Here is a 72089-nt window from a genome sequence, read left to right on the forward strand (position 1 = left end):
ACAAAACAATTCGTAGGTAGGTACGGGGTTAGAAGGTAATTTAAGACAGGCTAGAATTGGGATTTTCCTCAATTTCGAAGTCACATTTTTCTTGTGTTTCACTCAGGTACTTGGAGATGTTGCTCTGGCTATTGTAACATAACAAACCAGTGAAGTATATCCTGTTGACCTGGGCTTGAAAGGTGATTGATGTTCTTGGCTTGCCTGACTTGTAATGGGAGTGAATGTAACTCTGTGGAGAGGGAATGGTAGGGGGTAATGGGTAATGATCTTTAGGTTTTAATTCTGTGAATGTAATCTTTTCGGGTAATAATCTGAGGGGATTAAGATGGAATATATATATATATATATGTGTATGTGTGTGTGTGTTCACCATATAAGTATTTGCTCTCATATTATTTCCCCTGTATTGGGGAGAGAACAATAATCATAACAATTCCATTAGAGAGAGAAATCACACAGAGGGGAGTTCCATGGGTGCCTTATTTTTCCAGAAAGACACTTTGCAACTCAAGAACTCACATGTGACCATGTCAGACAGCATGGATTTGATGGCTTCCCACACCTGTACATTCTCTGAAGTACTTGGCAGCTGTCCTCTATGATACACCATCATAACTTTGCAGAAGAAAGCTCCTCATGCTTCCCCTTGTTTGGCACCAAATAGCAGAATCTGCATACTGGGCTGTTCGTCATGACATATTATTAAATTCAACACAACAATTTTTTATTAACCATCATCTATGTATCAGGAGCTATTATAGGTACTAAGGACATAGAAAAATCCTCTACCTTCAAGAAATTTGCATTATGTTGAAGATGACATGACACATAAATGAATGAACAAAAGATAAAAAGAAAGTATTTTTTCTTGGGTAAGTCAAAAGGAATCTAGGAAGATTTCTTATAAGGACTGGAACTTGAGCTAAGTCTTCTTTTAAATAATATTTTTCTTTTTTCTCACATCATAAGTACAATTTTTTTAACATGCATTTTAAAAAATTTTTGAATTCCCTCTCATGTTCTGACATTCACTCCCTCTTCTAACTGATTAAGCAATCTGATATAGGTTTTCATAGATATAATCATTTAAAAGTTTTCCATATTAGTTATTTTGTGGAAGAGATATCAAATGAAAAAAGAAAAAGAAAAAAAAATTAATGCTTCAGTCTGCATTCAGTCTCCTGTTTTTCTCAGAGCGCAGATGCTATTTTTTATCATGAGTGTCTGGGATTGTCTTTGATCACTGCATTGCTAAGAATAACTAGGTCATCCACAGTTGTTCACCAATGTTACAAGGGAATCACTTTAAAAGACTAATAAATATTAATTTAAGGTCGCCAAGGAATTCAGCTATGTAATTCCTTAATGAAAACTTAAGTCTGCAGTCAATCTTTTATGGAGTTTAATTACAATAGGAGGAAGAAAGGAATTAGAGATAGAGAGAGAGAAAAGGGAGAGAAGGGAATAGGGCTTAAATACCCCTTCTGTTTAGGCTGGGCCAAAAGGCCCAAGCCCTTAGATAGCTGGGGCAAAGAAAAAAGATCAGTCCCTATTACTCACGTGACCAAAATGGAGAAACAGTCTCAGAGGCCCCCACCTTCAGCTTCCCTCAGAGCAAGCTTCTCAGAGCACAACGCAACCACTCCGGCCAACTCCTCAACCACCTCGAGTCTTCAGACCCCCCTGATCTTTAAGGAAACCATCCAAGTTGCCTCCCCTCAGTTCTCACATCTACCAATCACTGTCCATCAATTTCCCTGTGCCAATGGAGGCTCTAGCTTAACCCAGGACCGCCCAGAGGCTTTGCACATGTCTGTTGAAGGTCATATTTTCAAATAATTAAATCTTTGCTCCTTTGCTACAGCCCTTTCTAAATCCTGTTAACCTGAGTAGGGTAGAGATTGGAATAATTAAATTTTGATCTAGGCTGTAGCCCTTACTCAATCCTGTTAGGACTGAATAGGGTGGAGATTGATTCCAAGTATCTCCATTGTATCAATTTTAAAATCAATCATGACTCAAAGAAATTCCTGTTCTATGCTTAAGCATAGGTCAAAGTCCTTTCCATTGTTCAGCAAAAGGTTTCTATCCTAAAGTAATCTTAAGAAGGAAAGAGAAGGAACCTCCCATGCCAATGGGGTTCACATTCCAATAGTCAAGACCCACTATCAATAGGAAATTTTTCAAGTATGAAATTTCCCAATGGTGAAATTTCCAACATTTATAAGTCTAAGAAATCTGAAGTTTACACCAAGAAGTATTGTTGTCACTGTGTACAATATTTTTCTGGTTCTGTTCATTTCCCTTTGTATTAGTTCATGTAAATCTTTCTAGATTTTTCTGAAAACATGCTGCTTATCATATCTTATAGCACAAGTGTTCCATAATAAACATTGACAACTTCTCAATGTTCAGTTCTTTGTTGAGATCAGTCTTATAGAGAATTAGTATTTCTAAGGGTTGAGAGAGCCTTCTAAAATGCTGGGTTTGGAGAAGAGCAGAACACAGAATGGGGAAGGAGATGAATAGTATAAATGAGTGTGGTCAGTCTGAAGAAAACTAGACTGTGAAAGAATTTAAATAACAAATATAGTAGTTTTTATTTTATCTTAAAGTCAATAGAGAATCATTTAAAGCTCTTGAGCAAAGATCAGACTTGTACTTTAAAAATGTCAATTTGGCAACTGTATGGAGGATAGACTGAAAAGGAAAAACTAGGTACAGGGAATCCAATCAGAAGGCTATTGAAATAGCCTAGAGGAGAGCCAACAAAATCAAATAGAAATAAAATATAATGTTTGTAATTGACTGAGTATTGATTTAATTTTTAAGATTACTCAATTATATTTTATCTGGTTCCAGCCACATTCAAAGTGTTGTGGGCTGTATGTGGCCCACAGGCTTCATGTTTGATACTCTGGTCCAGACAAGAGGTCCAAATACAAAAAACAAATAAGAGCCTGGTGTAAGAGAGCAATCTTACCTGAGAAATAGTTTACATATTGTGCCACACCCAATGAGAACCCATTCAGTCATTGCTTGAAGCTGTCCAATGAGAGACTTCATTTGGAGGCAACCTGTTCCATTTCAATAATTCCAATCAATTAAATAAATATTTATGAAGTGTTTACTATGTGCCAAGCATTGAGCTAAGTACTTTGGAATGACTCTAAAATATTAGAAATTTTATTCTCACATTGTACTTAAATTGGTCCCTTGGTAAATTCTATCCATTGTTTCTGCTTTTTCCCTCTAAGGCAAGAAAAACAAAATAAATACAATCTGTCTTCCACATGAAAGCCTTTTTAAATTCTTGAACACAGCTATCCTGTTTCCCTTCTTCTCTTGTCCAAACTATCCATCTTCAGTTTCTTCAAGTGATTCTCAGTTGACATGTGCTCAAGATTCTTCATCATCTGCATCAAATTCCAATGAATGCTCTCTGGTTTATTAATGTAACTATTTAATTCTGACTTTCTAGATGTAAATTATGAGGGCAAATAATGGCAGGACTATAACCTTCTTATTTTTAGAAACTATGCTAAGTACCTCAAGATTGATTAAGATTTTTATTTGTTTGTTTGTTTGTTTGTTTTGGTGGCCTATCACACAATTATCTCACATTAAACTAAAACCTGCAGGTCTTTTTCAGATAATCTCCTATCCTATTGCCCTCTCATGCCTATCAAGTCAATGATAAGAGGAACAATTCTTGTTTCTATAACCATTTTAAGGTTGGAAAAATGATTCCTTCACAATAGTTCCTATGAAATAATCAATGAAAGTATTAATACCTCCATTTCACAAAAGAGGAAAAAAGGATCAAATTGCTTATTTAGGGTAATATACCTCAAATGTCAAAAGTGGGAATCAATCCAGTTCTTTTGACTCTCCTAAGTTAAATTACCATGCATTCAATCCTTCCCAGAAAGATGTCCATTTATTCATTCTTCTATTCAGTAATCATTTCTATTTTTAGTCAGAAAATCAAACAAAGTCTTGACCTGGAGACATTAACCTCAAAAGTCGTATCCTGATCTCTTTGGTCTTAGCTCCATAAATGATGGGGTTGAGCACTGGTGGCACCAATACATATAAGTTGGCCAAAAAGATATGGACATGCCTCGGGACACGGTGGCGGCCAAAACGGTGGGTGAGGAAAGAGAAGAAAGCAGGAATATAGAAAACAAGGATGACCCCAATATGTGACCCACATGTTCCTAGAGCCTTGCGTCGTGCATCACGGGATGGAAGACGGAATACAGCATGAAGAATAATACAATAAGATACTGCTATGAGCACAGAATCCAGTCCCATAGCTAAGAGGGCCACAGTCAGACCATAGACAATATTCACTGTGATATCAGCACAAGCTAACCGGGCAATGCCCATGTGTTCACAGTAGGTATGTGCCATGATGTGGTGCTCACAGTAAGGGAGCCTCCGCAACAGGAAGATGAATGGAGAGACAATAGCCACACTCCTAATTAATCCAGCAAAGCCAATTCTGACAATGACACCATGATTGAGGATGGTTGTATATCTCAGTGGATTGCAGATGGCCACATAGCGATCAAATGCCATAGCTAGGAGAATAGAAGACTCTAGAGCAAATATTGAGTGCACAAAGAACATCTGGGCCAGGCAGCCTCCAAAAGTGATCTGACCAGCATGAAACCAAAGGATTGCTAACATTTTTGGTACTGTTGTAGAGCTGATGGCTAAATCTGAGAATGAGAGTAGACAAAGGAAGAGGTACATTGGTGTGTGGAGGCTGTGATCAGTACATATGACCAAGATGAGGATTAAGTTCCCAATCAGAGCTACCAAATACATAGCACAGAAGGGAATGGAGATCCACATGTAGACAGGCTCTAGTCCTGGAATACCTGTCAAGAATATGGTAGTTGGGAGGGAGTTGCTGTTGTTGGCAGCAGACATAGCCAGTAGCTCTTAGTCAACACAGTTTTCTGATTGTAATTCTGACCCTAAAACAAAAACAAAACAAATAAACAGACATTAGGTGGAGCCAAGAGGGGAGATTAGAGGCAATTCAGTTGAACTCTTTTAAGGTTTCCTTTCCCAAACCTTTAAATTAACACCTCAAAACAAGTTTTAGAGTGGCAGAGCCAACAAAAGATCCAGGTGAGATATTTTTTCAGCCTAAAACATACTTAGGGGGTGTTGGAAGATAGTTTCTCTCTTCACTATGTCACTTTCTTTAATGGCATCTCTCAGTGACCTTGAGGTCAAAAACCACTGAGTAAATTCCGTTATATATAAACCCTCAGAGAAAGGAAGTTAAAGAACCAAGGAACCAACAAGACAGGAAACTGATTCCACAAGCTCTGCCCCCCTGGGCAGTCAAGGCAAATTAAGAAAATATGGTTAGTTCCTTAAATATGACATGTGAGAGCTAGTGGGTTGAAAAAACAGCTTAGAAGGTGAGACCCAGGAACAGTGGAGGTTTTCTTCCTGGAGTGTGGAGGCTGGATGAACCTTTGCTCATAGATTAGTAAACTTCGCTACCTCTTTCCTACATTTCCCTCTCTTTACTACAACGACTTTGATTTAATAAAGTTATTAAGCTATTGTCAGCCTAATACTTTTTATTTTAATTATTACAGGAGTTAGGAAGAAAAGTTTATGAAATGGGGTAGAGACCTATCTGAGCCCACACACTTGGCAGCAGTAATAGTGGCTACTGTAGCATGAAAGAAAGGTATGTAATGGTTGACTGGGGTTTTGCTAAACCCAGTCTGGGAAGATGATTCCTTCAAGGCCAGAGAGCAAAAATGGTGACTCTATGCCTCAGGCCAGTAGAAATCAATCTGACTGCTTTCTCTTCAGGTAACAAGGTTTGATAAATGAGAAGATGATATGTGTAACTCCTAAGAACTTTATCATAATTAGGGTAGTTAAAAGGAGTTTACATAGACAAAAGGCATGAATGTGAGTTGATTATGTTGTAATGATCTCCAACAAAAAGAAAAAGATTCACTAGGATAATGAGTAAGGGAGAGGGAACATCTTCTCAAAATAAAAGAAGCTTTTAAGGAAGAGATTTAAGTGGTGGAGAAAATGGAGGGAAGTTGGTGAGCAACATTTAAATCTCATTCTTAATGGAATTAGTTTAAAGAGAGAAAGCTCTATAAACACACTCAGTTTTATACAGAAATATAATTTACCTAACAGGGAAATAGAAGAAGATGAGGATAAAAGAAAAAGGAGTTGGATGATAAAAGGGAGGACAGATTAAGGGAGGCGTTGGTTAGAAGCAAAACTCAGAACTTTCTAACTCCAAATCCAGTTGGTGCTATGTCTGCTGATAGAATAATGCATAAACCTGAAAATCTAGGTTGGATACAGTCTGCACTGTCTTTGAACCTGAGTTTCCCTCTCTATAAAATGAGGATCATAATCATATTGTTTTTATTTACCCCTAAAGTTCTGATTTCTATAAGCCTTTCCTTCTCCTCCTTAATTCTAGAGGCAACTAGGTGATGTAGTGAATAAAGTTCAAGATCCAGAGTTAGGAAGATGTGACTCAAATTCAGTCTCAGACATTTACTAGTTGAATAACCCTGGGCATGGCACTCAACTTATTTCTGCCTCAGTTTCTTGGTCTGTAAAAGGATAATAATAACAGAATCTATCTGCAAGGTTTTTGTGAGGATCAAATGAAATGCTATTCATTAAGCACATTTAAACATTAAAGTACTCTCTTTTTTCTCTTTCTCTCACATACACACGCTCTCTTTCTCTGCGTGTATATATATATATATATGAGTGCTTTCTTTCTTTGTATATATTGCATATATATATAAAGTATATGTTTTACTTATAGACATTTATGATAGTGTCTTTCCTCTGTTATTTCCAGTTTTTCCTATCAGCACTTTTTTGTACATTGTTGCTTGCATCATCTCTCCCACATTAGATTATCCTTGAACAGAGACTGTCTTTGGTCTTTCTTTGTGCTTAGTGCAGTAGTGCATAGCTGTTTAATGAATGTTTATTAGCTGAATGACTATCTAGGTCTGATATGAGAAAAATGCTTTTTAAGCTCAATTTGTCCAAAATACAATTTATTATTTCTCTTTAAACCAATCCATTCCTCTGAATTTCCTGATTTTAGTTGAGGATGCTACCATCTTTCCAGTCATCCAGCATTGATACCTTGGAATCATTCTCAACTGCTCCCTCCCACTCATTCCACTTTTCCAAAGAGTTGCCAAGGGTTGTCTCTGTGACTTTCAGAACATCTCTCCCATCTGTTCCCTTCAGGCCATATACATAGAAGCATTTCCCTAGTATAGATTTCCATTATCTCTACCCTAGGCTATTGTAAGAATTGGTTTTTGGTCTTCCTATCTCTGGTCTTTCCTCTCTTCAATACAATTCTCCACATATCTGCCAAAGTAAGACCAGGTCAGATCTTTACCTTACTACCTCTAAAACCAAATACAGAATTATATGTTTGTAATTTAAAGTCCTTTACAACCTGGAATTAATTTACCTTTCTAGGATTATGATACATCCCATCCCAAAAGTCTTAGTGCAATCTAAAGCTTTTATAACTTGGGAAGGATACATGCTATAGACTTACAAAAACAATGTGCAAAATGCTAAATATCTCCAATTTAAAGACACTAATGAACTTATTATTAAAATTCAAGATAGCCACCATCTTGTGCTTAACCTTGCTCCTTTTGATTTTTCAAATTTTATTTAAAAATTGCACCAGCTTCTGCTGCTCAGTCCCTAAAAGGATTTAAATTGTTATCCTAACCTTAAGATCAACCTAAGAGTCAATATTGATGCATATATGACAGTTTTGATAAAACCCTATGAGAAAACATCTAATGGTGACTGAGGTGGTCACACAAGAGTATTTCCTCTACCAATTCTTCAGTCTGAAAAAGTGACACACAGAGACTGCTATATCCTCAATGCATAATACCTCATTTTATTGACTTCAAAATGAAAGATTTATTGTCCAAAATTCACAAAATTAAATGTGCAAATTTAATTTAACTAATTATACTTTTAATTTTTTGTGAGAGGCTTATGCAGTCAAATTGTTTTATTCCTTTCTTATAAGGATTCCCCCATATGCACTATAAGCTTTCATTTTTAAAAAATAATATATTCATAAATATACTGAAACAAGGTATATTTATTAAGACTATAAGATTATCTTATGTATGAAACAACAAAAACTAGGTCTCTTTTAGGTCAGTACTTACCTAACATTTTTACTGCGGGAAAAAATATCATAAACCAAATTCTCTCTTTCAGTGTGCTTAGATCTAGCTTCAGTTCAGCTCTTTATGACTCCATCCCTAATCCTTTTCCATGGGATATGACAACTGCCAGAACTATGAGCTACATAAGTCATTTAACTTATTAAGAAGTTGGTAGCATTTATATTTCTGAAGTTACTAAAGCTTAAAACTGCACCAGTATTCTTGGGACAGTCTGATAATAACCTTAGTTTGCCTCAGTTTCCTCATCTGTAAAGGGACCTATAGAAAGAAATGACAAACCACTCCAGTATCTTTGCCAAGAAAATTCAAAATGAAGTCAGGAAGTCAGACATGACTGAAAAACAATAACTTCTTGACTCCTAATAACTCTTTATACAGTACTACTTCTAATATCTGATATATAGTAAGGACTTCATAATAATATTTTGAAGTATATATAATCAGATTGTGTTTCTTTGTATTGAACTGAATTCAGACTCCCTGAGGACTGAGAGTAATTTCAAATGTAAAAATCCTTTCTTTAAATATTTGATGATGGGTATAATGTTCACTTGGAGCCCTTTAGCTTTTTAAACTTTCATGTTCTGTCTTAGACTCTATACTGGGTACTGGTTCCAAGACAGAAGGGCAGTAAGGGCCAGGCAAGGGGGGTTGATAACTTTCCCAGCATCACAAAACTAAGCAGTGTCTGAGGTCACATTTGAAACAAGGATGTCCCATCTCCAGGACTGGTTCTCAATCCACTGAGCCACCTAGCCACCCCCCACTCTGAACCTTTTCTTTTGAATCTAAAAGTCCTGATTCATTCAACTAATCCTCATAAGGTCTCCAGTGCCTTCCTAATCCTGGATACTTTTCTCTGGCCACACTTCAAACAAATGCTTTGACCTCAACACCATTATTCCAACTGGTAGACTCATAGGTGCACTATCACCTCCTTTGCTCTTAACATCCTGCCCAACAGTGCAACTGCAGACAAAGAGAGCTGTTCACCCTGTTGGCTCATAATGAACCAAGAGAGCCCATTAGAATCCTCAGACACAGGAAATGTCACATCTACCTCATCCAGTACTTACCTGTGCACTGCCTGGATTTCCTCCAGTCTCTGCATCCCCTGGGCCACCTTTAGGCTGTGTTCTTGATTTCTTTCTAAGGCTGATGGCTTCTTTCTCTCCCAATCAGCTTTGCCACTCACCTGTAAGCTCACTACCTGGGTTTGTGATCAAGTGGTTGTTAGTGTTTTTGTACACATGTGACTATGTATGCACATGTTTGTGTATGTACATGTGAATGTGTATATATATATACATATATATCTGATGGGATTCCTCTGTGTCTCTGTACTTACCTTCTGTACATGTCTGTGTGCAACTGTATGTCTATCTGTGAGAGTACATATGTGGGTCTCTCTATGAGCCAGGAATTCTCCAGTCCTATTGATTTCCTTAATTTTCCATGGCCTGGATCATTGCCCTCCACTCACCAGGGGGCAAGTATGTAACAAACAGATATTGCTCTGTCTTTTTATTTAAGGAACCCTCAGCCTTCTACAGACACACTCAGCGCTCAGGGAACATGCTACTCTCTGCCCTTTTTCAATATATTCTGAATCAGAAGGCCCAATGGGGATGGGAGCCAGGAGGGTCCATGAAATATTGAGACCAAGATCCCTGAGAGAGAAGAGAACCTAGATGATTATGTTTTTTTCTCTAAACCCACTCAGGGTTTGGGCCACTGGGGACTGAAAGAGGGGAATCAAATTAAGTCTGCTGAGAGAAGAGACTCCCATCTCTCATTACTAACTCTCTTAAAGTGAATATAACTTATAAAATTGGATTTATTAAAGATTTATTTTGTTTGAATTGAGGCCTTCTTGGAATCAGGAATGACCCTTCTCTCTCTCTCTCTCTCTCTCTCTCTCTCTCTCTCTCTCTCTCTCTCTCTCTCTCTCTCTCTCTCTCTTTTTCTCTCTCTGTCTGTCTGTCTCTCTTTCTCTCTCTCTGTCTCTGTCTCTCTCTGTTTCTCTCTCTGTCCCTCTCTGTCTGTCTCTGTCAGTCTGTCTGTCTGTCTGTCTCAGTTTCTATCTCTCTGTCTCTCTTTCTCTCTCTCTCCCCCTCTCTTTGTCTGGTCTGTGTCCCCTCTTTCTGTCTCTGTCTCTCTGTCTGAATCCTTTCCTTCTGCATTCATACCAAGGCAGAAGAGCAGTAAGGGCTAGGAAATTGGAGTTAAGTGACTTGCTTAAGGTTGCACAGCCAGGAAGTATCTAAGGTCATATCTGAATTCAGCACCTACTGTTTCCAAGCCTGGTTCTTTATCCATTGAATCTCCTTAGCTGTCCTTCAGGAAAGACTTCTCACCTTTTAAAGAAAGAAATCCTCCATTTGCCCTCATCATTCATATACATCTTCCCAACAACTATGTTCTACACCAGTTTGTCTCTCCTCTGACCTATAGCTTTTACAGGTCACACTGCCAGAGGTTCTGAGTTGCCATAGGGTTTGAGAGGCCAAAACCCCATATGAAACCCCAGTTCCTGTTCTAATATCTCTAACAGATGAGACTTCTACCTCTCTCTGCCTCTATCCATTCCACTTTGGTAGAGTTCTCCTTGTTAGAATTAGTAGACACAATTCCATCTGGAATCTCCTGGCCTCAGATGACCATATTTTTAAGGTATGGTGCTCCATCCAGTTGTCAGAACACATTCAAGTCCTGGACCTGTGTAATGCACAAACAGTTAAGAAACTTCTTCTATCGCTATAGATATGTACCTCTCTTTTCCCTGTTACAAATGAGTTTCCTGGGGTACTGAAGTTCAAGTGATTTGGGCCATATGCCACAGTCAGAATATTTCAGAAATGAGACTTGAATGCAGGTCTATCTGAATCTTAGAGCAGTTCTCTATCCTCTCTGCCATAGCTGGGGTGTTTGGGGGTATTCAGGGGGTGAGTGCCAGTGTTCTGGGCACTATGGCCCCAACCAGATGCTCAGAGAGGATTAGAGCCTCTGGTGTGAGGGCTTGCCAGTCCCCTTTCAGGACTTCATTCATCCATCACCCAATTCCAACCTGTAGCTCCAAGAAGCTGTAGCTTGTGCAGGGGCCCCACTCTGGTAATACCATCTCAGAGTGTGGTCTAAATGGGGTTGAGGGTAATTGACAGGCTTCTAACTCATCACTGAGTTATACATATGAAAACTTTCCCCAGGAGAATGGGTAGATGAGAATAATTTGTTCCATTGAAGCAGGTATTGGGGAGTGCTTAGAGCTTGGTCAGATATTGAAGATGCCAAGGTCATTCTCTGGATTCTGGGTCATCGCCAGCAGCCCAGAGTTTGATAACTGGAAGAGAGAGTGAATGAGACGGAAGACTTTGTGTAACTGTCTTACTTAAACCTAATTCATGCCTAAGTCAGAATAATTACTCTGTGCTGTCATTGTCTCCTTTGAAAACAAAGGACAAACAACATTTTTACTGAACAATTTTACTCTATTACAAGTAACATTTCACAAAGTGAAATAAATCAATAAATTTAATGAGAAAATAAAACACATCAATAAAACTTAAAAAAAAAAGTCCAAAGCAAAAAAAAAAAAACTGGGGAAAACAGATGAAATAATTCTTTTGATTAAATATAAACAATTAAGGATGTCACACCTTAGTGAAGGATGGGATAACATGGGGAGTAAATTAAAGTAGTAAGAAGAGCAAGAAGGATACAAGAGTAGTCCAGGATGAGGATTTGCACCAAGGCGGTGGCATTGTTGGAAGAGAGATACCGCAAAGATAACATAATGGGTTTTAGCAGAACACTGGGTTTGGCCAAAGAGTAAGGAGTTAAAAAGGACAGCTAGATAGTGATTCTCTCAACATTCATTAGAAAATTCCTCACATGTCAAAGAAACTTCCTCCTCTTGAGCCTAAGCGATAGACTTCTGGAGGAATGTGTGATTCATTTCCCTTGGCTTCTTTCTGGGACCTAGCAGGTTTTCTACATAATGGTTTTGTCAGGCTCATTGTTTAGCCCCACCAAGTACAATAGTCAAATTGTGTTTGAAAGAGTATCTGTGATTGTATGTGTGTGTATATAAGATGAGACACTGAAAAAAAAAGTATCTGGAGATAGCTACTGCTCTATGAAATTGGCTTCCAAAGAATCAAATATTGTTTCACTAATGTAGCCAGTGTTTAGAACTGCCTTCACTTGCTATGTGAGTAGATTATGCTGGCTGTGCTACAATGCTACAATGTGAAGATAGATTTTTATGATCTATGAGAATTCTTTCAGACATCCAGAAAAGGAATATAGTACCAAATTCCTTCTACTGAAAACCTCTGCTCTAAATGGTGGACAAGCAGACCTCATTTCTTTGATGCTTTAGGTCTCCAAATTCTTTCTCTTTCCAAGCATTTTTGGTGTTCCAGCCCCTGAAAAATGACTTTTTCTGCTCCTAATGTTATGAATTGAAAGGTTTAGCTGAATTGTATCATTTAAAAAGACCTATGTCAGCAGTAAAGATTAAGTTACCAGTCTCCCCTCCACTCCTCAAGATAAAGAGATAGAGAACAGAAGATGATTTACTATAGAGCCCTGGGGTGCAGTCACCATTAGCTCTCATGATCTGAATAAAAATGAGTCAAAGGAGATTGAGGAGTGAACCAAGAGGTAACAAGAGAAGCAGGTTTGAGAGGTCAAGCCAGCCTTATTTCCCCTTTCCTTACTCTCTCAGAAAAGAACCTTGCTTCATTTTTCACTAAAAAACCTGAAACTATATGTCCCACGCCCACTTTTCTCTTCTTTTCTCCCCTCCTCATTTCATGACTTCTAAAACTATTTATTCTCCCATGCAGAAGCAATCTTTGTGATTTCCAAGGTAGGATGGAAAAGATTTTGATTCATTATAGTAAGTTTATAGATTGCTTTCTTGCAGTGAGGGTCCAATTGAGTTTGTGTAACATAAATTTGTATTCAATCCAGTAATCAAGTAGAATAGTTTCTGGTCAGATCAGATAGATAGATTAGGAAAATAATAGAAATAAAAAGAAGATAATGATAAGAGGTGTCAAAAATATGGCATGTGACAGACATCTCTGAAAGAGATTAAAATAGAATTGGGGAATATTTAACAAAGGAAATACAAAGAAAATATAACACATTAGATGATATTTTAAAACCAAGTCATTCTGTGTTATGTAGGCATCTTTATGTAAAGTTTATTAGCTCTGTTTCTATATGAGTATGAACCTTCTTCATTCCAGAGGATAGTGGAAATGACCTCCACTGCTTCATCTGTTTTTCCATTTATAGGTAAAAACAGGTTGCCACTTCAGTTTTCAAAGACAGAGTAGGGATGGGGAAGAGAAAAATAAAATAAAAATGATCATTTGTGAAAGAGAGCAATTAGTGAGTAATTGCTAAAACATGGTAAAATATGCAAAGGATATTAAAAAATTCTAATAAATAAAGGTGAAAATAATAAAAGGCTAGGGTTGAGGAGAAGGAAAGAAGATAGGGGATTCTGAATGCAATTGTGGAGGAAAGATCAAGGGGCAAATCATAGGAAGAGGATTAGTTGAACTTGGAAAAGGGAAGTCAAAATGACTAGAGATGGGAAGGGTTTTGATGGAAGTAAGGGAATTTCACAGGTCTTTGGGATCCTAGGATTTTTCAAGTGAATCAGTATCTGTTCCATAACCTCACATCAACTCATGGCTCTTTCTTGGGTTCATACCACTGTATATTTGAATTTTTTCTCCAAACTAAGTAAATTGTATAGATGGACTATAGATGGACAAAACCTGATTTTCTGGCTTGTAGATATCTCTAGGAATTTCTTGCATCCCCAGAACAAGGTTAGGTGTGGAAGAGTCTGCCACCAAGTCTACACAAAGAAGTAGGAATGATCATGGCCATAGGTCCCATGATATCACAGATAAGAGGGGAACCAGAATGGTACATGACTCAATTATTCTTGGCCATTCCTGATAGTGAGAACTTATTTAAAAGTACTATAAAGAAGAATTTCACATTTCACAGTTTCACATTCTAGCATATTTACAGTTGAAACCACTGATTTCAAAACCATTAAATAGTGTTAAACTGTCTGCTACATTAGTTGAGTTAACCAGTTTACTTTGCCTTCAGCATCAGATTGCCTGATAGTCTTTCAGCCAATTAGGTTTTTATAAAGGCTATTGTGGGAAAGAAAAATAGGTTTAAAAGCTACCCCCCCACCCCCCCCAGGACTTTTAATCAGGACTAAGCATGTCCTTGAGACCTCAAGTTTCCCTGAGATCAACCAGAAGCTTGAGGCAGAAAAGAGAAGAATTACAGGAGTTCTCAGAAAGATTAGCTCCCAGGAAATGGGGTCAGAGGTAAAAGGTCAACAACCCAATGCAATCAGGAGAAACTGACTTGGACTGATTGGTGTCAATTGCTGGGGATCTCGTGGTTCTTGAGAATTCTCTTGGAAATTATTCAGGTCCACCTCTTCCTTTGAGTTAAGAAATCAGCTTCATTCTCAGGGATATGGGACCTGTCTTGGGGGACTCTAATTCTTAAAAGGAAAAGGAATTCTCTCTCTCTGACCCCAGTGCTCACACACCTGGATGTTATCTACCTCTCTCCTCAGCCAGGCTCTCATTATTGACCCAAGGATTGGAGACCCAGTCCCAGAGTCCCCAGTATCCAGATAGGGAGATCAGTGTTCAATTCATCCTACAGTTTTTCTTCTGGGTCAGGACCAGGTGAGTTTGTTGTGGGGCTGGCAGAGCCCAGAGTATGGAAATTGGGGCTGAGTCATGAAGGATTTAGTAGGGGGAGATAGCATGATTGGACATGGCAAGCTGGGCTGGTGTGCAGGAAGGTGTTGGTTGGATATTACTCTTACTAGCAAAGAACACTGTCATTTGACCACTCTGAGCCTCAGTTTCTTTATCTGTTAAATGTTGGTAAAAATGCTTATAAAAATACTCACAGGAAGTATTATGTGGCTCAAAGGAGGTGATATATTCAGTTATTTTATTTATTTACATTCCTACATTATATATCTTTATATCCTCCACCATATATATGTTATATGTACATATACACACATACACACCTACAAATATACATGTACACACAGAAACTCTTTCTATACCCCTTCATATATGTGTATATACAAATACACTATACACATATACACATCATACATATATTCCAATTATTATTATTTTTAAAAATTTAAACTTGAACTCAGGAGATGAAAACTGAAGGAACCAGGCAAGGAAAAGATAAAAGCCAATAGCCTTAAGAATACCTCTTAAGCCTTACATCTCAATTGCTTCACCTGTAAAAGAAATGCATTACACTAGCTGAGATCTCAAATTCTTTGAAGCTCCAAATTCTATATAACACGATGGTATCCTGAATTAATACTTAGAAGAGAGTTCAGAACATAAAAGAAGAGAAAACTTACAGCAAGTCTGAGTTTTTGGGCTTCTTTTTAATTGGGTAAATGGACTTTTCATGTGATTTTGGAATATGCTTCCCTAAATATCTCTTATCACATTTGAGAACAGTCAATGAAAAAGATTAAATTCTATCATGATTCAGAGTCTTTGGGCCTTGTTTCATCAACAGCCCTACTTTTTTTCTTTGTGACATAATCCTAGTAAAGTTGAAAGAGACTGTCACAAAATTGGCATCTGAAAGATAGTATCTTGCACAACTCAATAAACTGTCTAGTCAGAATTGGAAGGCTTAAAAGCTATATGTATCCTGAGAGTATCTACAAAAATTAAACAATGAAAAATTTAGATTAAAACAGAACTTAAAGCCAGTCTGAAGAAGACCTAGAAAAAGGCCCAAAATAGCAATAGCAAAAAAACCAAGTAGATGTACAAGTTTTAAAAAAAAATTTTTTTTCTTGAAATAACTTTAAATTTTTGTGTAATTCTCATTTTTTGACATTAATTTTTAAAATTTTGAGTTCAAAATTATCTATATCCCCTCCACTCCCCATAAAAGCAAATATATAATGGAATAAAATGACAATTTTGCCATATTAGCCATGTTATAAGAAAAATAAATAAAAGTTTAAAAATAATTAAGCTTTACTATTGTAATAAAGAGATAATCTGTGTGGAACTAATTCTGGTTATGGTAAATGGATACTCTGGCAGACTGGAGAGATCTGTTAAGGGGAACCTTCAGGATGTCTATTTGTTATGGAGATAGAAGTACTTCTGAGAAATGGAGAGATGCTGCTAGAGGGGTTACTCTGGGGTATTCTGGTTTTGCCTATAGATCACTATTGATGACTAATAGATCAAATTATTTCCTACCCTCCACCCTTCACCTCCCAGTTTTCCACCCAAAGCCCTCCTGCCACCCTTTCCCCTCCCCCGGTCTTAGTCAGTCACCTTTCTATATAACTCAAAGGTGAACTGTGAGATTTATAGATGATATTCTTGTTCTCTTTCTCAAGTAAGGAGGTTTATTGGGAATTATAGGACAGGATGGAAATTGAAGGTGAGAGGGATAGGGGTGTCCCTAGTTTACAAGGAGAATTAGGAGGGTTTGGGAAATGTCAGTCCAGTCACAGCTGTGACTCAGACAGTCAGAGAGTTTGGAGGACAAGTATCTTTCTTCCTTTCTTCTTTCTTTAGTCAGATAATCTCTGCTTGAGTAATTCAAATCCAGACTCTGTCAAAAGCCACAAAGGTCTCTCTCTTTGTCTAAGTCAGGAAAAGCCAGTCTCTCCCCTTTGGTCAGAAAACCCCCAAAAGAGCAAATCTCCTCAGTTCATCTCCTATGGCCAGCTCCAACTGACACTCCTGGGAACATTCCATTTGGAATCTTCACTGATTGACAGATCAGGTCCCCAGCTTTGTTTCTTGCATGCTTGTCTTGTAAGTCCTCTCTCTTTTCATGCCTCTTCCACATTATATACTCAGAGATCACTAGTTTTCTTTTGGAAATTGGATAACATTTTTCATCATGAGTGTAATTTTTCTGGATCATAGTATTGATTAGAGTAGGTAAGTACTTCATGGATGTTCATTATTAAAATATTAAATTTATTATTATTATATAATATTATCACAATAATATTATATAATAATAAAATAATATTGTTATTAAAATATGCTGTTACCATATAAAGAATTTTCCTTAGATCAGTTCACATAAGTTTTTTCATGATTTTCTGAACTCATATTACCTTATCATTTCTTATAGCACAATAATTTTCCATCAAAATCTTATACCACAACTTACTGAGCCATTCTTCAATTGATGAGTATCCTCTCAATTTCCAATTCTTTTCTACCACAGAAAGAGCTGAAAATAGTAGTGGCATTGCTGGGTCAAAGGGTATACACAATATTATAGATCTTTGGGTATATTTCCGAATGGTACTCTAAAATAGTTAAATCAGTTCACAATTCTATGAACAAGTACATTGGTATGACTATTTTTACTTATACCCCACATTTGTCATTTTCATTTTCTGCCATGTTAGCCAATTTAATAGTTATGAGATAGAATCTTAGAGTTGTTTTAATTTGTGTTTCTCTAATTATTAGTGATTTATAACATTTTATATAACTTGATAATTTTGACTTCTCAAAACTCCTTGTTCATATCATTAGAAATGCCAAATTTATCAAAGAAACTGATTATAATGCTCTTTAACCCTTCCAGTTTTGTGTTTTCCTTCAAATTTTGGCTGCATTGGTTTTCTTTGAACAAAATATTTTTAATTATAACCAAAATTATCCATTTTGCCTCATGTGACCCTTTCTATCTCATGTTGAGTAATAAACTCTTCCTTTATCTATGAATCTAATAGTTAATTTTTCCCACACTTTCCTAATTTGTTTATGATACCACCTTTTATGTTTTAATTATAAACCCAATCTTGGTGTTGTAATAAAAAAGATAATCTGTGTTGAAACTATTACTGATTGTGGTAACTGGATACTCTGGCTTGAGACTAGAGAGCTGCTACTAGGGGACACCTGAGGCTGCCTAGTTATAATGGAGATACATGAGAGATAATGCTAGAGAGTTGGAGAGATGCTGCTAACAGGGGAGCTCTGGAGCTGCCTATAGATCACTAATGGCTAATAAGTCAAGATATTTCCTACCCTTCCTCCCTCAATGCCACCCTTCACCTCCCAGCTTTCCACCCATGCCTCCTGCCCCTTTTGCCCGACCCCCTGTTGGTCAGCCACCTTCTAAATAACTCAGGGAAACTGAGATTTCAGAGGATATTCTTTACTCTTCTTTTCTCAAGAAAGGGGGTTTATTGGGAACAAACAGGATGGGGATTGAGGTGAAGGAGATAGGGGTGTCCCTAATCTACAAGGGAAGGTTATGAAGGTTTAAAGAAATGTCAGTCTAGTCACAATTGTGACACAGAGATAGCCAGAGAGATGGAGGACAAGTATTTTTCTTCTTCCTTCTTCAGTCAGACAATCTTTGCTTGAATAATTCAAGTCCCAACTCTGCCAAAACCCACAAAGGTCTCTCTCTCTGCCTAAGTCGGGAAAGCCAGCTTCTTTTGATCAGGAACCCAGAGAAGAGATTTCTCTCTTGGTCAGTCACCCCCAGATAGAGAATCAGTTCCTCCTTTCTGACCATGCTCCTAACTGCCTCCTCCTGGGAACATTCCATTTGGAATCTTCACCTTGATTTTGCAGATCAGATCTCCAGCTTGGTCTGCATGTCTCGCTTGTACTGCAAATCCTCTCTTTCTTCATGCCTCTTCCACAGTGTGCAGTGTAAGATTTTGGTCTATGCCTAGTTTCTTCCAAATGCTTTCCAGTTTTTTTGAGAGTTTTTGTCAAATAGTAAGGTCCACCACTCCCCAGCTTGGATTTTTTAGTTCATCAAACACTAGACTATTACTTCCTTATGGTATGTACAAAATCAATAAGTATATAAACCACACTATATCTTATCCAGCAGAAACTGATTTGGTCACTATCACTTTGTAATATAGTTTAAAATTTGGTATTTAAAGGCTGCTTTCCTTTCCTTTTTTCTCATTGATTTCCTTGATATTCTTGACCTCTTGTTCTTCTAGATTGATTTCGTTATTTTTTCTAGTTCTATAAAATCTTCGGTTGTTTGATATGGCACTGAATAAGTAAATAATTTTAGGTAGAATTGACATCATATTGACTCAGCTTATCCATGAAAAATTAATATTTCTCCAGTTATATAGATTTCTATTTGCATGAAAAATATTTTATAATGGTGTTCTTATACTTAACTAGGTTTGTCTTGGCAAGTAGGTTTCAAAGTAATTTATACTTTCTGCTTTTGTTTTGAGTGGAATTTTTCCTTCTATCTCTCCCTGATGTATTTCTTGATGTTGTAGAGAAATGCTGGTGATTTATATGGGTTTATTTTATAGTTCTACAATTTAGCTAAAATTATTAATCATTTCAACTATTTTCAGTTGATTCTCTAGCATTCTCATATCAGCTATGAAGACTGATATTTTTATTTCTTCATTGACTTTTTTTTATTCTTTCAATTCTTTTTCTAGTCTTATTGCTATAGCTAGTATTTATAACATAGTATTAAATCATGATTATAATGGACAGATTTGTTTCACCCTGATTCTTACTGCTTAAGAAAAGCTCCATTTATTACTATTCTTTCTAGTGTTTTAAATTGGAATGGTGGTATATTTTATCTCTATGTTGATTGATAGAATCATGTGATTATTTTTATGGATCTTGTTAATTATGCTGATAGTTTTCCTAATATTGAATCTTCCCATGTTGTGATAAATTGCTATAGTCTCCTTGCTTGTAATCCATCTAAATTTTTTTACATCAGTATTTCTTAGGGAAATCAATTTATATATTTATGTTTCTGATTTTATTCTGCTTGATTTAGGTATCAAAACCATACTTGGATCATAGAATGTATGTGATAGGACTCCTTGGTAAACTATTTTCGCAAGTAGTTTGTATACTATTAGAATTAATTGTTCTTTAAATTTTTGTAAGTTTTCACTTTCCACTCCACTAGTCCTTGGTATTTTTTTTCATTTCAGAGTTCATTTGTGACTTATTCAATTTCCTTTCAGTGATATATTTCTGTTTCTGTTATTCATTCAAATTTATATTTTAAAAATATTTATTTAATTTCATTTTTCAGTGATATTAGGCTAAAAAGCTCCTCACAATTGCTTTACCCATTGGTTGTACAATTGCCCTTATTTTTGAAGCTAGTAATTTGGCTTCTTGACTTTTAAATTAAATTAACAAATTGCTTATTTTATTATTTTTTAAAGCTACTAATTTTATTTTTTAATATTTTTAACTTTCAATTTGATTAATCTCTTAGTTTTGGGAATTTCTATTTTGATGTTTAAGAATTTTTAAATTTTTTCTAGTTTAATTTTTCTTTTTATTTACTTGTCCAATTCATGATGTGAAAAAATCTATAAGCAAATACCCCCCAGAGAAAACTCTATATTGGACACTTGAACAATAAGAATTCTAAGAAGAGCTAAATAAAGAGATTTTTAAAAGAGAAAAATATTTAAATAGTCAAATAGATAGTAGAGGAAAAAATTTAAAAAGAAAATTATAAGAAAAGATTTAGCCACTTGGTCAAAGAGGCATAAAAACCTGAAATATATATATATATATAAACCCTTTTTCAAAACACAATAAATTTAACATTCTATATAACAGAGGACTTTGTAAATATCAATTAAAAATAAGAAACTAAATATTAAAACACTGAAGAATGAGTGGGTAAAGGACTTTGAGCTTCCCTGTCACCTAAGTAACTTTTTATGCTCAGATTCCCTTTTGTTGTTTGCTCATTTTCTCTTTCTATTTATTGATTATGAACTTTATGTTAAAAGCAGGTTCTGTTCTTGTTATGTGTGTGTTTGTTGGAGGTGGGGTTGTGGAACTGTTCCAAGCTGCTGGTGTTTCTATCTTGCTGTTTTCATATTTATTTCTATAAGTTTTCTGGGCATCTAAGGTGGTATAATACAGTGAGAGGTATGGTCTCTGTTATCATCTTGGTTCAACACTGTCTTAATAGGATTTAATGATGGTAAACTAAGATAGAATGGCTTGAGAGTTTTTGATTTATTAGAAAAGTGGGGATATTCCAATTAATAGAATCTCAGCTTCTTCTGTAAAGTTAATGTCCCAAATAAAGGAGGCAGCTCTATTTTATAGTTTGGGAGAGTACAAAAAATAGGAAGACTATAATCATAGATGGAAGAAAATATGATAGAATGGAAATTGGGAATGAGATCTAGCAACAATCCCCTCCTTCCCTCTTATAACTAACAAATATTAATTGTTTGAATCCAGCTGCATATGTAAGGATAGAGGCAGCAAACTAAACTTCTTTGGAAAGCAAACCAGACTTTCACTAAGGATAGCTTGGTGTTATAAGTGGTATATAATTTTAGTGAGTTCTCTTTAGTGGATTTTTTGCCTCTTTTGCCATTTGGCCTCATATTTTGTTGTTTTTTTTCTTTCAGTATTTTTTCCTCCTTTCCTTTCTCAAAATTCTCCTCTACCCTTCTTCTTTGATTTTTAAAATTCCTTTTTGAGCTCTTCTAGGAGTTTTGTTAGGGAATTTATACCTATTCACATTTTTTAAATGGTTTTGAATGTAGCTGCTTTGATTTCTTTGTTTACTTTTGAGTTTGCATATAGATTTTCCTTCTTACAATAGTAACTTTTTATATTCAGGTCCTTTTTTGGTTCTTTGTTAATTTTTTCCATCCTATTTCTTGACTTTTGACTTTATGTTCATGTTTGGTTCTCTTCCTGAGGTAGAGGAAGTATTTTCCGAAACTTCAAGTTTTTTTCCTGCTGTTTTCAGAATTAATTCTGTAGGTATGTAAATATTTAATTCCTTCGACACAGTATAATCTTAGGTGAGGTGTAGTCACTCTTCTCCTTGTCTATGTTCTGTTCTGAATGTTTTTCTGTCCTGGAACTGTGACTTGGGATCTCACTTCTGCTAGTGCCCCTCTTCAAAATGGGACTATGACAAGAAACCATATCTGGGCAACAAAACAGAGTACTTCTCCCAGTGCCACCAAAGGGCCCAGTTATCTTCCTCTGATCATCTGTTTATCACCCCTATAGCTATGGTCTTAGAGTTCTTGAAGGAACTGTCACTGATTCAGTCATTGGATTCTTTTGTTGTTTCTATGATGATAAAAATTATGTGTCACATAAAATGCCTCTTCCTTGTCAATTTCCACCATACTAATATCTTCTCTCTCCATTATGCAATGCTGGTTTGGCTTCTTATAAACTTTTAAATATGTTTTTTTCTCCATTACATGTAAAAACAATTTTAATGGAATTTCTCTTTCTATCTCTTTCTGTTCAGCTTTGTTGGTAATATATAGAAAGCTGATGATTTGTCTGGGTTTATTTTGTACCCTGCAACTTAGCTAAAAATTTTAATTATTTTAACTAGTTTTTTTTAGTTAATTCTCTAAGTATACCATTGTATTATCTGCAAAGAGGAATAATTTAGTTTTCTGTTTGACTACTTTAATTCCTTCAATGTCTTTTTCTCTTATTGCTAAAGCTAGAATTTCTAGCACGATGTTAAATAATAATGGAGATAGGACATTCTTGCTTCATAGCTGATTTTATTAGGAAGACTTCTAACATAACCTCATTGCAATTGATACTTTCTGATAGTATTATATAGATGCTACTTATCATTTTAAGGAATGGTCCATTTTTTTCCATGTTTTCTTGTGTTTTTAATAGCAATGAGTGCTGCATTTTGTAAAAGCTTTTTTTTTTTTTTCCCAGAAACTAGTGAGATAATATGATTTCTGTTAGTTTGGTTATTGGCATGGTCAATTGTGATGTTAGCTTTCTTCATATTAAACCTACCCTGCATTCCTTTAATAAGTCCTACCTGGTCAAAGTGATCCCTGTAATATATTGCTGGTGTCCTTGCTAGTACTTTATTTAAAAAGTTTGTATAATTCATTAATGAAATTGGAATATAATTTTATTTTTTGCTCTTCATGGATTAGGTAGCAGCACCATATTTGTGTCATAAAAAGAATTTGGTAGGATTCCCTCTTGTTCTATTTCCCTAAATAGTTTATATAATGTTCAGATTAATTATTCTTTAAATGTTTGGTAGAATTCATTTGGGAATGTATTTGACCCTAGGGGTTATTTCTTGAGGAGTTAATTGATTTCTTATTCAATATCTTTTTTCTGAGGTGGATTTATTTAAATATACTATTTCCCTTTTGTTAATTATGCAATTAATTTTTGTAAATATTTATCCATTTCATCTAGATTGTCATATGTATTGTCATTTAATTGGGCAAAATAGCTCTGAATAATTACCTTAGCTTCCTCCTCATTAGAGGTGTAATCTCCCTTTTCACTTTTGGTACTGATAATATGTTTCTCTTTTTCTTTTTAAAATTAGATTTACCAGTAACTTTATCTATTTTATTTGTTTTCTCAAGCACTAATTCCTTATCTTATTTATTAATTCACTATGTTTTTACATTCAATTATATTAATATCTCACTTGATTATTAGGATTTCCAATTTTGTCTTCATCTGGGGATTTTTAATTTGCTCTTCTGTTAGTTTTTTTTTTTTAGTTGCATGCCCAATTCATTGATTTCCTTTTTTTTTCTTTCTATTTTGTTGATATAGGCACTCAGGTATATAAATTTTCCTCTGAGTACTGTTTTGGCTGTACCCCATAAATTTTGATATACTGTCTCTTGATCATCATTATCTTCAATAAAAGCAGTAATTGTTTCTATGATTTTGTTCTTTAACCTATCACTTTTGAAGAATTAAATTGTTTAGTTTCCAATTAATTTTTAATTTCCCTCTCCATGGACCCGTATTGATTATAATTTTTATTGCATGATGATCTGGAAAAGTTGCATTTATTACTTCTGCTTTTCTGCATTTGCTTGCGATATTATTATAGTCTAGTATATGGTCAGTCTTTGTATATGTCCAATGTGCTATTGAAAAGAAGATATATTCTTTTTTTTCCCTATTCAGTTTTCTCTAGATATCTATGAAAAATAACATTTCTAAAATTTCTTTTATTTCCATTTCTTATTCCTTATTTATTTTTTGGTTAGATTTACCTAGTTCTGATAAGGGACTGTTGAGATACCTAACTAGTATAGTTTTACTATCTATTTCCTTTTTAAACTCCTTTAGTTTCTCCTTTAAAAATATTGATACTGTGCCATTTGATGCATATATATATTGTACTGATATTACTTCATTGTTATAGTACCTTTTAGCAAGATATAATTTCCTTCTTTATCTCTTTTAATCATATCTATTTTTGCTTTAGCTTTCCTGAGATCATGATTGCCATTCTTGCTTTTTTTTTTAAACATTTTTTTATTTGGTCATTTTCAAACATTATTCATTGGAAACTAAGGTCATTTTCTTTTCCTCCCCCCCGCCCCCCACCCCATATCAGACATGCAATTCCACTGGGTATCACATGTGTCCTTGATTCAAACCATTTCCAACATGTTGGTATTTGCATTAGAGTTTTCATTTAGAGTCTTTCCTCAATCATGTCCCCTCAACCCCTGTAGTCAAGCAGTTGCTTTTCCTTGGTGTTTTTACTCCCACAGTTTGTCCTCTGCTTGTGGATAGTGTTTTTTTCTCCTAGATCCCTGCAGAATGTTTAGGGACATTGTATTGACACGAATGGAGAGGTCCATTACGTTCAATTGTACCACAGTGTTTCAGTCTCTGTGTACAATGTTTTCCTGGTTCTGCTACTTTCAGTCTGTATCACTTCCTGGAGGTTGTTCCAGTCTCCATGGAATTCCTCCACTTTATTATTCCTTTGAACACAATAGTATTCCATCACCAACATATATCACAATTTGTTTAGCCATTCCCCAATTGAAGGGCATTCTCTCATTTTCCAATTTTTGGCCACCACAAAGAGCGCAGCTATGAATATTCTTGTACAAGTCTTTTTCCTTATTATCTCTTTGGGGTACAAACCCAGCAGTGCTATAGCTGGATCAAAGGGCAGACAGTCTTTTATCACCCTTTGGGCATAGTTCCAAATTGCCCTCCAGAATGGTTGGATCAATTCACAACTCCACCAGCAATGAATTAATGTCCCCACTTTGCCACATCCCCTCCAGCATTCATTACTTTCCATAGCTGTCATGTTAGCCAATCTGCTAGGTGTGAGATGATACCTCAGAGTTGTTTTGATTTGCATCTCTCTGATTATAAGAGATGTAGAGCACTTTTTCATGTGCTTATTAATAGTTTTGATTTCTTTGGCTGTGAACTGCCTGTTCATGTCCCTTGCCCATTTGTCAATTGGAGAATAGCTTGAATTTTTTGTACAATTGATTTAGTTCTCTATAAATTTGAGTAATTAGACCTTTGCCAGAGGTTTTTGTTATGAAGATTGTTTCCCAATATGTTGCTTCCCTTCTCATTTTGTTTACATTGGTTTTGTTCGTACAAAAACTTTTTAACTTGATGTAATCAAAATTATTCATTTTACATTTTGTGACTCTATGTCTTGCTTGGTTTTAAAGTCTTTCCCTTCCCACAGGTCTGACATGTATACTATTCTGTGTTCACATAATTTACTTATAGTTTCCTTCTTTATGTTCAAGTTATTCACCCATTCTGAGTTTATTTTGGTGTAGGGTGTGAGGTGTTGATCCAAACCCAATCTTTCCCACACTGTCTTCCAGTTTTTCCAGCAGTTTTTGTCAAATAGTAGGTTTTTGTCCCAAAAGCTGGGGCCTTTGGGTTTGTCATAGACGGTCTTGCTGAGGTCACTTACCCCAAGTCTATTCCACGGATCCTCCTTTCTGTTTCTTAGCCAGTACCAAATTGTTTTGGTGACCACTGCTTTATAATAGAGTTTGAGATCTGGGACTGCAAGGCCACCTTCCTTTATATTTTTTTCATTATTTCCCTGCATATCCTTGATCCTTTGTTCTTCCAAATGAGCTTTGTTATTTTTTTTCTAAATCAGTAAAAAAAAAAAAATTGGAAGTTCAGTGGGCAAAGCACTAAATAGATAAATAAGTTTGGGTAGGATGTTCATTTTTATTATATTGGCTTGTCTTACCCATGAGCAGTTAATGTTTTTCCAATTGCTCTAATGTTTTTCCAATTGCTCAAGTCTAGATTTAGTTGTGTGGAGAGTGTTTTGTAGTTGTGTTCATATAGATCCTCTGTTTGTCTCAGGAGATAGATTCCTAAGTATTTTATTTTGTCTAAGGTGATTTTGAATGGGATTTCTCTAATTCTTGCTGCTGAGCTGTGTTGGAAATATATAGAAATGCTGATGACTTATGCGGGTTTATTTTGTATCCTGCAACTTTGCTAAAGTTGTTGATTATTTCGACTAGCTTTTTGGTTGATTCTCTAGGATTCTTTAAGTAGACCATCATATCATCTGCAAAGAGTGATAACTTGGTCTCCTCATTGCCAATTTTAAAGCCTTCAATTTCTTTTTCTTCTCTAATTGCTTCGTCTAGTGATTCTAGTACAATATTAAATGATAGAGGTGATAATGGGCATCCTTGTTTCACTCCTAATCTTGAGAATGCATCTAGTTTATCCCCATTGCAGATGATATTAGCTGATGGTTTTATATATATATATACTGTTCATTATTTTTAGGAAAGACCCTTCTATTCCTATGCTTTATAGTGTTTTTTTTTTTAACCCTTACCTTCCATCTTGGAGTCAATACTGTGTATTGGCTCCAAGGCAGAAGAGTGGTAAGGGCTAGGCAATAGGGGTCAAGTGACTTGCCCAGGGTCACACAGCTGGGAAGTGGCTGAAGCCAGATTTGAACCTAGGACCTCCCGTCTCTAGGACTGGTTCTCAATCCACTGTGCTACCCAGCTTCCCCCTTTATAGTGTTTTTAATAGGAATTGGTGTTGTATTTTATCAAAGGCTTTTTCTGTGTCTATTGAGATAATCATGTGATTTTTGTTGGTCTACTTGTTGATTAGATCAATTACGTGGATGGTTTTCCTAATATTGAACAAGCCCTGCATTTCTGGTATAAATCCTACTTGATCATAGTGAATGACCCTCCTGATCACTTGCTGGAGTCTTTTTGCTAGTATCCTATTTAAGATTTGGGAGATTGGTCTGTAGTTTTCTTTCTCCATTTTTGCCGTGCCTGGCTGTGGAATCAGTACCATGTTTCTGTCATGAAAGGAATTTGGTAGAACTCCCTCTTTGCTTATTATGTCAAAGAGTTTGTATAATATTGGGATTAGCTATTCTTTGAATGTTTGATAGAATTCACTTGTGAATCTATCAGGCCCTGGGGATTTTTTCTTAGGCAGTTCTTTGATGGCCTGTTGGATTTCTTTTTCTGATACGGGATTGTTTAAGAATTTTATTTCTTCTTCTGTTACTCTAGGCAATTTATATTTTTGTAAATATTCATCCATATCACCTAGATTGGTATATTTATTGCTATATAGTTTGGCAAAGTAGTTTTTAATGATTGCCTTAATTTCCTCTTCATTGGAGGTGAGGTCATATTTTCATCTATGATGCTGTTAATTTGCTTTTCTTCTTTCCTTAATTAGATTGACCAGTATTTTGTCTATTTTGTTTGTTTTTTTCAAAGTACCAGCTTCTAGTTTTATTTATTAGGTCAATAGTTCTATCACTTTCGATTTTATTAACTTTTCCCTTAATTTTTAGGATCTCTAATTTGGTTTTCTTCTGGGGGGGGGGTTAATTTGTTCGCTTTCAAGTTTTTTTAATTGCATTTCCAATTCATTGATCTCTGCCCTACCTAATTTGTTAATATATGCACTCAGGGATATGAATTTTCCTCTGAGTACTGCTTTGGCTACATTCCCATAAGGTTTGAAAGGCTATCTCACCATTGGCATTTTCCTCAATGAAATTATTATTTGTTTCTATGATTTGTTCTCTAACCGATTTTGGAGTATCATATTATTTAATTTCCATTTAATTTTTGATTTGGCTCTCCATGTTCCCTTACTGATCATTATTTTTATTGCCTTATGATCTGAAAAGGTTGCATTTATTATTTATGCTTTTCTGCATTTGTATGCCATGTTTCTGTGACCTAGGGTATGTTCAATCTTTGTGAATGTGCCATGTGGTGCCAAGAAGTAGGTGTATTACTTTTTGTCCCTATTGATTTTTCTCTATATGTCTGTTAACTCTAATTTTTCTAAGATTTCATTCACATCTTTTACCTCTTTCTTATTTATTTTTTGATTTGATTTATCTAAATTTGATAGGGGTTGGTTCATGTCTCCCACTAATATGGTTTTACTGTCTATTTCCTCCTTCAATTCTCCTAGTTTCTCCATTAGAAATTTGGATGTATACCATTTGGTGCATACATGTTGATTAGTGATATTTCCTCATTGTCTATATTCCCTTTTAACAGAATATATTTACCTTCCCTATCCCTTTTGGTTTGGTCTTTTTTTGCATTGGCTTTGTCAGATATCATGATTGCAACTCCTGCCTTCTTTCTATCAGTTGAGGCCAAAAAGGTCTTACTCCATCCTTTAATTCTGACCTTGTGAGTATCTACCCGCCTCATGTGTGTTTCTTGAAGACAACATATGGTCTGGTTTTGGATTCTAATCCATTCTGCTATTTGTCTACCTTTTATGGGTGAGTTCATCCCATTCACATTCAAAGTCATGATTGTCACTTGTGGATTTCCTGGCATTTCGATATCCTCCCCTAATTCTGACCTTTCTTCTTTAGCTATAATCTTTTAAACCAGTGATTTATTTCAAATCAGTCCCCCTAGTTCCCTCCCTTGATATGCTTCCCTTTCTAGCCCCTCCCTTTTTGTTCCCTTCTTCTTTGTTGGTTTTTGGGTTTTTTGTTTGTTTTTTTAGGGTCTGTTAACTTCCCTCCCCCCTCTTCTTCCCTCCCTTTTTATACTCCCTATCCCCTCCTTAATTTCCCCTTCTCTTTTACCCTGTTGGATAAGATAGAATTCAAGATCCCAATGGATCTAGATGTTCTTCCCTCTCAGAGTTGATTTCACTGAGAGTAAGGTTTAAGTAATACCAATAAGCACTCTCTCCCTCTACTTCTTATAAGAGATTTCTTTCCCTCCCCTTCCCATGTGTATCTTTGTGTGAGAAAGATTATTCTATTTATTTTTTTCTATTTCCTGAAGTATATCTTAGTACCTTCAATGGTCCCCCCCTCCCTTTTTCTTTCATTCCCCCCTTTCTCCATATCATCTTGATGCCCCAATCTTTCCCTATGCATGATTCTTCTAACTACTCTAATGATGCATACAATTTTTGAGACTTACATGTTATATTTTCCCTACATATTAATATATATATAATTTGATATGTGTAATCTTTATAGAAGAGAGTTTGAATAAAAGAAAAAGATAACATTCTTCTCCTTTTCCCTTTCCTTCATATTTACATTTTCATGTTTCTCTTGCTCTTTGTGTTTGGATGTCAAACTTTCCACAGAGCTCTGGTCTTTTCTTTACAAATACTTAGAAATCTTCTATTTTGTTGAATGCCCATACTTTCCCCTGGAAGTATATAGTCAGTTTTGATGGAGAGCTAATTCTTGGTTGACGACCCAGCTCTCTTGCCTTTCTGAATATCATGTTCCATGCCTTACGGTCATTCAGTGTGGAAATTGCAAGGTCTTGTGTGACCCTGATTGGCATTCCTTTATATCTAAATTGTCTTTTTCTGGCTTCTTGTAAGATTTTTTTTTTTTTTTTTTGCTTGAAAGCTTTGGATTTAGGCAATTACATTCCTGGGAGTTGTCTTTTGGGGATTTAGTGTAGAGGGTGTTCTATGAACTCTTTCAATGCCTATTTTGCCCCCTTGTTCTAGAATCTCTGGACAGTTTTCTTTGATGATATCTTGTATTATGATATCCAGATTACTGTTTATTTTTGGCTTTTCTGCTAGACCAATGATTCTCAGATTGTCTCTCCTTCCTCAGTTTTCCAGGTGTGTCACCTTGTCAGTGAGATATTTTATGTTATCTTCTAATTTTTTAGTCTTTTGACTTTGCTCTATTAATTCTTCCTCTTTTGGAAGATCATTGTCTTCCAGTTGCCTGATTCTGACCTTTAAAGACTAGTTTTCCTTTTCAGTTTGGTCTGTCCTGCTTTTTGAGGCTTCAAGCTGTTTCTGCAATTGCATGTTTTCGTCCTTCAGCTTGCTGAGTTCCTTTTGCATTATTTCCCATTTTTCCTGCCAAGAATGCTTCCATCTTTTTGATAACTTCCAATTTAAAGTCTTCAAGTTCTTGTGGACAATTTCCATTACTTTTGGAAGGTTATGGAGCATTTGTTTGTGTTTCCTCTTCTATTTCCTCTGTATTCTGTATTTTCCCTCCATAAAATGTATCCAAAGTCACCCCCTCCTTCTTGCTTTTCTCGGTGTTGGGAGGCTGTTGTTCCTGAGCACTGTTTGTCATCTCTGTTTTTTTCTCCCCTTTCCAGTATGAAATCTGAGTGAGGAGGGCTTGCTTTCAGTGTAAGGGTCTAATGATCAAGGCTTTAGCCTCGGGCTAATTCTAGGTTCTCCACACCTGCACTGTCTTCCTGGGGGAACCCAGGGTCTGCCCTCACCTGCCTGCTGGCGTTTTGGGTGTTACTGCTCTCAGATGTAGGTCTTTGGTGGTCTTAGTTAACTCCCAAGACCTGTGGGTGCCCCTTGCTCACTTTAGGGGATCCCTTCACGCACTCATTGATTATAGCGCGCTAGTTCTGGGTACCCACGATCTGAGTTCCCCTTGCCCACCTGCCAGCGTTTTGGGTGTTACTGCTCTCAATTTTAGGTCTTTGGTGGTCTTAGTTAACTCCCAAGACCTGTGGGTGCCCCTTGCTCACTTCAGGGGATCCCTTCACGCACTCATTGTTTATAGCGTGCTAGTTCTGGGTGCCTATGATCTGAGTTCCCCTTGCCCGCCTACCGGGGTTTTGGGTGTTACTACTCCCAGGAGTGGGTCCTTGGTAGTCTTAGTCAGGTCCCCAGACCTGGGGCTGCCTGTAGTTCAGTCCTACGGTGCCCTTCCCTCACTTGTTGATTCTGGTCAGTTCTGACTTTAACTCTGGCTCCAGATGTATGGTGGGTGGGGGGAGGGTCGGTCAGCTTTTCATTCCCTTATGTTGTGGAAATGCTGGAATCCCACCTACCTTCAGTGCTGTGCCTTAGTGTGGGGTCCCTTCAATCTTATGAGTATAGTTGGGGATTTTTTTGGGGGGGTCTTTTGCAGTCATCTGTGTCATTGGGTCTGAGTAGAGGAAGCGAGCCATGTCTACTCTGCAGCCATGCTTACCCAGAAGTCCGCTTTTTTTTTAACTCTAGATGATGAATAATAAATTCTGCTCCAGCCTTTTATCTTTACTCTGTGTGTCATCCTGCCTCAAATGTGTTTCTTGTAAACAACATATGGTAGAATTCTACTTTTTAATCCACTCTGCTATATACTTCTGTTTTATGGGTGAGTTCATCCCATTCATATTCACAGTTCTTATTACTGTGATTTGACCTCCACCTTCTTTCCCCTTTTTGATCCTGTTTTTTTTTCCTTTCACTCTCTTCCTCCTCACTTGTGTTTTGCTTTTTAATCACACCTCCACTTCTGTCTCACTTCAGTTGCCCAGCTTCCCTTGACTTATTACCTTTCTACTTCTCTTTAGGGTGAGATATAGTTCCATACCTCAGTGAATGTAGTTGTTATTCCCTCTCTGAAGCAGGTAAGATGAGAGTAAGTTTAAGCTTTGCCTGTCACCACCCTCATCCTCCCTTTCACTGTAATAATTTTTCATGTCTTTATATGTTATATAATTCACCCCATTCCAACTCTCCCTTCCCTTTTCACTCATTACAATCTTCTTTTTCATCCCTTGATTTTTTTTGCATATCATATCATCATAAGCAGCTTACTTCCACATCTTCTGTCTATGTTCCTTATATCTGCTCTTCTACAAAGAACAATATTTAAGAATTAATGATATCCTCTTTCTATGTAGGAATACATAGAGTTTAACCTTACTGAGTCCCTCACATTTTCTCTTTCTTATTAACCTCTTTAATCTTCTCTTGGGTCTCATGTTTATACTTCAGATTTTTTGTTTACGTCTGCATACTTCCTTAGGAATGCTTAGAAATCTTCTATCTTATTGAATGACCATCTTTTCCCCTGAAAGAATTTACTCAGTTTTGCTGCATACATTACTATTGGTTTTAAACCCTGATCTTTTGCCTTCCTGAATATCATATTCCATGCCTTCCTATCTTATAATGTGAAAGCTGCTAAGTCCTGTGTGATCCTGTTTGTAGCTCCATGGAATATGAAGTGTTTCTTTCTGGCTGCTTGAAGTATGTTCTCCTTAACTTGGAGGAGAATTTTAGCTGTTATATGCCTAAAAGTTTTCATTTGAGGATTTCTTTCTGGATATGATCTGTGGATAATTTCAATTTCTATTTTATTTTCTTATTTGAAGTTTTCTTTTTCTTTTGATCATGGGTTTTAGGTAGCTAATCTCTACTGGATCTATTTTCTAGGCTAGTTGGTTTTTCAATGAGACATTTCATGTTTTCTTCTGTTTTTTCATTCTTTTGATTTTGCTTCGTTGCTTCTTGATGACTCATAAAGTCATTAGTGTCTACTTGCCCAATTCTAATTTTTCAAGAAATAATTTTCCTCTGCCAGCTTTTGAGTCTTCTTTTTCATTTGCCCCACTTCTTCTAGCATTGATTTCATTTCTCTTCCTAATTTTTTTGTCTCCTTTATTAATTGCTTTTTGAAATCCTCTTACAGAATCTACATCCAATTCATATTTTTCTTTAGGAATATGCATGTGTTTGTGCCTTGCTCTTTGTCTCCATAAAAATTCTCTATAGTTAGGTGTTTTTATTTTTGTTTTCTACTCATTTTTCCAAACTTTTTATAGGTAGGCTCTGTTCTCTTGGAGGTTAACTTATCCCCTTAAGCTTCAGTCCTTCCTTGATTCTACCCTTAGCTTCATTTCTGGGTTTCTGTCAGTTTCAGTTCTACCTAGGTAGTATGATGGCCTGAGGGCTGGGAGCTTTGAGAGCCACCAACCACTGCTGACTCAATTAACCCTTGAGAATGCTGATGGCAGAAATTCTCAATTCAGTCTTGTGTGAAGCTATTGGTGTCATTTTGTGCTTGGTCAAATAAGGCGCCCAACAGATTGCCTTTCCCTTATGCTTTTGATAAGAGTCTCAGAGGGCCCAGTATAGGATCCACCAACTACCCTAAATTGGCATCTATGTCCTCACCACAGGCCCTGGCTGAGACTTCTGACTTCACTTCTGGGTCCACACATATCAGGTTTCTTCAGAACAAACTTCCTGGGCTGGAATTCAAGACTCCACTGCATTTTTACTTAGAATCTCAAGGGGGTATGCATTAGCTAGGACCTCTATCTGGTCAGGTAGGGTCTCAAGGTCTGAATTTTGCCTTAGGCTCAGATTCAGAATCTGATGCAAACAAGTATGGGATAGGGGTGTGTAGCTTCCTTTGGGCTTCTTCCCCACTTCTTGTTATAGCCTCCTATTGGCTGTGCCTTTCCTTCACATCAGTACCCCAGTACTCTATGCCTACCTTTTAGGTTTCTCTTCTTGAAAGTTGCTTTACTCTGTCTCCTTGTTGGTCCTTTTATTCCTGCATTTATTTTGTGGCCTTATTTTAAGATTGGTTGGAAGGGATTTTCATGGTGGTTTCTAGCTTTCCTGTTTCTACTCCACCATCTTGGCTTCAGAATCAGAAGTCTCTGCCTAACTTTTAAATTGTTTTCTGGAGGAAAGTTGCTCCACTTCATCTCCTTGTTGGTTTTGTCACTCTCATTTTGAATTATTATTTTAAGATCAATTGGAGAGGATTCATGTGCTTCAAGCTTTTCCACCTTTTACTCTATCACCTTGGTTTGAACAGCCCTCAATCTCTAAAATAATTTTTTAAGATTCATTGTTAAGAAATTTTGAGTTCTAAATGCTATCTCTCTTTTCCACCCTTAATTCCTTATGGCTTCCAACCACTCTCCCTTCCTAATATGGCAAGCAATATGTTATAGGTTTTATATATGCAACAATGTAAAATATTTTTCCATTTTATTCATTTTGTGAAGGAGATCTCAAAAGAAAAAAATGAAGAAAATGATATGTAATATATTTTGGTCTGCATTGCAACTGCATCAGTTCTTTCTCTGAAGGTAGATGGCATTTTTGCATCATGAGTCTCTGGGATTGTCTTGGACCATCATATTGCTGAGAATAACTAGGTCATTCACAGCTTTTCATAAAAAAAATCACTTAATATGTACAATATTCTTTTGTTCTGCTCATTTCACTTTGCATCAGTTCATGTAAATTTTATAGGTTCATTCTGAAGTCTTTCTGTTTGTTATTTATTATAGAACAGTAGTACTCCACTAAAATTATATACTACAACTTGTTCCCTAGTTGATGGATAACCTACAATTTCCAGTTTTTTATTACCATGAAAAGAGTTCCAATAAATATTTTTGTACAAGAAAATTGCCCCCTACTTTTTCTTTATCTCTTTGGATGTAGACTTAGTAGTAGTATTCCTGGATCAGAGTTTATGAACAGTTGTAGAGACCTTTGGGCAGAGTTCTAAATTGCTTTCTAGAATGTTTGCATCAGACCACATCTCTACTCAGAATGCTCGTATTTCAATTTTCCCACAACTCCTCTAAAATTTGTTAATTTCCTTTTCCATAATATTGGCTAATTGGATAAAAGTGAGGTGGTTCCTTAGAGATTTTGTTTTAATTTTAATTTTTCTAATTGAAAGTGACTTAGCACCAGTCCTGAAATTGGGAGGACCTGGTTTCAAATTTGGCCTTAGACATGTCAAAGCTGTGTGTCCTTGAGCAAATCACTACACTCTAGTCGCTTAGTATTTCCAACTCTTCTGTCTTAGAATTGGTGCTCATGTATCTTTTGGCCATTTATCAATTGGAGAATGACATGTAGAAAAGTCAAATTTATAAAAATATATTTGAGAAATAAGAACAGTAGCAGAAATGCTTTCTGTACAAACTTTTTCCAATCTCCTGCTTTCCTTGTGATATTGGCTGAACTGACTTTGATTGTATAAAACCTTCTAAATTTAGCATAATCAAAATGATCTGTTTTTCATCCTTTAATGTTCTCTATCTCTTATCTGGCCATAAGTTTTCCCCTCATCCATATATCTGATAGGTAAACTATTTGATGCTCTCAAACTTTGCTTATGATATAACCCTTATGTCTAAATCATATGTGCATTTGGGCCTTATCTTAATGTGTGATGGCAGTTGTTGGTCTATCCTCAGTCTCTGCTCTACCATTTCCAGGTATTCCCAACAGTTTTTTGTCAAATTGAGAGTTCCTAACCCAGAAATCTGGGTCATTTGATTTATCAAATGCTAAATTGTTATCATTTATTACTAGATATTATGTACCTAATCTATTCCACTGAATCATGACTCTGTCTTACCCAGTATCCTACTGTCTTGGTCATTACTGTTTTATACTAGAGTTTTAGATTTGGTACTGCTACCTCACTTTCCTTCATATTTATTTTTCATTGAATCTTTAGGGGGAGAAAAGGGTTATTTTTAAAGGGTTGGACTGGATTATTTAAGTGTGGTCATAAGGAATTTGTAATTATTCAAAAGAGCTTTATTTAACATTTATTTACAAAATGTAGAAAGAGTGAAGTAAGAAAATCAGAGACACTATAGGGTAAGATATCTAGCTTAAGGTGGATTTTTCTGTGTAGTGTGTTAGGGTTGTGATGGTGCAGCCCTTGTGGATGTCAGCACCGATCTCGAACTCCACTTCTTTCTGGGTTGCCGTTGCTGCTGCTGCTGCTGCATCCTGGTCTGGAGGCTTCACTATGGCTCAGCCAGAAGTGCTGAACCTCAATAACGAGTATGTTCCTGAATATTAAAGTACACAGGACTATAATCAAGAGCGACAATAGACAAAATGTGGCATGCAGCACAGATGAAAAGAGACCAAGACACATAGTTTCAACAATCAACAGCAAAAAGACATGGAAGGATTTTAAAATTGTGGACTTGTGATCATGAGGTTATGTCGTGAAGATGAGGAAAAAAGTGAAGAGAACTCGAGTTTTGGTTATTTGCAGGCTTACCAGGCATGTCGCCAAACTGAAGTCAAAAAAGGGTACTGAAGATACATTAGTGAAAAATCAAAGATGAACACAAAGATTACTTGAAGAAATTAATGCTATGAAGGATGTAAAACCTCATGAAGTAACTAAATCTGCTCTCAATGATGATATCAACTTTGAAAAAATCTGCAAAAATCCAGATTCTACAGCAACTGAAAGAACAATTGCTAGGCTAGCTAAACATCCATTATTGAAGAAAAAAAAAATAGATGCACTAAAAGCTGCTGTCAGAGCATTTAAAGATGCAAGACAGAATATTACTGAAGGCGATTCATTGAAAGATTCTTCAGAAGAAAATTACAGTGAGGAGACAGGGATAAAGCAAAGCTCTCATAACAATTTGAATAAATTCAAACACCAAGAAAGTACAGTAAAAAAGGGAGGAAATGTTAAAACATCAAAGAAGCCAAACATACTTGAAAAAAATGGGTAAGGTAGAACATGAACAAAAAATGGGGAACCCTTCACATGTGGCATTAAAACCTTCTCAAATGTCTTCCCAGATTGATTGTGAAACCCAAAATACACCTGTAGAACCAGAAAAGAAAAATCTCCCCAGTACTAACAAGGTAAACAGATAAAAAATTTCTACTGTTACTAATAATAATGACAGTGATCTGGTAGAACAGAGTGAAGAAGAAAAGGAATATTTCGATGATAGCACAGAAGAAAGGTTTTATAAACAGTCTTCACTGTCTGAAGATAGTGATAGTGATGATGATTTCTTTATTGGTAAAATTAAGCGAACCAGAAAGAAGGAAAATAGTTGATCTTCATTTAAGGACCAAAAGACTCCCAAAAAATCATTTCCTGAAAAAGAAAAGTTTGAGACTCTGAAGAGTGTGGAATAAATGAGGCCAACTACCAAAGCCAGGACACTAGAATCAACATTTTTTTTCTTCTTTATCTGAATCCAGAAGGACAAGAAGAAATGACAGAGAACATCCTCCTAAAAACAGAAGTCCAGCATGTCAACAAAATGAAACTCAGATCAAGAATCACCTTGACAGAGGTGTGCATACAAAACCTGAAAATAAGAAGTCTCAGTTGCAGCAGCCCCTTCAGCCTTCTTGGGAAGTAAGTTGGAAATGAAAAGAACAAATGTCTAAAATTACAGAATTTCAAGGGAAAAAATTACATTTGATGATGACTAGTATGTTTTTTTAGGTGTGAATTTTTGCATTAGTTAAGATTTTACCTATTTTTTGTCTATCTGTTTGAAATAATAATTTTTACTTTTTATTTTTTAATATCTTTCTTTTGAATACTTTAAGGAGGCAGACTTATAAATATTTATTTTGTTTTAATTCCATTAGTTCTATAATTAAGTCTGTCTATGTGGTGCACATCTGACTAAATTACATTAAAAAATAAAAATTACTCTAATGATGCCTGTAGGAAAATTAAATATCATGTTCTTGAAAAGTCTTCAGATGTTAAAATTTTGTTGTTTTAATATTTAAAGATATTTTTACATTGTGTTTTTTAGTCTCAGATTATACTAGTTTTATTTATCATGGTCAGTGTTTCTTTCACCTGTGCAGTTGTATTTTGAAAGCAAGTATGAGTATATATTTATATACACACATATATACATAATATATACACATATATATACATAATTAACATTATAAAGAGAAAAGTAAAACTAAAATTAATTTATTTGTTTATGAATGTTACTAAATTTTATTGATAATATTAAATATTAACACTATAAAATAATGGTTAATAGATTTAAAATGAAATAAAATAAAAGGTTAATCCTCATTAAAACTAAAACATTGAAATTGTTATGATCCTTAAAATTAAAGTCTTAAAAATTAAATTTTAGACTTTGAAGAAATAAAAAAAAAGATATCTAGTTTAAGCACTAAGTAATTTATTCCCAGCCTAGGCAGGGAGATTTAGTCCTTAGACCTCAGCAAAGCTGAGGACCTGGGAAAGTCTCTTCAGAAAAATCCAGCAGTTAAGAGTCATCTTTTTCACTCACCATGTGTCAGTTCAAAGGAAGAGATTTTAGAACAGCCTCACCAGTAAACAGGGTCTCAGGTCCAGTCAGCACATTCTTCACCAGCCTCTACTTCAAAGAATGATGACTTTCTAGTAGAACTCCACTCAGGAAGATGTCACTCCCTTTTAAAGACACTTTCTCTTACATCACTTCCTCTGCCTTCCTCTAATTCTACATCTTCCAATCACAGTTGAAGCCCTGCTTTAGGACTACCCAGGAGGCAGTCAGGTAATTCTGATTCATCACCCACTATCCCACACATGGGTCACATACCTCCCCCACTTAAGTATGAATGGAGTTTTACACCTCTGGTGAGGAATCTAAAAATGGGCAGATCTTCCTACTCAACTTTTAAGTAGGGTGTTTACACTTTTGGTGATTAAGTCTAAATATAGGCAGAGGTTACAATTTAATCTTCATAATCAGGGGAGAGTTAATTATTTTCATTTTCACAATCAGGGGAGAGTTAAATTTGATCTTCACAATTCCTTTGATACTCTTTACTTCTTGTTCCTCTAGATGAATTATTTTTTTCAGCTCTATAAAATGATTTTTGTGTACTTTTATTTGTATGGCATTAAATATGCATATTAATTTGGGGTTAAATTATCATTTTTATCATATTGGCTTGCCCTACTCATGAATAATTAACATTTTTTCCAATTATATAGATTGAAATTTTTGTGAAAATTGTTTCGTATTTGAGTTTATATAGTTTTTGCCTTTATAGATAGACTCCCAAGTATTTTATATTATCTAATATTAATTCAAATGGAATTTTTTAATCCCTTGTTGTTGAGCTTTATTGGTAATATATAGAAATGCTGATGACTTCTGTGAACATAGTTTATATCCTGCAGCTTTGCTTAATTTGTTGTTTATTTCAATGAATATTTTAGTTGAATATCTATGTATGCCATCTTATCATCTTTGAAGATTGATATTTTTTCTTCATTGCCTATTTTTTCAATTTCTTATTCTTTTCTTTTTTGCTACAGCTAATTTTTCTAGTACAATATTTAATAACAGTGGTGATAATGGAAATTTTTGTTTCACCCCTGATCTCTTTGGAAGGCTTTTAGCTTGTCTCCATTACAGATAATAGATAATATTTATAATTTTAAGGAAAGCTCCATTGGTTTCTGTGCTTTCCAGTTTTCAATAGGTATGGGTATTATGTTTTGTCAAACGTGTTTTCTTCATTTATTGAGATAATCAAATGTTTTCTGGTGGCTTTCTTAACAAAGGTCAATTATACTGATGGTTTTGCAATATTGAACCAGCCTAATTTTGCAGGTATATGTCCCATCTTGTTTTAATGAATAATTCTTAAGATATAATACTATAATCTCCTTGCTGGTTTTCATTTAAAGTTTTTGCAACAATATTTATTATGGAAATTGTTCTACATTTGGTTTTTTCCCTCCTCTATTTTTGTTCTTCCTAGTTAGTTAGTAGCACAATATTTTTGCCATGGAAGGAATTTTGCATGATTCCTTCTTAGTCTGTTTTTCCATGTAGTTTATATCCTACTGGGATTAAATGTTCTTTAAATATTTGGTAGTGTCAGTATAAATATCCGGGACCAGGACCAGAGTTTTTAATGGCTTATTAACAAAAGGGAGAAGGTGAAAGATGAGAAAGAGGAGATGGAGTTGCATTTCTCTTAAAGAAGAGTTACTCTAAGAATGACATCTCCATTTAGCTGGCCTAAATCCCTTTTCAAAATTTCAGACACTCAGTCAGTTCAGTCAGAAGTGGAAGGAGAGCCTTGTGCTTTTCCTCTTGAACTTATGTACTCTCCAACTCCTGCCTCTGTAGCAACTTTGTACACTGATACTCCAGCAGAAATCTGGGAATGCCAGGCCATTGTGGGAGCTGTTGGGTGCAGCCATTTTTTCCTCATACAGTAGAATTCACTTATGAATCCATTCAGCACTGGAGAATTTTTTGGGGAAGTTCATTAATAGCTTGTTCAGTTTCTTTTTCTTCTTATAGACTTTTGATTGCTTTCCTACTATATTTTAACACTTATATTTTTTTGCCCCTATCTCTATGAGTTTTATGGGTACAGAAAATGCCTTTTCTGTTTCTTTAGATTTCCCCTTGAGATGAGGGAACAGTACTCCATGCCACAGATACATGATTGTTTATTGAATTCATCTGATTCAGTAAGTGCTTGTTATTTTGTTATATGTATATGCATGTCACATATCAAAGAAGAAGTTTCTTGGAAAGATCTGAAATAAATATTTTTGGGATTTTAATTTCAGGAAGTAGACCAAACTATCCATAATGATTTATCAAGGCCACAAAAATGAAGACCGAGTATACCACCATTCTGTATTATAAAAACTAACAGATGAAAATACATTCATAAATGTGAGAATCTGAATGATATCATGATTTTTCAAGGAATAATTCAAAGTACATAGAAAAAATGATATATAACATTTGTCATTCATATGTAGCATTTAGAAAAAGAGTGATCAATAATCATAGAAAAATAAAGGCCATTTCCTAATCTATAGTCCACTGGCACAAAGATAAAAATATAGAAAAGCTTTGAAAGCAACAGAAGAGCGATTGTGTCAACATTAGTCTTATTTTGTTTAACCAACTACTCCAGTGAATCAGAAAGCTATGGAAATTGAAACAAGCAATTCTCCAGTTGGACAATGCATGGACACGTGTACCAGTCAAAGTCTACATGTTCAAAATTACATAAATTATCAACCTACAGGAAACATGTTTCCCAGGAGTTACAACTCTATGAATATCAAATACCACAGAAGAAAAAGAAAATGTATATCTACTAACTGTGGAAAGATATTTAGTAATAAGTCTAAGTTGAATGTTCATCAGAATGTCCATTTGGGACAGAAGCCCTATATATGTGCTGAATGTGGTAAAAGATTCATTCAGGAGTCAAATCTTAATATCCATCAGAGAATCCACAGAGAAATGCCCTATATATGTGCTAAGTGTGGGAAAGAATTCAACTGGAAGTCAATATCTCATAATCAAAAAAGAGTTCACATTGGAGAGAAGCCTTACATATGTGAAGACTGTAAAAAAGGATTCATCTGTAAATTAAGGTTTCATGATTATCAGAAAGTCCACATTGAAGAAAAGCCCTTTGGATGTAATGACTGTGGGATGAGTTTCAGCCAGAAGGCTTTATTTCATGCTCATCAGACAATGCACATTAAAGAAAAATACTATAAATGTGATGAATGTGGGAAAGGATTCAAATGGAAGTCATACCTTAATGAACATCTGGAAGTCCACACTGGAGAGAAGCTCTATATATGTGATGAGTGTGGGAAAGGATTCAAATGGAAGTCACACTTGCATAAACATCTGAAAGTCCACTCTGGAGAAAAGTCTTATATATGTGATGAGTGTGGGAAAGGATTCAAAAGAAAGTCAACCCTTCATACACATCTGAAAGTGCACTCTATAGAAAACTCATATATGTGTGATGAGTGTGGGAAAGGATTCAGACAGAAGTCACACCTTGATAGACATCTGAAAGTCCACTCTGGAGAAAAGTCCTATATATGTGATAAATGTGGGAAAGGATTCAGACAGAAGTCAAACCTGCATGAACATCTGAAAATCCACACTGGAGAGAAGCCCTATATATGTGATGAGTGTGGGAAAGGATTCAGACGGAAGTCACACCTGCATGAACATCTGAAAATCCACACTGGAGAGAAGTTCTATATATGTGATGAGTGTGGGAAAGGATTCAAATGGAAGTCAACCCTTCATAGACATCTGAAAGTCCATACTGGAGAAAAGCTCTACATATGTGTAGATTATGGGAACAAATTCACTCAGAAAAGATATCTTCATCAACATCAGAGAGTCCACACTGGAGAAAAGGTCTTTATATGTGATGAGTGTGGGAAAGGATTCAAATGGAAGTCAAACTTTTATAAACATCATAAAATTCACTCTAGAGAGAAGCCCTACATATGTGTAGATTAAGAGAACAAATTTGCTCAAAAGAAATATCTTCATGTACATCAGAGAGTCCACACTGGAGAGAAGCCCTTTGTATATGATATGTGTGGGAAAAGATTCACTCATAATTCAAGTCTTCAGAAACATAAGAGAGTCCATATTGGAGAGAAACCATATAATTGTGATATGTATGGAAATGGATTTAGAGAAAAGTCAAAATTTAAATATCATCAGAGATTTCATATTGGATTAATCCCTATTTTTATGAATGGTAATTTATTTAGCTGGAATTCAGTAATTCACAATCAAGACTGTTCCCTCCAGATAATTCTTCTACATGTGAGGAGTATAAGAAAAAATTTAAATAAGTGTCAAAGCTTCATGACCATCAGAGAGTCTACAATGGAGATTTACTCTGCCTTTGGAGAGTTACTTAATGGGCATGTTAAAGTTGTCAGACAAAATTTAAAAATTCATGAAAATTAGAGAATTGACATTGTTAGAAAACCTCTATTTTGGGGATGAAGGCAGGTAAATGATCCAGCTGAATTTAATTCCTTGTAATAAATAGTGTCCACAATAGATAAGTTCTGTATATGTAATGAATGTGATAAAGCATTAAATCAAAAGGTTATATTCACCAGAGGTATCTGTGATAAATTTTGAGAAACGTTACATGCCTCAATTATTTCTTCTTTATGTAAGAGTTCCCTTAAAATGATAAAGTTTTTAAATATAACACTTATGGATAGACTTGTATTCAAAACAAAATAGAAATCTAAAAAAATGTTTCCAATTCATTAATCAAGAAATCCTTTAAGGCATTTTCCATACAAATAGTTCAGACAATAAGTCCATATTTCAAAAAATGGATTCTTCTCACTCGTTGCTCTTGAAATAAGCACATGAATTTTATATTAAACTGATACAAAATGCCCTGAGATGACACTATACTCTCTAATGTACATAGTGTTAAAGAACATAAAGTTAATTTAAACCAATGGATAAATTCACATAGCTGCAATAGAGTTCATTTTACTATCTTGAGAGTGACAGGAACAGCAAGACTATGTCATTTCTGTTAGACATTTGCTTTCTTTGCTAATGATCTCTGCCATTATGTCCTTCTCCTCAACCATAACCTCTTTCCGAATTCCTAACTTTTTCTTCTGGTTATCACAAGCATTTTTAGAACTGTTTCATATAACATTTTAGCAATGGTTTTGATTTGCTCATTAACTTATTAAGAAACCTAGTAAATTCTGCCTTTCATATGAGGTTAGCTTTTAAAAATTTTTCTTCTATGCCTACATTTTGTGGAGTTTCTAAAATAAAATATATACAATTAAAGATTGTGTCTGCATCCTTTGATATAGGCATATGAATTTTGATGTTTTGTTTTACATAATAATTTAAATTATTTTCCTAAATGTGAATCATCTTTGATTCCTTCGTATAAATTCAACTTGATCATAATTAATGATTTATGAATAAAGTGCTTTAATGTTCCTGGAAAGAAGTAATATGACTATTAATTAGATTTTATTAATGATATTTTTATTTACATTTCAATTTGTAAAAAAATTGGGTAGTTAAAAATTGTGTAATTAAATATTAAGAAAAAGTGGATAGATTTATCCTGTAAATCCATTTAAGTACCACTCTGTCTTTTTAGATAAAGAACTTCAGCCTTCTATCAACATAATTGCCCTCAGGGAAAAAATTTCTCTCTCCCCTCTTTTTTTAAAGGTCTCAATTTTATCTTAACAAATTTCCACTGAAGTTTTCTGAGATTATATGTTTCATGTTGTCTCCCTCCCTTTCTTCCTCTGAGCCCTCTTGGAGATGGCAAACAATTCAATCTGGGTTGTACGTGTATTATGCAATTTGTCCATATTATTCATTGCTATAAGTGAATAATCTTATAAAACCAAAACCTCAAATCATATACCAAAATAAACAAGGGATAAGTCATATATTTTCATCTGCATTACTACTCCAACAGTTCTTTCTCCGAAGGTGGATAGCATTCTTTTTCATAAGTCCCTCAGAACTGTTCTAAATCATTGTATAACTGTTAGAAGCAAAGTCTATCAGATTTGATCCAAAATATTTCAATTACTGTGTATAATGTTCTGATTCTATTTATTGCACTCTGCATCAGTTCATTGAGGTCTTTTCAGTTTTCTGAAATTCCTTTTAGCCCAATAGTATCCAATTACCATCATGAACCACATTTTGTTCAGCCATTGCCCAATTGAATGACATCCTGTGTAACACAGGGGAGAGACCCCTGCCACGGAAAATAGAAACTCTTGCAAGTGTGGAGTCAAATATAAGGAAAGATTTCATTAAAACTCTCCCTTCTCTGTGGCCACAAGTGGAACAAGGAGGAAAAGTTTGCATTTCTGGCCCACAGTGAATGCTCAAATACAGTACAGATTCAGAATGAAATTCCCACCCACCCTTCCCTCTAGTACCTTTCTCTAGACAGAAAGGAACTCCACCACCACCATCCCTGCCAAGATGCCATAGGGAAGTGCTAATGCTTATGTGGAAAAAACAGAATTTTTATAGTAATCCTGATACAAAACATTCCCGATGTTACAGTCACTAAGCATGTGATTGAATCTTCTTTCTCCCTCAATCCCCTAGGAAGGGGCTGTGATATTTCTAATCTTGAGCTTGTGATTTTCAATATGAATTACCCATGAAAAGCTGTTATGAACAAGGGATTTTCAGCTTGCAACAGTACAGATACATTTTCAGGGGAATATCCTTTCTCCATAATCAGGACTTCCATGTTCTGGTTATTTCTCTCATTCCTTTCCAGAGTTTCTCCCTGTTCCCTGCTATCACTCTTAATGGACAGGTTCCTGGATTGAAGCCTGCCTCTGGAGAAGATAAGCTTTTCTCAAGGTTCCCCTAGTTAGGCCCAAAAGTGTCTTAAAATTGCTTTAAACTGGACTTTAACCTGTGGATTTTTATCCCCTGAATATATTGGGGTGCAAGTTAGGAGGCTAATAATACCTTTCTAAAGCTTCCTCAGAGGGGAGAGAGAAGCTTTAAGGTAGGAAGATAGAGAAAGGATAGAAGTTTTAGATACTACGAGGGGGATGATGGAGTCGAAGTAGAGATATGAGGTGGCAGGAATAAGTCTTTATTAATTACCAATGAGCCACAGCCAAGCTCTGATCAAAGGACCCTTCCGAAGGCTTTTACCAGTCCAGAGATCCAGATTCAATACTACACAGGTCGGAGAGATGATAGAGAAAGATTAAAGATGGAGCCTGGCCCAAGGCCAGGCTCCAGCAAGGACAGCCATCAGTGCGAGCTGGAAGGGAGGAAGAGCAGAAGAGAGAGAGGCGGAGCTGGCTGGGCCCTATTTATATGCGAATATACACAGTACATAGGGATGATTACCATTGGTTAATGACAAGGTATAGGTGTGGTTTCTCTTAACCAGGTGAGCACAAAGAAACCTGTGTTCCCGACTAACCTGGGTGAAGCTGGGGTCAAGGGTCAGAGGCTTTTCCAGCCACGTGCAAGACTGAGCATGCTCTCTTCTAAGACAATCTGTACATACCAACTGTTTCCCTTGCCCATAGCTAGGGGTGGACTGCTACACTTTCTGAGAAAAAACACACTATCCGACTTAATCACTTTAGATTATAATTCTTTGCCATCACAAAAAGAGTAGCTATAAATATTTTTGTATAAACAGGGCTTTCCCCATTTTTTAATCTCATTGAAATATAGACCTAGAAGTGGTATTGCTGTATCAAAAGTTATGAATTCTTTCATAGCCCTTTCAGAATAGTTCCAAATTGCTATCCAGAATGATTGAATTAATTCACAACTCCACCAGCAATGCATGAAAGTCTAATTTTCTCACATTCTCTCTTACTGCATGTAGGTCCTGCCCTCCCACAGGGAGAATGATGTTGGAGGTTGGGTGAATTAGTGTAAAATGAGAGATAGGAAGAAGTGAAGTTTTTACCTGTAGTCAGGCATCACAAGAAACTGCTCTGCTTTTGGCTTGCTTAACTTTATTATTATACCTTAATGATTACATATGTTCTTGGCACACAATTTGATTTTTCAACATACATGGTTCCTCACAAGTAATTGAATAAGTCATACATTAACTTTTAATAAATAGTTTAATCAACATTCTATGATTATCCTACATACTTGATTCTGTGGATTCTAATAATAAATGTAAAACATTCACAGAAGATGGATGTTTTCTCATCACAGGCAGCATGGATACAGGACGGTTTCTCATTAACCCATGAGGTGCTCAGACTTGCAGTTAATCCAAGAGTGATTATTTGTTACTTTAATCAAATACACAATCAGTAAAATTTTCTAAGGAGATAATCAAAATACAACATTGTTCTCTGTTAATCAATATAATTCAATTTCAAATATTTTTCCAACATCAGGCTTTCAGTTTCTAATGTTTCACTAAGGTGTCTGAGACATTTTACCTTGCCTACAGAGCTAGCAAATCAAATCAGTCAGGTGGAACATACCAGCCTCTGCAAGAAATGCAATTAATATACCGAGTCAGGGAAGCTGTTGTGGCCTAGCTTGTAATGGGGTGGAGAATCTAAATATAGTTTTTTTTAGGGATTTCATACCTAGAGAAGGGTGGGGGGAGTCTGATTTATGATTCTTTATCTAAATGGATACATAGGAATCTTTAGGTATAATTTTATAAGTAGAATCTTTGGGCAATATTGTGAATTGGGGCGGGGGGATAGAGTGGGACATCTACCTCAACCCTGCAAGCATTTTGTTCTCATCTTTGTTTTCCTGGGTTTAAGGAGAGAATAATAATCTTAACAATTCCATTAATAAGGGGGTGTTAGTGAGAGAAGTCACACAGAGAGGTCAGAGTGGGTGTTTCCATCCATCCTTGGGGCTGCTTTGAAATCCCCAGTTTCCTCCTGTTACTGTGTCAAACACTGTGTTGATGGCTGCTGGCACCCCCTAACATTATTTTCCTTTACTGCCATGTTGGCCACCCTGATAGTTATAGGCTGGTACCTGAGAGTATTTTAATTTGCATTACTCTCCTCAAGAATGATTTAAAACTTTTAGGTTTCTTTTGAATGTTGCTCCACTCTGTCTACTTGTTGGTTCTTTTATTCCTCCAGCTGTTTTGTGGCCTTATTTTAAGATTGCTAGGAAGGGATTTGCTTGGTGGTTTCTAGCCTCCCTACTTCTACTCCAACATCTTGGCTCCAGAACCAGAAGTCTTTACTAACTTTCCATTTGTTTTCTGCAGGAAAGTTGCTCCATTCTGTAAAGATTAAAAATAATATCTCCAATACTCTAAGTATTATTTTTAATACTGTTTATTAAAATCAACTTAGTGCAAAGGGAAAGGAAAATCCCAGAGCAAAGCTGCGCTTCCATGCAGTCACAACCAGAGAGAGCTTGTCCATAGAAAAAAGCTAAAACTCAAAATCTAAATCAGCATATGGAAATTCAAAAATAGGAAATTTAAAAAGGAATTCTGGGAAATGTAGGTCTCCCCAATGGATCATGAAAACTGAACTAACCTATAAATTGAACTAGTGTTATATGTAAATATTACAATTTTTAAAGCGAAATTAAAATAATTTGGGGATAAGAGATAAATGAAACAGAAAAGGAACAAAACCAAATATAGTTGCATTGACAAAAAGAAAATTAGGTAGAAGTCCCCTTTGGCATAACAGTTTACATTCAAAACAAAAGCATTACAACTCCCCTCAAAGTTCAAATTTGCCATATCTCAAAGTTCCCTCTGGATCTTTTGTTTTAGCTTGTGGTCCCTTCATGCATCTTCAAAGTGCCTTCTAGATTCTGGGAGGTAGTCTCCTTTTCTAAATTAGACTCAAATTCAAGTCACAATTCACAACAATAACATAGTCCTCGTTGAGGAAAATAATACATTCCCCCCTGAGGAAGATACAGGGATATATGTAGGAATTACACAGGGATATATGGTCAAGTCATAAGGCATATGAATCAAGTATCAAAAATAATGAAGAATCCATAGAAAATAAAAATAACCTAAAATTGAAATATAAAATACAAAATGAAAACTTGAAAAAATTCTGGAAAGAAGGGAAAAAAAGGAAACAAGTTCTCAAATCACAACAGGTTTTTGTAGTGATCCAAGTGTCATAAGCATGCAAAAATAATAATTTACTAACCCAAATTAGCAGTCTAGACTGTAGTAAGCTGACACATCGAGTGAAAAATAGAAAAGAGACTAAATCGTGAGAGAAATAGGAAATATAATTGCCAGTTTCAACCCTTTCTGTTCATTTTTTTTGGGATAATGGAGCCAGAACAATTGATGTTATATGCTCAATAAAGAATGTGGTACATGGAAGTCCTGCATTTAACACATGTTAAATAGTCACAACCTTGAGTTTCACACATGATCAAGTCATTGTGCTTTTTGTGCAGAATGCTGTCAATCCCTGTAGGAGTGACTTGGCTTCTTTTACCTTTTTGTGCTTGTTTGGCACTTTGTGAGTCAAGTTCTGTGCTCTTTTGTCATCTGTTTCTCCTTGGATTAGACATAGTCATCGAGCAAAAGTCTCATAATAGTTAAATAATTAGTGCCAGGTTGCCATAGTCCTAAGCTTTTTGGGTATGCTTTTACATGTTAGGTAAATGGACATCTTAGGTATTCTATTGCAAAAAGTAAAAATAGTTTAAAAAAACTTTTAATACCTGTGACATGTTTTTCAAGGCAAAAATATAAGAAAAGATGGGGGAAAATCTAATACTGTATGATGCATGTGGGAAGAAAACAAAATGTTAAAATTGTGTATATTTCACAATTACAGAGGTAAAGTATAGAGACTAGTTTTCAAAAAATGAGATTCATTTCCACTTTGACTTACCATGATTCTCAGTGTGAGTGCAAATAAGGTAGATAAAACAATGTGAGTGCAAATGAGGTAGAAAAAGCAACAATATATTCAAGAAAATGCAAAAAGATAATTAGAAAAAGCACAAAATGTTACAAAAGGAACATCAGGTCAATATAGATCACTAAATACAGATTTTCTCATTTGAGGTTGTACGTGTTGCTCTACAAGGCAATTTGTGCAAATACATGGATAAACCAAATAAAATGCAACAAAATAATACAAATCCAGCAATAAAAAGTCTAATCATAATTAGTAGTCAAATAAAATCAGTGCAAGCAATTATTCATCATCAACAGAAGGTACTTGTTATTACATGGCTACAATGAATTCATGAGTCCCTCTGTCCAATTTTTATGGCTGTTGGTGTAGTTAGTAGAATCTGGGATGTTTCATCATAAGCAGGTTCAGTCAACCCACTTTGTTAGAAATTCTTTATGTATACACTATTACCTGGGTTTAAATCATGAAGATAGAAATAAATGGGGCCTGCTTGAATAGCAGCTTCAGAATCATGGAGCTTTTATAATTGTCTGATTATTTGTAGTAATTGTTGTATCCCCTCGTAACAGTGATGTATAGGCAGGGGTAAATGGTTGTTCCTGAATAGGAATGTAATAATGAAAAATATTTTTCCATTTTAGTCATTTTGTGAAGGAGATCTCAAAGAAAAAACATGAAGAAAGTGATATGTAATATATTTTGGTCTGCATTGGAACTGCATCAGTTCTTTCTCTGAAGGTGGATGGCATTTTTGCATTATGAGTCTCTGGGATTGTCTTGGACTACCATATTGCTGAGAATAACTAGGTCATTTACAGCTTTTCATCAAAGAATATCACTATTGATATGTACAATGTTCTTTTGTTCTGATCTTTTCACTTTGTAACAGTTCATGTAAATTTTATAGGTTTATTCTGAAGTCTTTCTGTTTGTTATTTCTTGTAGAACAGTAGTATTCCACTAAAATTATATACTACAACTTGTTCCCCAGTTGATGGATAACCTATCATTTCTAGTTTTTTATTACCACAAAAAGAGTTCCAATAGATATTTTTGTACGAGCAAATTACCCCCATTTTTTCCTTATCTTTTTAGATGTAGACTTAGTAGTAGCATTCCTGGGTCAGAGTTTATGAACAGTTGTAGAGTCTTTAGGGCAGAGTTCTAAATTGCTTTCTAGCCTGTTTGCATCAGATCACATCTCTACTCAGAATGCTCATATTTCAATTTTCCCACAACTCCTCTAAAATTTATTAATTTCTTTTTCTGTAATATTGGCTAATTGGATAAATGTGAGGTGGTTCCTTAGAGATTTTGTTTTAATTTTAATTTTTCTAATTGAACGTGACAGCACCAATCCTGAAATTGGGAGGACCTGGTTTCAAATGTGACCTTAGACATGTCACATCTGTGTGTCCTTGAGCAAATCACTACACTGTATTTGCTTTGTACTTGCAACTCTTCTGTCTTTGAATTGATGCTCATATCTTTTGGCCATTTATCAGTTGGAGAATGACTTGTAGAAAAGTCAAATTTACAAAAATATACTTGAGAAATAAGAACATTATCAGAAATACTTGCTGTACAAACTTTTTCCAGTCTCCTGCTTTCCTTGTGATATTGGCTGAACTAACTTTGATTGTATAAAACCTTCTAAATTTAGCATAATGAAAATGATCTATTTTTCATCCTTTAATGTTCTCTATCTCTTATCTGACCATAAGTTTTTCCCTCATCCATATATCTGATAGGTAAACTATTTGATGCTCTCAAACTTTGCTTATGATATAACCCTTATGTCTAAATCATATGTGCATTTGGGCCTTATTACTTACATATGATGACAGATGTTGGTCTATCCTCAGTTTCTGCCATACCGTTTCCCAAAATTCCCATCAGTTTTTGTCACATCATGAGTTCTTAACCCAGAAATGTGGATCTTTTGATTTATCAAATTCTAAATTTTTTATCATTATTTATTAGTAGATATTGTGTACCTAATATAGTCCACTGAATCATTACTCTTTCTTACCCAGTATCATATTGTCCTAGTGATTATTGTTTTATACTATAGTTTGAGATTTTGTACTACTACCTCATCTTCCTTCATATTTATTTTTCATTGAATTAATAAGAGGGAAAAAAAGGGCTATTTTTAAAATAGTTGGATGGGATTGTTTGAGTGTGGTCACCAGGAATTTATAATTATTACAATGAGATTTATTTACAATTTATTTACAAAATATAGAAAGAGTGAAATAAGAAAATCAGAGAGCTTCATTTTCCATATCCCCTCTCTTACCATAGTGAATAGAATTTATGAAATTGGACTTTTGGATATTCAGTTTGATTAAGTGATATTTACTTTATAATAATTGAAAGTAAAATTATTAAATGTAATATTAATTTTAAAAGTATTGTGAACACCATCTATATAAAATAACTCTCAAGTCAGGAGTCTGTTAGTAGCTTTTAATTATTAAGTTTTTAATAAAATGGAGATCTAGAAAAAAAGGGAAATGTAGGAAAGGGACAGAAAATATTATATATCTAAAATAATACCCTGAGCTGAATCAGGAAGCCTGACAAGCCTTAAAACTCTGAACAAAACCCTTGACTGCCCAGCAGGCACCAGAGCTTCCACTCCAGTTCATCTTCCACCACCATGCCAACCCAGAGAGAGAATCCCACCCCATACTTTTTATCCTCCATGTCTGTACATGCTGCAACTTACACAAGCAAAATGGGATGTGGGGTAGGAAAAGCTAGGTTGCATGAGCCTGGGAATGGATTCTATCTACACAATTCCCTCTGTCATTCTATTGGTAAATGAGAATGTTGAAATTTCCCAGATTTACATGCCTACTCTCTGCAGTGAAACATTACAAATAACCAACCAGCTTATATCTCTTACTAAAGGTGCATATAATATTGCACTAACAATAATTGGGGATATGAGAGAAATAAAAGAGAAAGAGAACAAAATCAATGATTGATAAACTCATTGACAAGAAGCCAATTGGTGGTCAATCCCCTTTGGAATAAAAATTTATAAACAAAATGTGTTCAATCTCCTTAATTTCAATTTACTGCATCCCAAAGTTCACTTTGTATTTCTTGATGCAATCTATGGTTCTGCAGGCTTCCCCATGGTGCCTTCTCCAAATAGTTCACATTGGGGAGTTAGCAAGCTTCTTTTCCTTAAATTACTCTCAAACAAGAAAAAAAATTAAATCTTGAATTTATGACAATTAAAAATTCCCTCCTGATGAAGTTGTTGGCCAAAATCAGAGTAACCCTGGTATATATGACTGAGTTTTGGGGTATATGAATATAAAATTCCAAGTTATCAAGAATAAGCCCATAACAGGTCCTTGAATCAGGGCCCAATTAAAATGATATTAGTCCTGCAAGCCTATAGGACAATTGTAATAATGTAGCATTTACCCTTTGGCAGCCAGGACTACAGAAAATTGCCAAACTATAAAGATAGAAAAGGGACTAGATTTTGAAGCAAAGGGGAATGTGATTCTCTAGGCTGATTTTACCTTCACCCTCAGGGAGAAGGTAGCCAAAAGGGCAGCCAAACTGAGGTACTTGTAGGGAATCTGTAATGGGGAAATCTTACATCTGATATTGTCAAACAGCTGCTTCCTCGAACCTAAAAACAAGTCTTCTATCTTGGCATAGATTGTCATCAATCACACCAGGATTGATTGGTCTCCTTGACTTTGTGCTTCTCAGCATTGCACAATAGCTCTTTTGTGATTTCTTCTTCTGAAATCAGACATAATTATTAGTCAAGGTTCCATAACACTTAACAATCAATGGAAGGTTTTTATAATTTAAAGGTTTTGGGTATGCATTGATATTAGGGCTAATGGATATTTTAAACTTATTCTTTTGCAAATAAAAGGAAAAAAATAATACATTAAAAAAATCTATAGTTCCCATTCTATAACATTGTGTCACCCAAAATAGTGTTCAACTTGTCCATAGACTTATATCTCCAATATAAGTCCAATCATAGGAGGAACAAATATATATATATGAAAAAAATGAATTACAGGATATTCTTTTTACATGTGAGCAATGAATCCAAATGTCCTTTTCTCTAATTTTGATAGCTATTGGAGTGATTAACAGGACTTGGAATGGACCATTTCAGGCAAGTTGAGTTCCTCCATTGCATTGAATTTTTTTTAATGTACACCTTATCTCCTGGGTGTAGATCATGGAGTGAGAAGTCTATAGGTTCTGCCTGTACAGCAGGTCTGGATTCAAGGAGTTCTTGCAATTTTATCTGTAAGTCCTGTATATATGAAGCAATAAAAGTGTCCCCCCAGCCCAGTAATGATGCATATGCAGGAGAAAAAGGCTTAGCTTTTATAAGAGGATGTCCAAAAAGCATCTCAAATGGTGAGATGTGTAGATCTCCCCTGGGCTTGCTTTGAAGATAAAATAGAGCTAAAGGGAGAACTTAAGGCCATTTTAAATGAGTCTGGTGGGGGGCATCTAGGTAGTTCAGGGAATTGAGAGCTAGGCCTAGAGATGAGAGGCCCTAGGTTCAAATCTGGCTTTAGACACTTCCCAGCTGTGTGACCCTGATCAGGTCACTTAACCCTCATTGCCTAGCCCTCATCACTCTTCTGTCTTATTGGTTCTAAGACAGAAGGTAAAAGGTAAGGGTTATATATATAAATGAGTCTCAGTGCACAATTTTCCAATCATAGTTTTAAGATCTCTATTCATTCTTTCAATTTGGCCTGAGCTCTGAGGATGATACAGTACAAGGAATTTGGGAGTAATCCCCAAACATGAATAAATTTAAGGCAAAATCACATCTGTAAAATGAGTTTCCCTGTCTGAATCAATTCATGCTGCCAGGGTAAAGTGAGAATAATCTCTTTTAAAAAATCTGCTGTGACTTGGGCACTAGGAAATGTTTTTGATCATCTGATGAGTTGATCCACTATGACTAGACACAATTTGTAAGGTCTAGCCTTTGGCATTGTGATAAAATCAATTTTTAAATGTTCAACAAAGTGTGTAAGCCAGAACATGCCCACCAAAACTTTGCCATTAAAGGCAGGCTAAGTATAAGCTTAACAGATGGGTCAGGCTGCACACACTTTAGAGGCTATGGCAGTTATACCAGGGGCTATCCATACCCTTTTAACAGAGTCTACAATGCCCCAGGTGCCAAAGTGATTGTTTTTTGTGAATGGATAAGCATATTTGGTCATAAAAACTTCTATGGAGTAGGGGGTATTCCTTCAGATGACACCCACACACCATTGATCTGCTTTGCTTTACATTTTTGTTTCCATTTTTCTACTTCCCATTCATTGTAAGATAGAAATAAGTTTGAGTCATTACTAGTTGACAAAGTTATAATTAATTTAGATTCTTCAAAGGAAGCTAGCTTTGTTGCAGTGTCTGCCTGTTGGTTCCCTCTAGAAAGTGTCAGTTCCACCTGTATGGGCAGAGGAATGAACTATAGGTAGGGCTTCAGGTAGCTAGAGAGCAGAAAGTACTTCATTAATGATTTCTGTATTTGCAATACATTTTCCAGCTGAAGTTAAAAAAACAAATAAACAACCTTTGAAGCTATAGAATACCCACTACATGATATATATTCCAAAATCACATCTAGAATCTGTGTAAATTGTTGCCTTCTTATCTTTGGCAATTATACAGGCATGCTTCAGAGCTATTAGTTCTACACCTTGAGCACTTATATTTGAGGGCAGTGAAGCTGACCACACAGTGACAAATTCTGTGACTATAGCAGCTCCAGTGTGGTGTATGCCATCCCTCATGAAAGAAGAATCATCAGTGAATAATACTAAATTTGGCTTTCCTAAAGGAGTGCAGGCTTTTTAGCCATGGTCAATAAAGATTCACAACTGTGTAGTGGTTCTTCTGAAACTGGTAAAGCTGGAAGCAAGGTTGCAGTATTAAGAACTATTTTAAGGTAATATTCTCATTACTCAACATGGTTACCTCGTACCTAGAGAGTTTGTTCAGAAAATTCCCATGTTCTCTGTCTTAGCAACAATGCTTCAACTTCCTGTGGGCTCATTATGGTTAATGGGCATCCCAATACTAAATCAGTAGATTTAATTACTAACAAAGCTGTGGCAGCTACACCTCTAAAACATGGTGGGGCTCCTGAAATTACTGGGTCCAGCTGGGCCAAATAATAAGCAATTGGATGTTGAACAGGTCCCAAAGTTTGAGTTAAAACACCTGAAGCTACTCCTCTTTGTGTACATACAAAGTAAATGACTTTTTGTGATCTGAAATGTCTAGAGCAGGAGAATACAGGATAGCCTGTTTTACTTTTGACAGAGCTGACAGGTCTTCTGCCTCTAATCTAAGCAGTTCAGGGACTGATTTTTTTGTCAGAGCTATAAGGAGTTTAGTGATTTCCCCAAAGCAACAAATCCACTGCTTACAAAACCCTGTTGCTCCTAGTATTGCCTTCAACTATTTCTTAGTGGAGGGGGTTCTTAATTTCTGAATATATTCAATGTACTTAGGGTAACTGGAACAGGCAACAACAGTTAAAATAAACCCTATTTATTCCACTTTAGGGAGACAGCATTGAACCTTTGCCTTTGAGACAATGTAGCCTCTCATGTATCTCTAAAAGAAGATGTTTGCTATATTCCTGGCATATAGTGGCATTTGGTGAGGCCAAGAGCAAATTATCTACCAATTGCATCTAGTAGCTCTCCTGAAAATTAATATTTCCTAAATTATATTCTAATATTTGAGAACAGAGTAGAACTGTCTATGAACCCTTGTGACAGCCAAGAACAGGTCCATTGAGTACATTTCCAGGTGAACGCAAATATATTCCTGGAATTTTTTTGAATAGTGATTGAGAAAAATGCTCAACACAGTTCTACCATGGTAAAATATGTGGCTTTATCTAGAATAGAGGGTTGGGAACCACATTTTTATTTACAGCCCTTAAATCATGTACAAATTGATAGACACATTTTCTATCTGTGTTTAATTTGGGCTTTTTTTTTTACAGGGAGAATAGGTGTATTACATTCAGATTTACATGGAATTATTCCTTGCTCAATTAATGAATCTATCACTGTGGTAGTCCCTTTAGTTGCCTCTTTTGATAGGGGAATCTGGGGAATGAAAGGAGGTGGAACACCTTTTGTCTCAATTTGAACAGGAGTAGATGATTTGAGTAGGCCTACATTCAGAAGAAGATGTGACCCAAAGAGACTCAGGTATATCAGCTGGGATTTCAAAGGTGGGAGGTGTATCTCCTGACTGTCTAAAAGAAATGCAGTAAGCATATTTAAAGATCCTTCAGGTAATTCTAGTGTTATAGAGCCATCTTGAGAGCATGTTATTGTGGCTCTAAGTTTGCGTAAAAGATCTCTCCCTAACAAATTTATAGTTGAATTATATATTAAAAGGAAAGAATATTCTACTGATAGGAATCCCACAGACACCATTCAAAGGGAAAGCTTTGGGACTTTTAGAGGTGCTCCTGATACACCTACTACATTTCAATAGCCAATTGAATTGCATTCACAGTCAGGTTTACTCACTATTAATGATTTGGAAGCTCCAGTGTTTAAGAGGCAATTATAATACATGTTCCCAACTTTCAGGGTTACATGAGGTTCATTATTATAGTGTAACTGACATTAAAATATTATGGTCTTGGAAATCAGAAGTTTTGCTTTCTGATTCCAGAGCCCTTTATCCCCTTTCACATCTTCATAAAGATCCCTAGCTATTTATCTAAAGTCCCCTAAACTGTGGGGGATTTCCACTCTGATTATTGTGTGGATGAACCCAATTTTTGGTATTTCAGTGTGAGTTATTTGCCTCATTCAAATTATTTTTCTAAATGCGTTTCTATCATTGTTTTTATTTCTATTTGACTGATTCTACTTTTTACAGTTTATCATTATGTGACCCTTTTTTCCACAAAAGTAACATATTAATTGTTGATCTGTGGATTCCTGCAAATGGGTTATGGCTGCTCCTTTATTTGCATTCCCTTTTAAAATTTTTTTTTTCCCATTAGTACTTTTATTTCTTTCTTTAATGCCTACATGAAGTCACTATTGTTTTCAGCTTTCTTTTCATGGCCATTAAAGACACAAACTATTACTCTTCTCAACTCCTTGAGATCCAAAGTAGTCCACTTTGGGCAGTTAGTCTTTTTTTTTTTAACTCTTACCATCTGTCTTGGAATTAATACTGTGTGTTGGTTCCAAGGCAGAAGAGAGGTAAGGGCTGGGCAATGGGGGTTAAGTGAATTGCTCAGGGTCACACAGCTGGGAATTATCTGAAGCTAGATTTGAACCCAGGACCTCTTATCTCTTGGCCTGGCTCTCAATGAACTGAGCTACCCAGATTCCCCTAGTTAGTTTTAAAATATTCTTTGACCACTTTTCAACATTTTTTTACAAACTGTCTCCATATTTGTCTAACATCGTTTTCTCTGGAAAGATCCAGGTCTATATATCTACCTCCTATCTTAATAAGTCTATTTGTAATCTGGAAGGGATTTTCTTCATTTTTTAAAATTTTCTAATTTTGTGCATGTTCCAGGTCGATCAGAACAAACTCTCATTGCTTTTAGTAATGCCTCTCTAGACTGGCATAATTTCAAGTAATCTTCATTCAAATTTCATTTTGGGTCTTCCTGTGGCAAATGAATTACTCTCCTTCCCTGTGCCTGATTAACAAGAAAACCAATTTTATTTTTTTCTCTTTTGGTTAAAAAGGCTTGGAGCAAATTTTCCATGTCAATCGATGTGGGATCATGAATGTGCTAAATGCTTTCTAGCTTTTTTTATAATCACAATGGAATCATCTTCAAAGGAAGGTGTATTTTCCGTGAGTCTCTCAGTATCTTGTGATGTGAATGGTATATGGTGTCTAAAGGTCACTGAATCACCACTCTTTTGGTTTTTTTGATTTGTTGTATTTTTTTCCTTGAGAAAATTTTATTTAGTTAATTTAGAATATTTTTCCATGGTTACAAGATTCATGTTCTTTCTCTCCATAGGTACTTCCCTTAAGGGGAATAGATATTTAACTGAATTATTTTCCATTGATTTTGCTTGGCGTGTGGTTTGAGTTGCAATGAAGTAGGCAAGTGGATGGCATGGAATGGTAGGCATAGGAGGAGGGACAGTTTGGCTAGATATGGTTTGGGTAGAGCAAGAGATGAATCAGACAGGGCAAGGCAGAGATTGAGTAGGATTAGATGGTAAAGTACTGCAGGAAGATGATTCTTACTTCTGAATGAGATTACTCATACTTTTCTCAAGATTCTCAATCTGAGTCTTGAGATCATTCAATCTAAATAGATAAACTACAAAGAATCCTATTAGTATAAGTATATCCAGGAACAGTACTAAACAAAGCCACTTTTAAACTGTGAGGTTATGTCAGCTTGGTAATATTCTCTGAGATCAGGACCTGTTTCAGATAGTCAGGGAACTATTCTCTCAGAGTGTGGGCCATGCTTTTTAGCACCATACTCAGTTGCCTATGTATTTATAAATCTAATTATTAAATTGTTGCCATTCTACTTCCTGCCCATAGGTGGCACTACCCTAGTATATACTGGCTAGGAGCTAGAGCCTCACAAGGCTAGTGGGTTGGGTTTTGTAAAGACTTTAAAGAACAAATATTTGGTATAGATAGAGACATGTTCTAATTTAGCCCTTGAATGGAAGGTGGGAGAAAAGCCTTAGCCAGAGACTAAGTTTTGGAGGGACAACAAGAAAAAGAAAAAGCTTTTGTGTTTTATGGAAAAGAAAACACACTTTCTTATAGGCAAAACAAAAAGAAAAAACAAACAAAAGAAACCCAAAACAAACAATTAAAAAACCCTCAGGGAATAGTCTGAGTTCAGCCAAGAGGTTTGGAAGCATATACTCCCTTCCCCTGCCATGTGTTTCCACCAGCACAGGAGCAGGAAGCCCCTTTGCTGAGCTGGGTATAGAGTTTTATCTATATCTATATCTATATCTATATCTATATCTATATCTATATCTATATCTATATCTATATCTATATCTATATCTATATCTATATCTATATCTATATCTATCTATACATATATCTGTTGAGATTTTTTACCCTTAATAGGCTCTGAAATTTTCTCAGGATTAAGTGAGCAGTTTAATTTAACTTTATTGCTGCTTCCCCTGATTGCTCTCTTTAGTGTCCACCTCCCATTTAAGCCAATGCTAGAGTCATGGGGGGTGGGGGGGTTCAGGAAAGGCCTTAAAGAAAGAGCAGACTTCTTCTCAACAACTACATTCTACAATGTTTTCTCTCTCCTCTAAACTCCAGCTCTGCTAGAAGCTCTGAGTTGCAGAATTCATGAGAAGCCAAACCCCTACATGAAACCTGTATCCTCACTCTAATATCTCTAACCAAAAAGACCTCAATTTCTGTCTTATTCCCTTTAGTATCTTCCTTCAATCTCCTTTGGTGCAGTTCTACTTGTTAAAAGGAAATAGATGCTATCTGGTGTCTCCTGATTCCAAATTAAGCTGTTTGTTTTTTGTTTTGTTTTTTTCCAAGCAATGGTTCTCTTCCCAGTTAGGACAAATTATAATTCTGGACCAGTGCGATGTATACCTGTTGAAGAAACTTCTCCTGCTGCAGTTTTGCACATGTCATGTAGTAACTGAGCTATATGGGGCACTGAAATTCAAGTGACTTGACCAGGGTCACTCAGGCAATATATATATATATATATATATATATATATATATATATATATATATATATATATATATATATATAAATGGGCCTTGATCCAAGACTTGGTTGACTTCAAGATCAGTTCTCTATCCACTATGCGATGGCTGGTGTGTAGGAATTGTGCAGGGAGTACTAGCAACTCTGGTGTGAGGACGATTGTTCTATCCACTATGGTGCCACCTAGCAGCCTAGAGAGGGCTAGCTACTCTGGTGTGAGGGTTTGACAATCCTTTATTCATGGCTTCTTTAACCTTCTTAGGATCCAGCTATCATATCACCCAGTTCTCATTTGTGGCACCAAAAAGCTATGCTATGTGCAGTGGCTACACCATAGTAAAATCTTTTCAGAAAATTGGTTAATGGTGCCTGACAGGCTACAAACCTGTCACTGATTTGGGTGTGCATGGGGGATGTCTCCCCTAAGCATGTGAAGTCTTCCCCCAAATAATAATAGTTTGTTTCAATGGCCATGAAGACAGCTGAAGCAGACACTGTAGAGTACTTAAACCTTTTTTTTTTTTTAACACAGCTGTTTGAGGCAGGATTTGAACACAGGTCTTCATTTAAGTAATTTATTATGGACACTGGCTTATTGTATAACCTCAAACATAGTAACTATAGAAATAGGGAAATAGCTGATAATAATTTAAAATGTGTCATATACATATAAATTCAATCTATGAAAACAAAAGTAAAGGAACAAATTCTTAAATTGTATTTTAAAATTTGAATCCTAATAAACAGTAACTAAAAGGAGAAGGCAATAGCATTTCTTATCAGAGTTGATGGATAGATGAATGAATGGATGACATGGTAAGACATCTACTCTGGAGCTTTTCCAATTGCAAAGAAACTTCTTGGAGAACCAATGCCAACTCTGGGAATTGACTCTAGAAACTCAGGGTAACTACTTTTTAAAATTCTCCCTCTCTTGAGGAAGCATGGGCTTTGAAATCTGATTATATTTGGCACTAATCTTTCACAAGGGCAAATATCCCCTTTGGTCACTACCATTGCTTCCTTTGCTTGGAATATATGTGTCATTGTGCTGGCTGTTCTTTATACATTTTTTTTCTTCTTTTATATATCCTCTTTAAGTTGTACCTGATCTTATTGTTAGTTTTCATTTGACTTCACTGAGGAATGGGATAACTTTTCTTCTACTTCTTGTTGAGGAACCTCTTAATTCTGAAAGTCTTATGGGAGTTTACAATAATTTGGGAATAAGCAAGGTTCCATTCCATCATTATGGCTGGATTGGTAAAAAAAAAAAAAAGAGGACTATTCTGTCCAACTTCAAAGGGAGTTCCGAGGTTACTTGCAGACTCTTCATGACTCTCAGAAAACTAGACATTTCTCTTCCCTTATTTCTCCCCACCTTGTATGGTGGAACACTTTACTCTTTAGCTTACCATGGATTTATCCAATGACATTATAGCTCATTCTGTTCCTACTCATTGACTCCAGTCAGAAGTTATCTTGGATAATAATAACTAACATTTATACAGCATTTTGTATAATTTCAAATCTGTTTCCCTAAAAAAGAACTACATTTCCCAGGAACCCACTGATTTCCTGTCATTACATACTTCCTGCAGACAGGGGATATTAGGCAGGGTAGTAGAGGGTCCCGCCTCTTGACTTCCTGTCCCAAGCTTGGTGGTGGTAAGGCTGACATTTAAACTGGCTGATCAGCCAAGGACACGTGCTTTTTATTTTGTATCCTCTTTATTCCTTGATTTCTAATGATCTTTAATAAACCTCCTATAGTATAACATTTTTATTAGTAAGGTTTAGTTTTAAATTTTACATTATGGCAACTAGAAGAGATGAGAAAAGATGCTCATTTTTTTTAAGATAACCTAGATAAATTTTTTTTCAGCCACATATCTCCTGCCAAAGCTTTTCACCTATCCCACCCACTCACACACCCACCCTCGCAAACTCTGAGAGAACCCTCTACTGAACTGCTGCCTTTTTCTTTTCCTACTTTTTGCCTGGTTGCTCTCCCCACCAGGTGGGCTATTTTTATCCAGGGGACTCTTGGCAAGAAAGAGATAAGCTGCTTCTTTCAAACATCTACTTGAGCTCATGTTCCTTAGTTCCTCACTGAGGCTCCCAGCAATCCTCCTCCTGATCTCCTGCCCTGTTCCTACTCCTGCTTCTGAATAGGTCTCCACCCTGACCCTGACCCTGGCCCTGATTACTATTGTGTTTGCTGCTGAGAAGCTAAGAGTCCTTGGACCCACTCTCCTGGAAGCTGGTAAAAGCCAGGGTGTGCTTTCCTTAGGCAACAATTAGCCTCCTAACTCCCTCTCCATGTGACTGGGGAAACATACTGCTTCCTGGCATTTTTCCTCAGTGGGGAGGGGAAAGGGAAGAAGTTACTCTTCCAAACAGGAAGTAAATTATAAGCATGGCACACTCTTTGAAAGAGCAGTGCATTACCTATTTCAAACAGATTCCAGCTTTAGGATGTAAATGAGTGAAGTGATCCTTTTACTTATCTTGCCTGAGATTCAGGGGATAAATCCATCTCCCTACAACCTTTTGCCATTTGGGCCTGCCCAATCTCTAAGATTCATCCAGTTCGGGATTCCTCAAACCCATGTTCTCTCTCACTATGGAGAATCCTAGAGCACTGACAAATGGAATCTGAAGGATAGAGAAAGGAACTTTAAAGAGACTGGAGTTGAAAATTTTAAACCTTTTCAGACTCCATTGTTTTATAAACGTTTCTGTATTGTATTGTATTTTGCTGATTGCCTACTTTAAGATTTAATTCTGTTGTTTTAAGTTCATATGTTAATGTATTTAATACTACTCTGTTACAATGAATCATTTTAATCTACTGTGTTTTAACTACTGTTATATTCTGTTACCTTTCTCCTATGGTTACTGAACAAAATATGGTAAAAGCCCATAAACAGTTGTTTTGTTTTTTTTTCCATTTTGCATTTGTTAATTGTCACATAAATGATGGATGGACTCAACCTGGCTAACAACCTTTAGAGAATTTAATAAACTAAGAATTTAATTGTAATATTAAGGAGTCTTCAGAAATAATTTTAGATAACTAGTGGTTTCTGAATGAATATTTTATATTTATATTTATCTTATAAAGAATGTTGTATTAAAGGTAGAGGACCAAAGAAATGTTCCTACCAAGATGTTTATATGAAGCAGGAAGTAAAAAAAAAAAGAGATCCTGCAAAACTCTTCAGTTTAATTTACTTCCACCAGAACAATTTAGATTACTTGGTGATATTCTAGACCCAAATAAATTTTACTTTGTTTAAAAAATTTGTCAAGGTTGAAAGATTTGCTACATCTGTAAAAATTGTAACAAATATGCATCAGTTAATAGAGTTTTTTATGTGATAAAGCAATTTATATGAAATATGATAGTGGGTTTGTTTGCTATTATGATTAACTGGGTTATTGTGAATTTAGGGAACTTTGGTACTTCTTTGAATGTGCATTATCTACTGTATCACTTGTATTCTGAAAATCATAATTCACCCACATCGTGGTTCATGGTCAAGTTAAAAAGGAAATGGATCTCATTTTTTTTTGGGGGGGGGGGGGAAGAAACCTTTGTATTCTACCTTTCCTTAGCTGACACAGTGTGTCAATGATTGTAAGCTATGCATTTTTTTAAATTTTTAAACTCGTTTATTATTGTTTTTGCTTGTATATGCAATATACTGTTTCAGTTTAATTTTTTTCTATCCTGTTTGTATTTGAAGCACATATTGACAGTATTAAGATTTTCTTTAACTTTTTTTGATTTTGCAGTAATATAAGTTTAAAAATACATTTGCTCTGATGTCAATGCATACCCCAAAAGCTTTATACTATAAAAATGATGCTATTGACTGTTTAAAAAATTTTTATGGGACTTTGCTTAATGATTCTGTCTGATTCCAGGAGAAGGGAATACAAAAAGAGCCATTGTATAATGTCAAAGAAGCACAAAGCTACTTGCATAGTGCCAAGGAGCACAAGTTCAAAGAGACCAAACCAATCTTACATGGATTGATGACATTCTGAGCAAAGAGCACAAGGACTTTATCATGTGTGAGACTCAAGGTTGCATCTGTTTAACATGTGTTAAATACAGGACTTCCTTGAAACATACACTCTATATCAAATACATAATATCATTTGTCCTGGCTCCCCCTATCTCTGAGAATGAAGGTAAAATCAGACTAGGGAATGATACTTCCCTATCAGTACTTTTTTCTCTCTTAACTATGGCAGCTTCTTGTAGTCTTGGCTGCAAATGAGTAAGTGAAGTATTACTATATTTTGCCCTACAGACTTGTGGGATAGACATTACTTTAAATGGGCCCTGATTCAAGGACCTGTTATGGATTTGTTTTTCTTTTACTTAGAATTTTTGCACATAAAACTTTGATAGTCTATATTTTATACAGAAATTATCTTTTATATTTTATTTGGATTTTTTTGATGTTTTTGATTTGTCTAGCCAATTGACTCATATACCTCATACTCCAGCCATGAATTCCTAAATGATCCCTGTGTTTTTTAACACCCTCTTCAGGAGGGAATCTATAATTATTCTAAATTGTAAAGTTTAAATTTTTTTTAGAGTAATTTTAGGTTAAAGAAACATGCGACCTCTCTGAATCCAGAAAGTGAACTGTTTGGAGAAGGTACCATTAAGATGCCTGCACCAACCACATGCTGTACCAGAAGATCCAGAGTGAACTTTGGGATGTGGTGATTTGAACTGTGTGGGGTTGAATGCATTTGTTTTGTATGTATACTCTTATTCTGGCTTTTTGTCAATGCACCTAACAATCATTGGTTTTGTTCTCTTTTCCTTTTATCCCCAAATTATTGTAATTTTAAAGTTGGTTATATTTATAAGATCTATTGGAGAGACTAGTCTTCCATGAATCTCAGGGGGGAAGGTATAATTGAAAATCTGTTACCCTAAAAAAGAACTATGTTTTCCAGGAGCCCACTGACTTCCTGTCATTATGTATTTACTGTAGCCAGGTGATATTAGGCAGGGATGTGGAGGGTCCTGTCTCTTGACTTCTTGTCCTGAACTTGGTGGTGGTAAGGCTGGTGTTTGAACTGACTGATCAGCCAAGGGCACATGGTTTTTATTTTGTATCCTCTTTATTCCTTGATTTCTAATCATCTTTAATAAACCTCCTAAATTATAACATTTTTATTATTAAGATTTTGTTTTAAATTTTATAACTTTGAGGTTTGCAAAGTGCTTTCTATCCTCACAATCACTCTGGGAGGCAGATACTTTTATTATTATTTTTTATTATTTTACAGGTGAGAAAACTGAGGCAGAGATTCATTGACTTTCCCAAAGTCACATAACTAAAATGTCTGAGGCAGGATTTCAGTTTAGGTCTTCTGGATGCTAGTACCAGCACGCATGTCACTTAGCTGCCTCTGGGTACAGTGTTCAGCTCTGGACACTGGTTCTAAAGACAGAAACTAATAAAATTGAGACTTCCATGAAGAGCTTATGGTATGACAAAATACCTAAAGATGGTGCCATATGAAGATCTTTTATAGTTTGTTCAGTCATGTCAGTTATGTTCAACTCTTTGTGATTATGTTTGGAGTTTTCTTGGCAAAGATACTGGAGTGGTTTGCCATTTTCTTCTCCAGCTCATTTTATAGAGGAGAAAACTGAGGCAAACAGTGCTAAGTAATTGCCTAGGGTTACATAGTTGTTAAGTCTCTTACACCGGCTTTGAACTCAGGTCTTCATGATTCCACTGTGGAAATGGGGATAAATAAAACCTGAAGAAAAGAAGAAAGGTAGTGGCATGTAGGGAAATGAGAGCTATCTCTTTTTTGCTCTATTTTTATTTTTAAATATTTTTTTCATGTTTACATGATTCATTTTCTTTCCCTACCCTCTTTCCTTCTACCTCCTGGAACTGACAAGCAATTCCACTGAGTTGCATAAGTGTTATCATTTGATACCCATTTACAAATTATTCATTTTTGTAATAGAGCAATCTTTAAAAACCAAAACCTCAAATTCCATACCCATGTAAACCAGTAATAAGTCATATGTTTTCTTCTGCATTTCTACTTCCACAATTCGTTCGCTTGATGTGGATAGCATTCTTTCTCATAAGTCCCTCAGTATTGAAATGACAGTTATTTTGAAGTACTTAAAATCTGTCATGTGAAGGAAGGATATGAATTTTATTTTATTTGATCTTTGAGAAAGGAATCAGGAACCATGAGATGATGGGGGAGGGAAGAAATCTTAGTCAAATTTAGGAAAAAAATAATTCCTAATAATTCAGTCTCTCTAAAAGTCTAATAGATTTCCTCCAGAGATAGTAGTCATTCTTAATTGAAAACTTTTAAGCAATGGTGTGCTATTAAATGTTTTACAACTGGCTTTCAAGGGAAAAAATCCAGTAAAATATTTTTAAGTTTAATCTGCACTATTAAACTTTTTACCATTGTTTTCTTAAGTCTAGACAACCAAAGAAATAATCAAGTTTTTATTTGTATCATTGCTCACACTGATAATATAATAATTGGCTAGACCTCCAGCACACCTCTGCTTTCAAAGGAAGAATGGATGGCCACTTGTTAGTCATGCTATAAAGAGATTTTTCCACAGATGGATTAAATTAGAAGGCCACTAAAGTTCTTTCCAACTCTGAAATTCTGTATTCCATATTTTTATTTTCAAAATATCCATTTTACTTGACATTAGTTACAATGTTGTTGTTTTCTTTAAGCATAAATGTAGTGTTAATAAATGCAAATGCAAGTGAATCTATTATATAGCCCAGTATTCTGTTCTTCTCTGGAAGATGTAGTTTGTGTACTGGGACACTATTACTCATTCAGTAAAGGCCAGAGACAACAGACAGCCAAAATACCATTGAGGATGATGGGGCTGTTGGTAAGATAATGACCATCCTAGAATTCAGATTATCTCCAGTGGTCTGTTGGGGTCAAGGAAGTCCATTCATCTCACTTAGAAATCTTGTCCAGGAACTCCAGTGACTTTGGTCACAGGGGAGGGAGTTGCAGCTGGTCTTCCTCTGACCCAAGAGTGATAATCCTAGAAAAGCAGTCATTTAGTACACAGTGGATAGTGTTGGGTCTAGAATCAGAGAGACCCAAGTTCAGATTCCTCATCTATAAAACAAACTGGAGAAGAAAATGACAAACCTTTCTAGCACCTTTGCCAAGACAACCCCAAATGGAGTCAAGAAGAGTTGGATAAGACTGAAAATTATGGAGCAACAACAAAGTTTAACTCCTTGGAGTGGGGATATCTAGAAAGGAGAACTAGGGAGAGAATAAGAGAGGGGGAAAAGAATGCTAGCTATCTTCATGTATTAAAGGGTTATGACATGGAGGAGGGATTAGATTTTTGCTTAGCCCTAAATGGTAGTACTAGGTATAGTCTCTTTCCTTAAGATGCAGCTTAGTGTCTGTTTTCTGTATGAAGCTTTTCTTGGACTCCACCTGGGAAGACCTGGAAGTCTTCCCTTCCATAGTACTTTGTATTGTACTACCTTGTGAATATACAAGGTATCCAAACAGTCTTGCTGCAGTTTTCTGAACTGAATTGGGACTTTTGGGTCACTATATTCATAAACACACACACACACACACACACACACACACACACACACACACATACACACACACACACACACACACATCTTTTTCTATACTCATTTGCCCTGTTAAAATATGAGCTCATTGCAAGCAGGGGGTTCTTTCATTCTTTGTACTTGTACTCCCAACACTTGTAACATAGTATTGGTACATAGTAGGTGCTTAATAAATACTTGCTTATAGTTTACTTGATTGATTACAGTTGTAAAGAGGCCAATTTTAGCCTTAATATGAGGAAAAATTTCCTAACAAATAGACCTTTCCAAAAGTGGATGGATTCCTTGGAGATCTTCAAATGGAGGCATGAGGACCACTTTTGGGGCATCTTATGTGAAGGATTCCTTCATGTAGGAGTTGGAGTAGACAGTTCTGAGATCCCTTCCTAATCAGACAAGGCGATTCAGTTATTGTCACCGTGCACTAGCACGTACAACGAAATCAGAAGAAGTGGCTGGGACTTCTTGTGAATTAAATTATTTTATTAGTAATGGAGACACTTTGCCCTCCTTTACAGGGACTTGTTTATGTCTAAAGTGGTTAATTGCTAGCATTGTGTGCATATGGGTACATGTGTGTCTCACCTTCTGTCTCTCTCTAATTTTTGTCAATTAGAAAGAACAAAGTCTGAACCTCCCTCCTCCATTCCAATTACACATACACACAAGCAGCTTGGCTGATTTCTGAGGACAGATTTAAAAAGACTATAGCAGGAACCTCACTACCTCCCATCTTTAGGCTTATTTAGTTATTAACTGAATTATTTTAAGACAATATTGCTTGAGGAAAATTAATGTGGATTTGTCCAGGAATTTGTCCATGTATTTATGTTTCTGTTACACTGAGTGCAAGAGAGACTCGGGACATATGTGTACGAAAAAGTACTTCATAACACAATAAAAATATGTGTAAGACTTAAGTTTTGCAGATATAATAGACTTGTGCATATAAGAGACTCAAGTGGTATGTACACCAGAAATCAGGCATGAAGGTGAGTGTAAATTACTGTGTGTGAGACACAGAGTGTATATATGACACTGGTGTGTTTGTATAGGGGAGGAAATTGGTTGGTGGGGAGAGGATTGATGTCTTTTCTGTTGTCTAACACTAATCCTCAGGGATAGGATTGAAAGTAGCAAAGAAGATTCAGGCTGGTAACTCTCAGAACTAAAACTCTGCCACAAAGCCCAGCTCCCTTGGGAAGAATAAGATAAATACTGCTCTCTTCTCAGGGATATTGCTATTCCTGCACCAGTGTGTGCACATGTGTACAAATACATTTGTCTGTGGCTAGGTCTCTGGGTCTTCACATCAATTGTATCCTCGCACCAAGGACACAAATTAGGTGAGTCCATGATATTCCTGGATCAATTTTTGAAGATGAAGATCTCCATTGTGTTCATGCTATTATTTTCATCAATTCATATCATTTCAGAATCAGAAGCCCAGGCCCTCTGCTATTTCATTGGCATAGGAAAAGAGTGATGGTGATGAAGAGCTTTTCATTAGACCTCTAAAAAACTTCCAGGGACAAAAGGGTACGGGACAAAGAAGAAGAGACGAAGGAAAATCTTGGCTTGGGGACAGCTAAGGAGAAAAGAGATTTTTTTCAAGATCTCTGGATATATTTGATGATTTCCAAACCAAGAAAAATGGTTGGAAAGGTCTCCCAAAATATCCCAGACTTAATTATTTGGAAAGAAAGGCAGTAAAAGTCCTTTTTCCCTCTGCTATCAAATTTACTCCCTCTGGGGCATATCTTTACTCTTAGTCTACTGGAAGGAAAAACAGTTAGTAGTAGTAAAAAAAGGGGTTCGGATCTTTACCATTTGATACCCGATTAGAAAAATATACCCACCCATATCAGTTTGTGTCATATAGGTCAACTAAGTTTGTATATAGTCAGTTCTAGAAAAAAAGTGTAGATAAAATATTTTGGGAAAGCATTTCATTGTTGGTAAGAACAGTACTTCATTGAACCTGCTGCTTATGGGTAATTTTTGTTGATGTTATTTCTTTGTTCTAAATCATAGGTGCTTAATTTTTTTTTTTTATATCACAGTCCCTTTTTGCAATTTGGTGAAGCCTATGAATTACTTAGAATAATATTTTAAATGCATAAAATAAAATCCATAGCATTAAAAGGAAAGATATCATATTGAAATATAATTATCAAAATATGTCTTTTTAAAAACCAAGTTCACATACCCCAGGAGAAGAATCTCCATTCTAAACTGTCATATTTTGAGTTAGAATAGAGAAATGAAGATTAGAAGGAAATGTCCAGATGGGAAGGATGGTTAGCATCTGATATTGAGGAAAGGGTAGATATTTGTGTAGAAGACAAAATTTATAGTTTAAGATTGAGAGAGAAAATAGTTCCTGTTTTTATCTTTTTTTGAATAAATTAGTTTAGATAGGTGATGGGAGAGAGGCTATAATTTGTTTCTTTTTCCTGCTAAATGAATCAACCAACTTCATTTTCAAAGTGAAAAAATAAAGTGTGTTTGTGTGTGTGTGTGTGTGTGTGTGTGTGTGTGTGTGTGTGTGTGTGTGTGTGTGTGTATGTAGGGAGAAGATCCTGGGATAAAATGGCCCGGAATTAGCAAATACCTTGACTAGTTTCTGGGGATTTGAAGATTATAGCAGGAACCTGGACTTTGCCATAGATCTCTGTGGTCAGCACAGAACTCTTTATAAGATAGAGCTCCCACCCCTGTCTAGTGTGTTTGAATATTATAGGGAAATGGATGTGGGCCCCCCCAAATTAATAATTTCCTAATAATCAGATCTACTCACCAGTAGAAAGGATGGCCTTGATAGGTAGTACGTTCCAGCAGCCCCTAAACCTTTACTCCATTGTCCTCTCTCTGTCTCTTTCTCTTTCCCCTTCCCTCCCCCTTCTGTCCTTCTGTCTCTCTCTTCCTCCTTTCCTCCCCTCCCTCCATCTTTCCTCATATTTTTGTTTATCTTAATCTATTCCCTCCTTTCTTTCTTCCTGCTCTTTATTATCACTCTTCTTGAAACATTTCCTTATGTTATGCTTCTACTTCATTAACTACTCTCTACTCAATCCTATGTGATATGGTTCCTACAATTGATCCATCTGTAATTTCATAATTTCTAGATCCAATCGCCTTTGTTTCAATAATCTTCCTTTTTCCAGTTTTCTGTGCAGTACTTAACCCTGTGTCTCATCTTCTATTGGATATTTTTTTTCTCTAGGAGAAACAGAATGCTGTTTGTCCTCATAACTTTCTTTCCCCCCTAATATTAAAAAAGTAGTTACATGTAGAAACACTTTTTAAAAATTGTTTTTTGACATCTTAAAATTCAAGTTTTCTCCCTCACTTCCCTTCCCTCCCCCCCATCCAGAAGCAATAAATAGTCTGGAAAAGGTTATATCTATACTTTCACGTACATATTTCCATATTGCTCATGTCATGATAGAAGACACATATCACACATACAAAAGAAATCTCATGAAGGAAATATAGTAGAAGATGGAATGCTGTAATCTGCACTCATATTCCAATAGTTCCTTCTTTGTCTGTATACAGAATTTTCATCATGAGTCCCTTGTGGTTATGTTGGAGACTTGCTTTGCTGATAATAGCTTAGTCTTTCACAGCTGATCATCATCTAATATTTCTGTTACTGTATACATTGTTTTCCTGGTTCTGCTTTCTTTTTTTGTATCAGTTCATATAAGTCTTTCCAGGTTTTTCTGAATCTATCCTGCTCCTCATTCCTTATGACACAATAGTATTCTATTACAACCATTTGCCACAACTTGTACTTTCATTCCTTAAGTGATTGTTCTCATAACTTTTTAAGTGCTCCTTCACTAGCTTCTTATTTAATTTTTTTTATTTAAAATGTGTTGCATAGAGGAAAGAGCTCCCCTAAGAGTCCTTTTGTCTACTTAATCAGTATTGTCTTTTTTGGCAAACTGATTCATATATCCATTGTCTGAATTATCACCTTCTAAGAAAACAAATCTCAGATTTACAAAATGAATCCTTTCTCTACCATTACTTCTTCTCTAAGTTAAATATTACTATTATCTCCATTTTACAGATGAAAAACTGAGGCTGAGAGTCTTAGTGGCCAAATAAATGTCTGAATCAGGATTTGAACTTACCTTCTTTATTCACATCACTCTGTTATAACACTTAGAACACAAAGGAC

The 72089-nt window shown here is 35.7% G+C and overlaps 2 protein-coding genes across 4 annotated transcripts; one reads left to right on the forward strand and one right to left on the reverse strand.

The window, feature by feature from the left end:
* Positions 1 to 3773: 3773 nt before the first annotated feature.
* Positions 3774 to 4944, reverse strand: LOC100619932 (olfactory receptor 52D1-like). Its single transcript, XM_003340988.3, has one exon. It carries the CDS (start codon positions 4942 to 4944, stop codon positions 3991 to 3993), a length of 954 nt encoding a protein of 317 aa, XP_003341036.2. The 3' UTR covers positions 3774 to 3990.
* A 9756-nt stretch (positions 4945 to 14700) lies between these two features.
* On the forward strand, positions 14701 to 44027 carry LOC100619973 (zinc finger protein 484-like). 3 transcript variants are annotated; one of them, XM_016422045.2, is made up of 4 exons: positions 14701 to 15019; positions 37454 to 37613; positions 40646 to 40718; positions 40821 to 44027. In XM_016422045.2, the coding sequence occupies exon 4, from the start codon at positions 41191 to 41193 to the stop codon at positions 42541 to 42543; it is 1353 nt and encodes a 450-aa protein (XP_016277531.1). In that variant the 5' UTR covers positions 14701 to 15019; positions 37454 to 37613; positions 40646 to 40718; positions 40821 to 41190; the 3' UTR covers positions 42544 to 44027. The 3 variants fall into 3 exon arrangements, with proteins under 3 accessions (XP_016277531.1, XP_016277529.1, XP_016277530.1); XM_016422043.2 differs by lacking the exon at positions 37454 to 37613; XM_016422044.2 differs by lacking the exon at positions 14701 to 15019 and having other exon boundaries at positions 37362 to 37613.
* Positions 44028 to 72089: the final 28062 nt, after the last annotated feature.

This window comes from Monodelphis domestica, chromosome 4 (assembly GCF_027887165.1).
Source record: "Monodelphis domestica isolate mMonDom1 chromosome 4, mMonDom1.pri, whole genome shotgun sequence".
Classification (NCBI taxonomy): Eukaryota; Metazoa; Chordata; class Mammalia; order Didelphimorphia; family Didelphidae; genus Monodelphis; species Monodelphis domestica.

Bases quoted from the DNA above. Each gene is read 5' to 3' on its own strand.
- LOC100619932 (XM_003340988.3), bottom strand. From the start codon at position 4,944: ATGTCTGCTGCCAACAACAGCAACTCCCTCCCAACTACCATATTCTTG.
- LOC100619973 (XM_016422045.2), top strand. From the start codon at position 41,191: ATGGAAATTGAAACAAGCAATTCTCCAGTTGGACAATGCATGGACACG.